The sequence below is a fragment of the Mixophyes fleayi genome, chromosome 7 (genome assembly GCF_038048845.1).
Source record: "Mixophyes fleayi isolate aMixFle1 chromosome 7, aMixFle1.hap1, whole genome shotgun sequence".
Lineage (NCBI taxonomy): Eukaryota > Metazoa > Chordata > Amphibia > Anura > Limnodynastidae > Mixophyes > Mixophyes fleayi.
Genome location: NC_134408.1, coordinates 102,020,029 through 102,092,117, shown reverse-complemented (window position 1 = coordinate 102,092,117; position 72,089 = coordinate 102,020,029).

Sequence of the window (72,089 nt, the reverse complement as noted above, 5' to 3'; positions counted from 1 at the left end):
TAAACATTTTATATTACATTGCAGTATGGGTGTAACTACCGGGATAGCATGGGTAGAGCATGCTATCGGGTCTGGCAGCAGCCACCATTGCTGCTCTAGTCCCTGCTCCTCTCTTCAACCTCCTTTGAGTTCTGTGCTCAGAGAAGAATAACATGTTGTCTATAATCTTCCTAATGTGTAACTGTTGGCACCACAAAGTATTTGAAGCGTCAGTGTCAGGCGTTGTCTCCGCACTGACACTTGGTGCAGGAGATGGATGCCTGCACCTTCTCGTCAGCCGCATACTGTTGCCTAGCAGCGGGACGCTCCTTGTTGCTTGCACGCAATGCGTACTCATGCTCTGTTCAGTCGCGTCCCATTGCTAGGCAGCAGGACACTATCTCCGCTCACCTGACAGTGGTCAGCATGTCTGACCGCCAAATCTCCATTACGCAATCAGAATGCACCTTATGGTATATAGAGTATCCTCTAACGCATGTTGGGTGCCAAAGTATTGGTTCATTCCTGCTCCAGCGCTTCCTGAACTTCTGATCCAGTGTTCTTTGGTTCTGACTCGGCTTCCTGTTACTATTCTCCTGTGTTTCGCTTTGGTACCTCACTGCCTGACTGGTTTGATTATTTGGCTTGACCTGACTTATCTCTGGAACCTCCCTGTCTACCGCTCTGCTCATTTGGCTTTGACCTGGACTGTCTGACTATGCCTGTCTGCTACTGTCGCTACACTGGTGACTGTCTTGGAGAACCTTGACCTGTGTACCCTCTGCACCTAAGCCCAAACTCCCTTGCGAGAGTCCCTGGTGAATACCAGGGTTATGTTAGACTCTGCGCCTCCCTGTTTATTTGCGCTAAGACCGGTTAGCAGCCATCTCTGATATTCCTGGCCATATGAGTGGACAGGATGAACCTGGGATTGCCCCATTGACCTCACACTCAACAAGTGCATCCGTAGAGGCAGAGTTGTTCCCCTATCTCTCCCTGAGACACAAGCCATGTCTGAATACATCTCTGAGTGCGTGGTTTTATCCGTAAGTCTTCTTCACCGGCGAGTACAGGGTTCTTTTAAGTCAAAAAGAAAGACGGTATCCTTAGACCCTGTATTGACTACTGGAAGCTGAATGCTATAATGGTGAAAAACCATTACCCGTTACCCCTCATATCAGAGCTCTTTGATCGTATCCGTGGAGCACAGATTTTCACGAAACTGGATCTTAGAGGGGCCTATAACCTTACCCGCATTCGCCAAGGTAATGAGTGGAAAATAGCCTTTAATACGAGAGATGGGCATTTTGAGTACCTAGTGATGTCCTTTGGGCTTTGTAATGCCTCTGCGATTTTTTAAGAATTCATGAATGAAATCTTCAGAGATCATTTGTATTGGGTTGGGTTCTAAAAATGCGATGCTGGGAACCCCGACACGAGTGAGCACAACATATTGAGGGCGAATATTTAGGAGCACAACGCACTGTTCTTTTTAATAGATTATTATCCTGACTTGCAGTGAATGCGATTAAGATAGAGGGCGGCACCGCAGAATGACGTCCGCATGGACGCCGACAGCAATGTTTCTACTCTCAAGGGGACAGTTGGAAGAGGCCCCGCCTCTTTAATGTTATTAAGTAAACTGCCCCATTAAGAGAAGAAACATTACTGTCGACGTCCATGCGGACTTCATTCTGTGGGGCTGCCCTCTTTCTTAATCGCATTCACTGCAAGTCAGGATAATAAGCTATCAAAATGAACAGTATGTCGTGCTCCTCAATATTCACCCCTAATATGTCATGCTCACTTGTGTTGGGGTTCCCAGCATCGTATTTTGGAGTATCACCGTTTGAATCAATCTGTAGTCGTCTACTTTGATGATATCTTGGTCTTCTCCAGGGCCGATGCACTTTTCAGGTCTTTTGATCATTCGGATTCTTGCCAGCCAGACATTAGACCTATAATCAGTCCTCTGAAGATTCTGGCCTTGACTAAATCCTCAATTAAGACACCCCATGTTGGACGTTCTTTTGTGGAGACCGATCTCCGTCCCAGACTGTTGGCTTCCAGATTTGCTTGTCATACTGGGGTTAAGAAGACCATTGCTCTTTTGTCCCGCAGCTATTGGTGGTCACACTTGAGTATTGACGTTCACATATATGTTGCAGCTTGTGGAGTATGTGGTCGTCACAAGACACCCAGGCGTCCGCTTGCAGGGCTTCTTCTTCCACTCCCGGTTCCAGACTCACCTTGGGCAATCATCAGCATGGATTTTATTACTGACCTACCCAGTAGTCATGGCTTCAATACTATTTGGATCATGGTTGATCGTTTCTCCAAATAGGCACATTTTTTCCCTCTCAAGGAATTGCCATATCCTGCTGATCTAGCCACTCTTTTCATTAAGAATATTTTTCAGATCCACAGATGCCTCGTTGAGATCATCTCCGACAGAGGTGTACAATTCATTTCAAGATTCTGGAGATGCTTTTGCAACAATCTAGGAATTAAGCTAAAATTCTCCTCGGGATACCATCCCCAGATCAATGGTCAGACTAAGCGGGTCAACCAGTATTTGGAAACGTTCCTCCGTTGTTATTGCTCTGATCACCTATCCTCCTGGAGTGATTATTTACCTTGGGCAGAGTTTTCACATAATATCCATTAACATGAATCATCTGGGACATCTCCCTTCTTTACCATCTTTGGCAGGCATCCAATACTTCCCACCTTTTCAGAAGTTCCCAGGGCATCAGTACCTGCAGTTCAAGAGATGGTCAGTGACTTTTCGAAGATTTGGACTCAGGTACGATCTAAACTCTTAAAGTCCTTGTAACAACATAAACACTTTGCTGATCATCACCATAGGAAGATCCCAGTTCTTCACATTGGGGACAAGGTGTGGCTGTCCATGCGTAATTTCAGACTCAAATGACCTTCAATGACATTTGCCCCCCCGATATATTGGGCACTTCCGCATTTCTCATATTATTAATGTGGTTACCTATAAGCTCCATCTACCTCCTTCACTTGGTGTGCATAGATCATTTCATCATTATCATCATCATCATCATCATTTATTTATATAGCACCAGCAAATAACGTAGCGCTTTACAATTGGGAACAAACATTAATAAAACAATACTGGGTAATACATACAGACAGAGAGGTAAGAGAACTCTGCTCGCAAGCTTACAATATATTTCCTTATTAAAACTGTTGGTTCTTAATGAATTCTCCAATCTTCAGCCTCCGCCTCCTCCCATGAAGACGGCTTTGGGCGACGAATATGAGATTGAACGCATCTTGAACTCACAATCCATTCATGGTAAGACTCCATTTCTCGTCCACTGGAAGGGTAATGGCCCTGAAGAAAAGTCCTGGGTGGATAAGAAAGACCTACATGCCCCCATCTGCTGTCAAAGTTTTTGAAGAATCAGATTTCCAACGCTTCTTCTTCTGGGGAGGGGGGTACTGTCAGGCGCTATCTCTGGACTGACACTTGGTGCAGGAGACGGACGTCTGTACCTTCTTGTCAGCCGTGTCCCGCTGCCAAGCAGGACAACGCTTCTTGTTCCTTGCACACTGGTGTTTCTTTCTTCTCAGATAAGGAAATGCAGTGCCACACGCAGTGAAGAAGACAGATGGCTAGCTTGCTAAACTAAGTGAGAAGAGGTCAAGGATGGGAAGTGGAGGGGAGGGTAGAGTGTTCTTCCTTAGTAACCTTGAGGGCCCCTTCAACATTTTGATATGAGACCCCCAAAATTCTAATTATGCCCTTGCTATGCATATGTAGTTTTTCATGGAAAATCCATTATATATAGACGGTTTAGATAATGGAACAAACTGTTTAACAAAAGAATAGAATGTTGTCAAGGATGGTGATAACAAGAAAATGAATGCACTAATGCTTTATTTGAAAAAAAATTAATCTTTTTTTTTCATTGGGAAATAATTTTAAAATAGTTCTTAATATAATATTTATATTTCATATTATATTTTTTGTTTTTGAAAACTATTTTTTAATTTTTTGTTGTAACTATTTTATTTATTTATCAATTTTTTTATTTATTTTTTAGGAAGTGGAACTGAAAGCCCAAGTCTGGCAGAGACTGGGACAGCGAAACGTAGGTTAACTCATACTGCTCCAGTTGTTTGGTAAAATCAAGCAAATGTTACATGATTTTTAAAGAAATTGCAACCACTTGGAGCTCTATTCTATTTGAGTCTAAGGGCTAGATTTACTATCAGGCGTGATGCATGGCGGCTTCAAACCGCCATGCATCGCGGCGGTTTTCCGGTGTGTTTGCATTGCAAACAGACGGATTTACTAATGGGCGCATTTCAGCTTCAATTTGAAGCCGCCGGCGATGTAACGGCGGGATGTAATGCTCAAAGCCGCCGGCGGCTTTGAATAGAACATGGCGCTTTTGCTTTAAATGACGGCGCTTTTGTGTAAAGGCGGTTTTTTTGAAAATTACACCTGTCTCCTGGCCTGTTACTATTGGCTATTTTAAAAATCAGGAGATTTGACATCACAAGCCCTATATAAACCACTGGCCTGACACTTTTTCTTTGATAGGGGTTTGAGGAGTTTTGTGAGAGGAGTTTGGAGGATAGTGGTTTGCTGAGAGTTGGTGAGAGTTGGAGTTTGGTGGATTGGTGGAGCGATATCTGTTTGAAGGGTGAGTAGTCCTGTGGTTTTTTCCTGTTTTGTACATTTATTTTTTCATTTATTTTTTGTCTTGTATTTTTTGTATTTGACTTGTCCTTTGTCTGTGTTACTTGTGTGTGACTGTATGGAGAGTGTGTCTGTAGGTAGTGTAGTTTGTTCTTTGTGTTTGTAAGTCCTTCAGTGTTTTGTGTTTTTCTGTCTTCTGGGTAAAAATGTCCAGAGATAGGAGGGGAGAACAGGCTGAGGAGAGGGAGATGGAGGTTGAGGGGTCAGAGGAGGGAGAGGGAGAGGTTGAGGAGACAGGACAGGGCAGGAAGACCAAGACAGGGAGGAATGTGCGCTTCTCACATGATGAGAATTGTGTGTTGGTGCACAACATCATTCCCTGCTACGAGGTCATCCTAGGGAACCTGGCAGCCCGGACTCCTCTAAGGCGGCGTCACCAACTGTGGGGGAGAGTCTGTGATGCCGTGAACGCGGTGGGCCCACTGAAGCGGACAGTGGCACACTGCCGCAAGCGCTTCTCTGATATTAAGAGGAGGCTTAAAGAGAAGATGGCCCAGGAAAGGAGGTCGACAAGGCGCACGGGTGGTGGCCCCCCACTTCGTATGGAGTACACCACGTACGAGGAGGAGCTGCGCCAGATAATGCCGGCTGAAATTGTAGAGGGCATAAATGTCCAGGACACCGACTCGCCCTCTTTTGGCCAAGTAGTTGGTGAGTTATTTGTTTTTTTTAACCTAACAGTATTTTAACTGCTTTTCTCTTTTTAAAACTGCTTTTCTCTTTTTAAAACTGCTTTTCTCTTTTTAAAACTGCTTTTCTCTTTTTAAAACTGCTTTTCTCTGTGCAAACGTTTTTTCTTATTATTCTTTTTTTTTTTTTTTTCAAAGTGTATTTTTGCCTCTAATAGTTTGTAAAGGTTTTTTTTTCTCATAGAAAAAAATATACAAAAATTGCAAACACATTTGTGCAATAAACAGTATATTTGGAAATTGTTTTTTTCTGGAAATACATTGTATGCTTTTTCTAATACATCCAGAATCGCCAGGACCGCAGTTCAGTCCCAGTGCCAGACCTACACCTCCACCTTCAGCGAGAGATTCGGGCACAGACGAGCAAGCAGGTGCGTGATTTCTGTTTAGGAGAGAAATAATGGAGTTACTTGATTTTCTGTGCAAATGTTGCTGTCAATGTTTTTTTTTTTTTTCTTTTTATTGTTTGCAATGAGAAGTTAGGGCTACATTTTACTAAACTGATATGTTGCCTATAGAAACCCATCAGAATATACCTTTACTTTATTTATTGCATTCAACAAAATGACAGCTAAAATCTGATTGGTTGCTATAGGCAACATCTCCACTTTTGATAGCATGCAGTTTAGTCAAAATAACCCAGCATGTACTACACAGTCCAAATGATAATGGGTATTAAAAGGATAATAAGTGCATCCGTAAGCAGGTAGCATAGGACTAGAAATCAGGAATGCAAACATTGTGAAAGAATCTGTAGTTGCTAAAGATTATTATTTCCTATCCAGTGTTCAGAATGCAATATACAAACATATTATATACTATATACTTACCGTCATTTTTCATACACAGGGCCCTCTTCATACCAGCCATCTCAGGCGGAGTCCCTGGAAATGTCCCCTGAGCCAGAGGATCTAACAACCATCACCCTGGTAACAGTGGATGCACCTGTGTCTGGCCTCCAGGAAGTTTCACCTGGCCCTGCTGAACCATCACACCACCAACCTGCACCTGCACCTATGGACCCAGCCAGAGAAATGGCGCTGTCTATTGGCGCAGTCCAGCAGCAACAGACATTATTCATGGACAGGCAAACTCGCCACATGTCTCAAATTGCGGCCCAGTTGAGGCGGATACACCGCTCCAATAGTCAACTCCCTGCTGGAATCAACCGTCTGGCAACAGCTTTAGAACAGACCAATGTGCAGCTGGCCCAAATGACTGGGGCTGTGGAGGCCTTACATTCCACAGTACGTGAGGGGAATGCCAATGTGACCCGGCTGGCAGGGCAACTACATTCAGAAATTGTAGCCCGTTTACCGGCACCTATCTCTTCAGCCACCACCAGTACCGCTAGTACGCCTAGCACATCTGTACAGAGTACTCCTCCAAGGAGAGGTGCTCGCACCAGGGGTGGGCGAGGGAGGGGAGAGAGTGGCACCAAGCATTGTGATATGCCTGCAAAAAGACGTCGGTAGTGCAATAATTATTATTGCTTCATGTTTTCACAAGTTTGCGTAAGCATTATACGTTATTATTTATTGTGTTCTGCAATAAATGCAGTTAAATTTCTATGGTGTCAGTGTTTCTTTTCTGCTAATTAAACAAGAGTATACTGATGTTTTAAAATCTATGCACTAGTTTCACTTAAACATTGACCTCTGACTGTCACAATCCAGGGATGTTCATATTTACCACATGAGGAGTACACACTATCCTGTTTTTAAAGGTTCCAATTTACAAAACATTTAAAATAAAATATAAAAATTGCACTCACATAAAACACATTTTTGAGCAAAAAATGTTTTTCATACTATGTACTTACACGTAAAGTAGTTTGCAATTAGACGGTCTCTAATCTCCCTTCCGCCCTCTGTGCTCTGCACATCACCAGATGTGACACGGACCCCTTCTTCTTCACTGTCTACTGCAATAATCGGTGGGGTAAGTTGATGTATTGCTATATTATGTATCAAACAGCCAGCCAGGATAATATCAAACCCCTTTTCAGGTGCATACATAGCCACCCAACCAGATTATTCTAGTAACCTGAACCTAGTTTACCAAAGTACAAAGGTACGCTATAACACCCCTCTACTAAATCAGTAAATAAATTGCATGGTGGGAAGACACAAGAGAAAAAGAAACCAAAACAACACTGCAATTACAAGACACTGGCCTTTTAACATATACAATCCCAAAGGAAAAAACTTTGAACATGAAATGGCCCTTTTCCTTCTGTTCTGATTGCCCAAATATCTGAAACAGCACACTGTTTGAACAATCTCGCCGCTCACAAGCAGCGCTTTCATTTTGGTCTTTTGAATGGCGGTTTTCCGGCGGCTTTATAAACCCCCTAATAGTAAATCCGGCTGTTTGTATGTTGAACATTGTTGAAACCGTCATGGCGATGTATACAGAGGCGGGTTTGGAAACATCATTTTTGGCCGTTTGGACGGCGGGTTTAGCCTTAGTAAATCCGGCGATGGCTAAACCGCCGCCAAATCCGCCGAAAGTCGGCGGGTTTACAAACACGCCTGATAGTAAATCTAGCCCTAAGTATGGGATTATTTTATCTTGGCCAAGCAATCAATATCACAGGTTCCAGAGATAATGTTAATATTAATATAGTGCAAACCTAAACCCATGCTTCTCTGCTCTTATGTGAAAGAGCTCTGTAACAAATTTCTATATAAAAGTTTTTAAGTTTTAATAAAATGTAAGGTAAGCTGAGACTTAATGTGTCTTTGTAAAACTATGAAGGAAGCACTACTTTGTAGAGACAAGTAGTGTTGCTGTTGTCATTGCTGTATATGAAGAGCTTTAATGTGTTTAACTGCATAAATAACAAATGTTTCCCTAATTTGACTGCTGCCACAAGTAATTTGTTCACAAATAATTCCGTCTATGTGCACAAAGTAAACAATGCCTAAATATTTTACATTCCATTTAAGGTAAAATCATACTTGCCAACTCTCCTGGAATGTCCGTGAGACTCCTCAAATTCGGGTAGGTCTTCCGGATTCCCGAGAGAGCAGGCAAGTATCCAGCATACTGGAACTTACTCGTCAAAATGACGTGATTAGCGGTAAAACGTGTCATTTTGGCCCCACCCCGCGACAAAATGATGTTTTTGTCACCGGGGTGGGGCCAAAATGGCGCGATTGACCCCACCCGCCACCTCCTGCCCTCCAACCATGCACCCTGCCCGGGATCTTCCGGAATTCACTTTTTAAAGGTTGGCAAGTATGGGTAAAATCAACCATACATTTAAATATTGCTGAATTCTCCTTTAAGTGTTATATAAACTATTTAAATCAAGCATTAATAATATGTAATGTTTTTTTTTTACTTAAATTTACAGAATAATATAACTAGTAACATTTAAAGGTTTACATAACCCGAGACCTATTACATTAGTGGCAGACTATGAAATGTTGGCTATAATTTAATATTAACACAATTAATACATTAAGAATGATATGATACATAAACCAGCAGCTAGATTTCCCTCTGCTTAATACATGTGCTATCTATGAATTGTTTAACTATTCTGACTCTGGGAAACGTAGAGATCCTGGGATAATACAACCGTATAAACATCCTCATATTTAGCAAGACGTGAACCACACAAATCTTACACTGAGAACAGTCGTCCAGCAAAAGCTCTACAGGGATCCTGTGGAATATTTGACCCAAAAAGGTTTGTTTACTTTCCACTGACACAGAGGAATGTATTGCATACTTTGACTTAGAAAAAAATACCCTACAGAAAAGTAGGTTTAGAAAACATAGGTTACCATAACTTTGCAATGTGAAATTCTGTTGGGACAATATTTCGAATGAGGTGGTAGATTGGGCATGTTTTTCTTGGTAGATACAATATTAAAAATTATAAGGCCCTATGGACCAATGTACTGTACTAGTGAAACCTAAATGATAAAGTGAAGGATATGCTAGAAATGTTGTTAAGAACTGAAGCAAAAGGAAAATTAAAGTTGATATGGCTCCTCACTAAGGTTTGTTGCATTTTATTACCATAAAATGCAAGCAACAAAATCAACAGACATTCAGCAGATGTAGTTTTAAAATAAGTAGTTATTTAGCGTTATTTCTGAAACGATATCTGCTTTATTCTAGACTGAAGGAGATAGCAGTGCCTTGTATTTTATTAGGGTAAAATATAACTTTAATAGTCAGCTGAGAGGTCAGTGGCATTCTATGTGTACACTGTGTATTGAATCTGGCACAAACATGCTGTAGTTACCTGCATGTAACAAGCAGTATAAACACTGGGTTCTTGGTATACTATAACTGATGCGTTCATTAAGTATATCAGCGCTTGTTTGACAGAAACTTGACCATGATTAGTGTGTTCCTAGGATTTAAGGCACGCCTGTCAACATTCCCAATTGGAAAATCTGGACATATTAAGCCGAATCATGACTACCCTAATCTAAGCAAACCCCGGTCATTTAGTTACTGGAAATATGGGCGGCTTGCAGGTATGCTAAAACACGAAGGCACATGAATCGCACATGTGCTAATACTGACTTGTCATCATCATCATCATCGACATTTAGTTATATAGCGCTAGCAGATTCCGTAGTGCTTTACAATTGGGAACAGTAATAAAACAATACTGGGTAATACATACATATGTAGAAGGCCCTGCTTGCAAGCTTACAATCTTCTTGCCTGTCTTGCTTACCACTTCAAACTGAAATTTTCAGATTTGTTTAGGCAGTATTCAAATCCCATAAATACCAATTATTTGTAATTTCCAAGGTCAGTTCCAAGTATTAAATAAATGTTCCTGGAAATGTTTGCCATGAAAACGACTCTATTTTTCAGTTTTGAGCAGGTGCACACTGTTATTGTAATTCATTTTTTATGCCATATTGTATTGATGTTTTACTATCTATTCTAATAACTTGTGCTTTATAAGGTGAAATTTAATGATGGGGTATTTAAAATGCAAAAAACTACAACATATTGAAATTCACAATTATAAAAAAAATATATATCATTTACAAAACACAAAATATGTGGGAGGCCTATACATTTCTATTTCCGCAAATGCATCTGTTTGCCTTACTCAGAACCGGGACCATGCCCACAGCACTTCTTCATGACAGATTTTCTAGCTACCTCCTTAACGGCGATCTGCATGGGTTTTCAATTTCTTCTGGAAATGCATTTATTGGAAAGAATAATATAAATAACTTTAAAGACAAGGATACTATAACTTTTTGATCACCCAATTTATTATTTTAAACTTATTGTGACAGGATGAGTCTGACAAGCACCAACCCACCCATTTTTCAATTTGGAACTTAAGAATTTGCCTGTTCGTTAGAATCACTTGGATGGACTTGTTGGACTGTTAGAAACATTGCTTATAGAGACATAACCTCCTGGATGGACTTGAATTTATCTGTTGGTTTGGGATAAGAGACAATGGACTTGTACACTGGGTTCCTAAATGTAGCCAGGTGGGCTGCTCATGTCTCTTTTGGAGTACAATTGTCTGACATCCCTAATGTTTCTCCAACTATTCCATTCCAATGTGAAAACAAAAAGTAGGAAGCATCTGGAGCCCCTTCCACATCACAAAAGCATTTTCTCAACTCAGATTAACCCTCCATTAACTGGTTTGATCCATCATGTTTCTCATTTGGACTATCCTAGACTTCTAGGCAACATCCTAGCAGAGGAGAACCAAATGTGGGGCTGATCATCCTCTCCACCCATCTCCAACCCCTAGAAATCTTCCAGGCAATTCAGTGCATCTGACCTTAGGATAACCTTGCAGGGTGAGCTTTTCCTCATGGGAAATCTGAACTGGTGTATTTGTGGATCATCTGAACTTGGTGTTGGAACTCTCTCTCCTACCAGCTCATCATGGTTCTAGATCACAATTCTGCGACCTAGCCGCATATTTTTCCTGACATCCTGCATCAGGAAAGCTCTGCTCCAACAGGAGCTGCTAGGGAGTTTTCTCACCTGGTGTGCCTACAGGAGTAGGATGAGTGGGGTCCAGACTCCTACCACGCTGGTAGAGAGCTTGTGGCTGAACAGCTGGGATCATTAAGAAACGAAAACAGGACCTACAGCTTGCCCAGGAGTTGGTAATACGGGACTTACAACTTGGGAAACTTTGCAACTACAGCTAGTTTGAGGTTTGGATCCTGAGGACTCTACAATTACGTTGCAGAGGCAACTGCCTCAGAACCACTATATTTGGCTACAGCTCAGCCAGAAAAATTATACAGTTTAACCGGACATTGCTTTAACGCTACAGAATAGGGATTTACAACTTGACCTGGTGAAAGCACATCTTGGCCGGGAACCTCTATCCCCATGTAAAGCATAGGACCAACAGCTTGACTTGAGTTAAGATATCCTTAACATGCTGGTGTAGCATAATTAGGGTTGCTATAGGAACTGCCTTAGCACCAATTTCCAGATATACAACTTGGCCTGGAGTTTAAGAATTGCAATTTGGCCAGAGGCAGTTTCCAATAGATTTTATAGCACATTAAGTATAGTTTATCAAGGGGGCATGGCCTGGTAGCCATTGAAGTCTGATGGCTTTTGTTGGAGGTCTGTGCTAGCCCTAGTTAATTAGCACTGACTAAGCAAAATTATTCAGCTCACACTGCTACATACTGCCCCCTTTGGTGTTGGAGAAACCCTGGGACAGTTTTCACTAATCAAAGGTCCGGTATCTTACCCAGCACTGGTCCCTGCTGAGTTGCGGATCGTCCCTTCACTACACTGCTGACAAACCCTTGGACTCGCTTCGTGGTGCATCCCGGTGGAACGGGCCGGGATTGTCTGGTGGACGGAGTGGTGCACCATTTACCAACAGCAAACACCTTACCTCATGTCCTTCCCTCTGCACCTAAACACACACGTACAAAATCTAAATACTCTTATCCCAATCCACTTCTCATTTTCACTAAAACAACTATTTTCTCCAATGACTGCATTGTCCTGTCTTAATCAGGCTACCTTTTTCTATAACAAAACACTCACTTCAGCCCTAGACAATGCAGTTCCAGCTACTACATATAGTTTCCAATGATCCAAACCCCTGCCATGGTACAACAAACAGACCCACTACCTGCAAAAGTGTTCCTGCACTGCACAACGCCACTGGAGGAAATCTAGTTCCTATTCCGCTTTCCTCCACTATAAATTCATCCTTTCATCTTACAGCACTGCTCATTCAATTGCCAAACAAACATTCTTCAAATTTCTAATATCCACCCAGGCTTCTATCCCACGTCGCCTTTCAGCTCACTTCTCTGCCCACCTGCACCTCCTCCTCCTTCCTCCCTTACTGCCCATGACTTTGCAACCTATTTCAAAGACATAATTGACACCATTCGACAAGATATCTCCTAACGCATAATTCCACTCACTCCACTAACTCTAATCACCTTTACCTACACTCCACAATCCACCCTTAATTCATTCTCTCCAGTAACTGAAGACAAAGTCTCTGCACTCATCTTATCATCTTACCCTACAACCTGTCCACTCGACCCTATTCCCTCCCAACTACTCTGCTTCCTTTGCTCTATTGCATGCCCAACTCTACCTCACCTCTTCAACCTGTCTCTCTCCACTGGCAGGTTTCCATCCTCCTTTAAGCATGCGCTCACTTATTTTATTGCAACCATCTCTCGATTCAGCTTCTCTCTCCAACTACCGCCTTATTTCACTCCTCCCCTATGCCTCCAAACTACTTGAGAGATTAGTGTACAAACACTTGTCTCACTTTTTCTCCTCACATTACATTCTTGAGTCTCTGCATTTAGGCTTCTGCCCCCAACATTACACTAAATCTGCTCTCACAAAAGTGACCAAAGATCTACTTACTGCAAAATCTAATGGTAATTTCTCTGTACTCATTCTCCTGTACCTCTCTGCTGCTTTTGATACTGTTGATCACCCTCTTCTCCTACACACTCTTCACTCCATTGGCCTTTGTGACACAGTTTTTTCCTGGTTAACTTCCTACCTATCGAACCACTCCTTTAGTGTTACTACCTCTGGAACATCCTCCTCTCCCACCCAATCCCACTATCTGTTGGGATCCCACAAGGCTCTGTTTTTGGCCCTTTACTTTTTCATTGTACACCTCTTCTCTTGGGGCACTAATTCGCTCATTCGGCCTCCAAAACCACCTCTATGCTGATGACACCCAAATCTATATCTCTTCCCCTGACCTCTCTCCTTCTGTACTATCGTGTAACCAACTGTCTTTCTGTTATTTCCACATGGATGTCCCAATGCTACTTGAAGTTCAACATTCCAAAACAAAGCTTATTATCTTTCCTCCTGCCAGAGTCACCATCTGCCCTCGAATCTCCCTCACTGTCAATAACATCACAATTTCCTCAGTCTCCCAAGTCCACTGCCTTGGTGTCACACTTGACTCCACCTTCTGTTTATTCCTCACATCCAGACTCTCTTCCAATCCTGTCGACTCCACCTTAAAAACATTGCCAGAATATGCCCTTTTCGTACTCAACATGCTACCAAAACTCTTATCCATTCTCTTATCATCTCCCGTCTTGACTATTGCAACCTTCTGCTGCCTGGCATTTCTGACACCTATATATCCACACTTCAGTCCATCCTAAATGCTGCTGCAAGGCTAATCTTCCTCTCTCACCACTCTACATCTGCTGCACCACTTTGCAAATCCCTACACTGGTCGCCTGTCTCCCCCAGAATCAAATTCAATTTACTTACCCTTACCTACAAAGCCCTCAACAACACTACCCCTGCATACATCTCAAATCTCATATCAAAACACTCTCCCTCCCACCCTCTTAGATTTACCTCTGACCTGCGCGTTGTCTCTTCTATGTTAGCCACCTCTCACTCCCACCTACAAGACTTCTCCCATGCTGCTCCCCACTTATGGAATTTCCACGCTCAGTCAGACTCCCACAGCTTTCAAATCTTTAGATGCTCTTTAAAAACCCATCTCTTTTTTAGAGGTGACCTTATGCTTGATAACACTATTCACACTAATGCACTCTCACAACTATCCCAATCTCCACTCTGAAACACATTTACTCCTTACTTGTTTCAACTGTGCCCTCTTTTACTTAGAATGTAAGCTCCCTAGGAAATTGATCCTTCAAATGGAGTCTCTACCTCTCGCAATCCCAGATGATATGCAAATAAGGAAAAAGTTTCTAGTGCAGTATGTTTGGTAAAATCACTAGGATTTATTCTACAGAAAATAAAATCCATAAAATAATGACATATAAACACGGAAAGTAGTTGCTCATACCAGATAACAGAGTAGAAAGCGCATGTAGAAATGGAGCTAAAAGCAGCTTGGATAACTGCTATTCCTGTGCATAGCTATCTAAGGGAGAGGTTTATAACTTATGTCTGTTTGGTAGTGTGCATTAGCAGCCTACTAGAAACTTACGGGAAGTGCTTTTCTTTTCTTTTCTTTGTAGTTAAAGCGTAATAAAGTCTGCTTCAAGAATATCACAGAGTCAGTTGACGCTGACTCTCTTCCTAAGTATCTGGAAGGCCTGTTCTGCCAATACCTTCCTGACTCTCCAATCTCTGATTTCCAATTGGACCAAGTTCATAGAGCTCTCCACTTAAAACCGCTGTCTGATCAACCTTTAAGAGATGTTATAGCGAGGTTCATTACTATAAAGTCAAGAAACTATTCATTTACTAAAATTACAATGTCCCTGTCATCCTCTACTCTGGTCATTATCTGTAGATTTACCAAGACTTCGCCTCCTCTGGCCTGATTCATTAAGGAATTTAGGCAAGAAATTTCTTACTTAAGTCTCCTGGACAACCATGTTAAAATGCAAGGGGTGAAAATTAGTTTTCTATTTTGCACATAAGTTAAATACTGGCAAATACTTGATAGCTTATCTGTACACTGAAATTTAAAGCTGATATTTGTGTGCAAAGAGAAAAAAAACAGACAGTATTTAACTTCTTTACCTTTCTGCCAGATATAATCCCATTGACCCACTTCCCTGAGTTCCCTGAGCTCCGTGATTGCCTTACATCCTCCTCTTTCTATCAGTATCACCAAATCCATCACCCCTACAACACCCAGATCTACCTGCGCACATCCAACTGCCCCTCCCCACTAGAGGCTTTGTGTCTTCACAAGCCCTCCTCCACAGGCCTCATCTCCACCTTTTATGCTATTGATGCAGCATAATCTACCATCCAAAGAACCTCATGAGCTACTTTGGAAACTGGACATGGGTGAGTCACTAGATCTAGAAGAGTGGGCTTCTATCTGGGAAGCTGTTGCTAAAACCGTTATATGTACACAGATTAATGAAAATTCATATAAGCTTTCTTTCTATGGTATTATGCCACCCTTAGACTGAAAGCAATCTACCCTGCATTGCAGAATTTCGGCCAGCAGCGTACCCTGTATGACCTTTGGTGGAGCTGCCCTAAAGTTGTACCCTTCTGAGGGCAAGTGTCGGATCTTATTTGTAAGATTACACACCTAAAATTCCCCTTTCATCTCTCCTATTTCTTTTCGCGTCGTCATCCTCCTGGGGTCCACAGATCATCATCATTATTTATTTATATAGCGCTGTACACTCTCACATCAGTCCCTGCCCCATTGGAGCTTACAGTCTAAATTCCCTAACACACACAGACTGACAGAAACACAGACTAGGGTCAATTTGATAGCAGCCAATTAACTTACTAGTATGTTTTTGAAGTGTGGGAGGAGACAAGAGCACCCCGAGGAAACCCACATAAAGACGGGCAGAACATACAAACTCCACACAGATAAGGCCATGGTCGGAAATCAAACTCATGACCCCAGTGTCAGTGGCGCACGCAGGGGGTGTTTCTGAGTCTCTAGAAACCCCCCCCGCGCTAACTAAGTGGTCACTGTCCTATACAGCAGCCGCGGGGCTGTCAAAGAAGCGTCCGCGGCGGTATACAGCACCGCCGCGGACGCTTCTTAGACAGCGCAGCGGATGCTGTATAGGACAGAGCTGACGAAACGGAGCTGCTGCGCATGCGCTCTCTCTCGGGTTTTTTTTTTTTTTTCTGGGTCGGGGGGGAAATCCCCCCCCCCCCCGACAATCCTCCGTGTGCCCCTGAGTGTTGAGAGGCAAAAGTGCTAACCACAAAGTTGCCGTGAATATTACAACTCGAGTAGCATTACATCTGCTTCAGACAGACTGTGACACGGAACATGTGGGCAGCATGGAATCCGTCATGTTAGAATGCGATGCATTGAACAGAGATTTAAACCAATATATAGATGCAGTTGAGTAGGCCGTACTTAAATTAAAACATAGTCATTTAAGGTAGTGCCGCGTGTACAATGTACAATAAACATTGTACACGTGGCGCTACCTTAAATGGCCACCTTAATACCAAGCATGTCTGTATCTCAGTTTAAGATGATGTCATGTTTACACGCTGGCATGTTCATTGGCTGCAATTCTTTGCAGGAAGCATAGCAAGCTGTCACCTCAAGGTAGGAAACATGAAAATCGGAGTTCTCCTATCAGGGAAACTGCTGTCGGATTTTGTGGAGTCGATAGTTAGTACCCAACCCATTTTACCCACATAGTAATATGCATTCCAGCATCAGCTAGCTTCCTTCTCTCAGCTAGATTTCAACAATCAAGATCAATCAGAGTACCACCCACACTAACATATATATGTCAGGATTACATGTATATCCTTCAGTGCAATTTTAATATTTTAATATTTTATTGTTCAATTTTTAAAGTACCATTGGATGTGTTTATTTTCACCTGTTTATTATACTATGTATAGGGAATTGCAATACATTTTGTTACATACAATCAGTTTTGACCTACTTATACCCATTAGACCGACGGTTCCCAAACTGTGCGCCACGGCTCCCAGGGGTGCCGCGGCGCTGTCACTGGGGTGCCGCGGGCCAGTCATAAAAAAAAAGAAAGAGCACATAAACTTACCAATCCGCCGGGCGCCGGGACCCAGCAGCCTCCTCTCTCCCGCAGCTGTCACTGAATATCAACGTCAGTGACAGCTGCGGGAGAGGAGGCTGCTGGGTCCCGGCGCCCGGCGGATTGGTAAGTTTATGTGCTCTTTCTTTTTTTTATGGCTGGGAGAAGCGGAGGAGGACAGCGGAAAGCAGAGGAGGACAGCGGAAAGCGGAGGAGGACAGCGGGCAGCAGAGGAGGACAGCGGGCAGCAGAGGAGGACATAGGGGAGCAGAGGAGGACAGCGGGCAGGAGAGGAGGACATAGGGCAGCGAAGGAGGACATAGGGCAGCAGAGGAGGACAGCGGGCAGAAGAGGAGGACAGCGGGCAGCAGAGGAGGGCAGCAGAGGAGGACAGAGGGCAGCAGAGGAGGACAGCGGGCAGCAGAGGAGGACATAGGGGAGCAGAGGAGGACAGCGGGCAGCAGAGGAGGACATAGGGGAGCAGAGGAGGACAGCGGGCAGGAGAGGAGGACATAGGGCAGCGGAGGAGGACATAGGGCAGCAGAGGAGGACAGCGGGCAGCAGAGGAGGACAGCGGGCAGCAGAGGAGGACAGCGGGCAGCAGAGGAGGGCAGCAGAGGAGGACAGCGGGCAGCAGAGGAGGACAGAGGGCAGCAGAGGAGGACAGAGGGCAGCAGAGGAGGGCAGCAGAGGAGGACAGCGGGCAGCAGAGGAGGACAGCGGGAAGCAGAGGAGGACAGCGGGCAGCAGAGGAGGACAGAGGGCAGCAGAGGAGGACAGAGGGCAGCAGAGGAGGACAGCGGGCAGCAGAGGAGGACAGAGGGCAGCAGAGGAGGGCAGCAGAAGAGGACAGCGGAAAGCAGAGGAGGACAGAGGACAGCGGGAAGCAGAGGAGGACATAGGGCAGCACAGGAGGACAGAGGGCAGCAGAGGAGGACAGAGGGCAGCAGAGGAGGACAGAGGGCAGCAGAGGAGGACAGCGGGGCAGCAGAGGAGGACAGCAGGGAAGCAGAGGGGGGCAGCGGGCAGCAGAGTGACAGAGGGCAGCAGAGTGACAGAGGGCAGCAGAGGAGGACAGCGGGCAGCAGAGGAGGACAGAGGGCAGCAGAGGAGGACAGCGGGCAGCAGAGGAGGACATAGGGCAGCAGAGGAGGACAGAGGGCAGCAGAGGAGGGCAGCAGAGGAGGACAGCGGGCAGCAGAGGAGGACAGAGGACAGCGGGAAGCAGAGGAGGACATAGGGCAGCACAGGAGGACAGAGGGCAGCAGAGGAGGACAGAGGGCAGCAGAGGAGGACAGCGGGGCAGCAGAGGAGGACAGCAGGGAAGCAGAGGGGGGCAGCAGGCAGCAGAGTGACAGAGGGCAGCAGAGTGACAGAGGGCTGCAGAGGGGGGCAGCGTGCCTGGGGGCAGAGTGCCTGGATGTAGAGGGGGCAGTGTGACAGAGGGCAGAGGAGGGGGACAGAGGGCAGAGGAGGGGGACAGCGTGACAGAGGAGGGGGACAGCATGACAGAGGGCAGTGAGAGGTGACAGAGGGCAGAGGGGGCAGCGTGAGAGGGGGCAGAGTGACTGGATGCAGAGGGGGAAGTGTGACAGAGGGCAGAGGAGGGGGAAAGTGTGACAGAGAAGGGGGACAGTGTGACAGGGGGCAGTGTGTCTGGATGTAGAGGGGGCATTTTTGCATACAACTAAATAAGTATTTCTGTCCTGACCTAAATACTTATTACATTTTTTTGACCCAACTACTTCTAAAACAGGACTGCTCAGTAATTATTTTGGAGGGGTGCCTTGAAAAAATTTGGAGACTCTAAGGGTGCCGCGTACTGAAAAAGTTTGGGAACCACTGCATTAGACCCATTATATACAGCTTAATATTTTAGAAACATCTAGCCAGTGAACGCAAAAGGTTTTTTTTATTGTTTAGTTTACTACTAGGGAAGGATCCCTAGTCCTGATTGCAGCTCCTGCAACCATCAGGAGGTGAGCGAACAGTCTTTATTCCCTCTAGATTTCAGCACCTGCAATCTACACTATCATCATCCTCACCCTCATCAGTGTGTACATCATCCTCACACAATACTAATTCATCCCCGCTGGAATCCACCATTACAGAAGTCTTTGTTCTTAATGCCAGTAAAGGCCCTCCTCGTGGAATTCGTATTTCATTTTGATGAACATCATCTTTTCCTTACTTTTAGGAAGTAGCCTCCTATGCCAAACGCCGACAAGGTTCTCGGCTGTGCTGAAAACTCTTTCTGAGAACACACTGGAGGGTGGACAGCCTAGGTATTGCAAAGCGAGTTTGTACATGGGTCGTCAAATTGCCTTCTTTTTCTCCCAGTATGTAAAGGGACTATCTGACGTGTCTATTTCTATGCTGTCGTTAAAATAATCCTCTACCAATCTTTGGATGTTGATAATTAGATCACTATTTTTGGGTAATTCTTTTAGACCAGACCAGATGTCAAAATATTCTGCATCATCCTTGGGTCTCTTAGAAAATCTAAGTTTTTTCCTATCAGCAGTAGCGTGAGAAACTGAAGGATGGGACGCTGTCTTGTCAGGTACTACTTCAGCTGTCAACTTGCTCACCAGGAGCTCATTGCATCTCTTGCATTGGAAATAAAGGGAATACATAGCTCTTAATCCTAGGATCCAGCATTGGAGCCAAAATGTAGTTATCCGATTTCCAGAAGTTGATAACCCTTCGATCCTGGCGAAGTGATTAAAGCCCTTCATCTACAAGTCCATAATTTCTTTGTTTCATCTCCTCCTTCAATTTTTCAAGGTGCTTTTCCAAAAGCTTAAGGTAATCACTTGCCTCGAGCTTGCAGTGTCTGAACTCACTTCACAGTTGAATACTTGAACCGTTTCAGCACCTTGCACAACACAGAAGTATTCTCCACTGCGCTGGACTAAAATGCATTCCCCCTCCTTTCCTAATGTCATGGCTTGTTGATTAAGCATGGATGGTTTTTCGCTGTTCCTGCATCCTCAGACGCATATAAAGTGTGGAATCCTACCTTGTTACCACCTCTTGCTTCAGTTGGTGGCAGAGTAAAATATTTTTTTTCCAGCAGCTGCTGCAATTTCCTACATGCTATTGAAGTATGCCGAAAATGTCCCAAAATTCCAGCGGGGATAAATTAGTATTGTGTGAAGATGTTGTATACACTGATGAGGGTGAGGATGATGACAGTATAGATTGCAGATGCTGGGATCTAGCTGAGAGAAGGGAGCTACCTGATGCTGGTATGCATTTTAACATTGTGGGTAGAATGGCATGTTGGCAATTTTATATTATTCGCCTTTATTAGAGAGGTGTTTAGAAAGGTATAGGTTTTGCTTTTACATTTTTGTTTCCCTGACTTTAAACCGCTATGCACTTGAACATAGGCTTATGACATAGAGGGAGGTATCATCATTATTATTATTATTATTAATTTTTATTTATAGGGCGCCACAAAGTATCCGTAGCGCCGTACAAGGACAAACAATGGCACAGTACAAGGTGAAACAGCACAGTACAAGTAACAGTAAGCACTATAACTCTGGGGGCTCAGGCACAGCATGAAAGAGAGGGAGGGAGGGGAAAAGTGAGTACAGGCAGGTATCTATGGCCCAAGAGGGTGGGCACGGATGACAGGTTGAGAGTCACTGAGGGGAGTGGAGAGAAGCGAGATGAGACAGAGGGCAGAGGGACTGAGAGGAGGTGAGCTGAGTAGCTGGAGAGCGCAGTTAAAAGTGATGGAAACAGAAGGTAGGAGAGCCCTGCTCAAAGGAGCGAACAATCTAAAGGGAGGGGAAGACAGACAGACACATGGATGAGACGGAGAGACGGGTGGAAGGGGGAGAAGGGAAGAAGGGATGAGAAAGAGAGGTAGCCGACCGGTGGGAGTTTAGGCATGAGACTGGAAGGCTTTAAGGAAAAGGTGGGTTTTTAATGTTCGTTTGAAAGAGGACAGATTAGGGGAAGTTCTGATGGAGCGGAACTTCCCCTAGTCATCATGACTGAGACTGGAGAGTGACAAGAGCAATGTGACTGGAGACTGGAGAGTGACAAGGACACTGCCACTCCTCCTGTTTCTGTATGAGATATGGCACAGTAGAATGTCACTGGGGACTTCTAAGAACACTGACAGCCCTATCTGTTTCAGCAGTGGACACTGCCACCTCTCCTACTTCTGGATGAGCTATGACACAGTAGAATGTCACTAGAGCTTTTGAAGAACACTGCCAACCATATAATTTGTCTTTCTGCATTGAAAGCTGCCACCTCTCCTGTTCCTGTGTGAGCTATAACTTTGTAGAATGTCACAGTAGTCTTTGAAGAACACTGTCACTCTTCCTCTTTCTGTTCTTGCTATGATGCTGCACAACTGCACTGGAGACTGCCAACAACCCTGCTACCACTTCTGTGTCTCTCTGTGAGATGGCGCTGGATCTCCGACGACGCAACAATGACGTTTTGACTCGTTTTCAGTTCTGAGGGCACGCAAAAGTACTGAGCCAGCTCGGCTCAGTAATCGGATCGGCTATGTTCAAATGGGCTTGGTTTTCCGAAAACCGAGCCTGAGCATCTCTAGTTTTTAGATCATGTTCTCTGATAAGTAAGATCAGCTGTATTGCATGCTGTACACCCCCCTACCTCCTTAATCTCTGTCTTTTATTCTGTATTCTTTATGCAATAAAATACAATAAAATAAAGATAGTTTATGAAAGTGATAAATTGAATCCAGTGAATCTTCCTTGCGGTTGTTCTGGCATTTGCATCAAGACCACTTTCAAAACTACAACTTGGCTTGAGAACTTTACATCTTAGTCCAGTTAAGAAATGTTTATTGAATTATTTAACAGTTACTATAATATTGACTCTAGGATGCTGTGGGTGTTTCTTGAAGCTTTGTGATATCCTGGTGGTTGTTTTAATTGTGTTATCCTTGTTATGGCTATTGGTTATAGTTATACAGTATTTTACATTCTGTAATAAAGATATGTTTGTATCTAAAATCTCTCCTTGCCTTTGTGATCCAAAGAGCCCTAAGGTGGCAGTGACACCTAGCGAGCTCAAACTCTAACACCTTGATATCCTGACAAATCCCTTATATATTTTTTTAATAAAATATATGCTCTGTTTAGGCTCATTTCTGCCTTTCATGACAGTAAGGGAGACATGGTGGGCCTGCTTCGCCATTGGACTTAAGTCCCGTAGCGTGTTGTATCGTGCATGAAATTCATCTGTGCACGGACCAGAACGGGACTTATTCCAGTGAATGTAACTGCATGCAATTCCTGTCCGTACGCAAATGACTCTTCTGACTGCCTATGACTTGAAGGGCAGAACATGGTGGCATGCACTGATCAGCAACAACTTTAAAACCAACTTCTTAATATTGTGCAGTTTTCCCTCTGAAGGTGTCCTGTGGTATCTGGCTCCAAATCGATAGCAGCAGATCCTTTAAGTCCTGTAAGATGCGGGGTGGGGCCTCCATGGCCCGGACTTATTTTTCAGGCACATCCCACAGATGCTAGATTGGATTGAGATCTAGGGAATTTGGAGGCCAAATCAACACCTTTAGCTTTTTGTCATATTCCTCAAACTATTCCTTTACAATTTTTGCAGTGTGGCAAGTCGTATTATCCTGCTGAAAGAGGCCACTGCCCTCGGGGAATACCATTGCCATGAAGGGGTGTACTTGGTCAACAACAATGTTTAGGTAGGTGGTACGTGTCATAGTAACATCGAGGACCCAAGGTTTTCTAGCAGAACATTTCCCAGAGCATCACACTTAATCCGTCAGCTTACTTCTTCCCTGTCACGCTTCAATGTAAATCACAGCTATGGAGCCCAGGATGTAATAAGGAATAAAGGTGTTAATTGCTCAACCCCGATATATCTGAAACTGCACAGGGAATACTGCAGTTGCAGGTAGAATGCTAGGTGGAGAGAAATCCGGAGAAGTGGTGTAACTGCAGAATATTAAGTCCGAGAGCACAGGAGCAACAGGGAGCACAAACCATATGGCAATGAAACAACAATGACAGTGCAGAATAGAGAGAGACAGGTATAAATAGGGACCACACTGGTGCAAGAGATAATAGACACAACAAGTAAACCCCTAGTGATGAAAAGAAAGTCCAGGGTCCAGGAGGCAGGCGCTTCCAATGCAAGCAGCATGCAATGCAGAAGACTACAAGCAGATCCTGACAGTAACCCCCTCCCTTTTAGAGTGGATTCAAGATGCCCGTATTAACAAAAGTGATTAAACCAGTCTGAATCATAGTACACTGTAAGGGGTTCGGGATGCAAGTGCTCGTCCAAGGGCGTAAAGATGATGGAGATCATGCCAGAGGGAAGTTGATGCACCGCAGACCTTGCTCTCTTCTTTCACCTTTTCATTTAGTGAGAATTCCTTGGAATGGGACCCTCAACCAATTGGGTGGGACACAGTGGTACTTCTTGGCCTGATGTGATAGGTGGTATTGCCGAATGTACAGATGCCCCGCAACATGGCATAGTGGGAGGTGTCATAAACTTGATGAATACTGCCTCAGTAAAGAGTTGCAAGTCCCATCGGATGGAATGATTAGTCTCAATAAATGGGTTTACCCATTCTAAGGCTTCCCCTCTAAAATGCGATATCGAAAACAGTACCTGTCTCTTTGGGTCATTAAAGAGGCTAGGTGCAGAGGTAAATTGTGAAGCACAAAACCTCAGAAGGAACTAAGTTGCAAAAAATATCCCTCAAAGATAGGTGATGACTTAGACTGAAGACTCTCAGCAAGAGACTACTCAGACTGGAAACTGTCGGCAAGGGACGGCTTGGACTAGACACTCATGGAGGAGGGCTCGGACTGGACACACTTGGAGGATGGCTCGGACTGGACACAATTGGAGGATGGCCCATACTGGGCACACTTGGAGGACAGCCAGTACTAGGCACACTCGGAATGGACAGTACTGGGAGGAGCTTCGGACCAAACAGCACTGGGGGAAGCCTCGGACGGGAGAGCACTGGGAGAAGCCTCGGAAGGGACAGCACGGGGAGAAGCCTCGGACTGGACAGCACTGGGAGAAGCCTCGGATCGGAAAGCACCAAGTAGTAAGTCGGGCTGAACCTTAATAAGTGTCAACTCTTGCTATACAGCCTTAAATGCTGACTCTGGTTGAACCGTATCTAATGGCAACTTGGGCTTAATTGTATGGAATGGCAACTTGGGCTGAACCGCATGGAGTGTCAACTCGGACTGAACAGCATGGAATGGCAACTCGGGCTGAAGTGCATGGAATGGAAACTCTGGCTGAATCGCAAGAATTGGCAACTCGGGCTGAACCACATGTAGTGGCAATGTCTCTGGAGCAGATTAGAGTGGCAGAGCCCATAGTGAAGCAGGCTATAGGGTTTGCACCATTTCTGAAGCAGGCTGTGGCTGAGGAACAGAGACAGCAGCTGATGACTCAGAACTGGAGACAGTGGCTGGTGACTCGGAACTAGACACAGCGGCTTGCGACTCGGAACTAGAGAAACCAACTGGGGACTCAAAACAGTAGACATCGGCTGGCGACTCAAAACAGGAGCCAGAGGCTGGTGACTCGGAACAGAAGGCAGAGGCTGGTGACTTGGAACAGGAGGCAGAGGCTGGTGGCTCGGAACAAGAGGCAGAGGATAGCACCTCGGAACTGGAGGCAGAGGATGGCAACTCGGAACTGGAGGCAGAGGATGGCAACTCGGAACAGGCAACAGGACCTGGCACTTCAGGACAGGCAAAAGAAGCTGGCACTTCAGGACAGGCGACAGGGGCTGGCACCTCTGGACTGGTGACAGACGCTGGCACCTCTGGACTGGCAACTGGAGCTGGCACTTCTGGTCTGGCAGCAGAAACTGGCACCTTTGGTTTGGTGGCAGATACTGTCACCTCTGGAATGGCGTCAGAAATTGGCACCTCTGGACTGGAGGCAGAAACTAGAATTGTTAGATTGGGTCTCATTCCAGGGAGCAGAAAAGGCTGTACTGTGGAAACAGGAGGTGAAGTTCAAACAATCTAGAAATGGGAGTGGAAAAAACAGAAGATGGTTCTGTAGGCTGTCATGGCATGTGAAGAGGACAGTCTTGTAGGGAGTGTCCATTACTTGCACAGTAAAGGCATAAAGTCCTTCTGCGCTGCCTCTCCTCTTCTGTGAGAGGAGGGTGTGGACCACCTGCTAACCTGGAGTTTATTACACAGTAGTTCTTGGTTAAATGCAAGTTTGTGGTAGCACTATTAAAGGTGTTTGCACAGAGTCAGCAGCATTAGAATTGGAAGAGACAAAATCTGACAGTCTCTTGAGTGGGTCCGTGATTAAAGCAAAAAATTGAGCCAACTGCGAGCATAACAAAATTATGTCCATTTGTAGTGTCTGTAGCAGAGGCAATTCAGTCATTTGTAAGGTAGACATGTTTACAGGAGAAAACAAATGAAAATACTTGAAGTGAGAGTCCCAGGAAAAAATCTGAAGCAGGATTTTTCACACTGCTTCAGAGCTGTCTTTTGGGCTGGTCATTCTGTCACTCTTCAATGTAAATCACAGCTATGGAGCCTGGGATGTGATGAAACATAAAGGTGTTTATTGCTCAGAAAATACAGATAAATGATACGAACCCAATATAGCTGAAACTGCATAGGGAATACTGCAGAGACAGGTAGAATGGTAGGTGGAGAGAGATCCAGAGAAGTGATGTAGCAGCAGAATATGAAGTCCGAGAGCACAGGAGCAGCAGGGAGAACAAACCATAAGGAAGGCAACAGCACAAAAGAGAGAGAGAGAGACAGATATAAATAAGAAACAGCCAGGTGTAAGAGATAATTGGTGCAATAAGTTAACCCCTAGTGATGAAAAGAAAGGCACAATAGCAGCACCTCTGGTGAACAGAGGCACTTCAGATATTACATTAATGCACAAGTCCATGTTCCAGGAGGTAGGAGCTGCAAATGCAAGCAGCATGCAATGCAGAAGGCTGCAGGCAGATACTTACATACCCATAGTGCATCCTGGTGTCATCTCTTCCACTGGTAAACAATACACACGCATCTGGCCATTTACCTGAAAAGAAAATGTGATTCATCAAATCAGGCCTTCTACTTCCATTGCTCAATGGTCCAGTTCTGGCACTTATGTGACCATTGAAGGCATTTTCGGTGGTGGCAAAGGTTTGCATGGGCACTCTGACCAGTTTTCCCAGTCCCATACACAACAAGCTGTGATGCACTGTGTGTTCTTACACCTTTCTATCATAGCCAGCATTAGCTTTTTCAGCAATTTGTGCTACAGTAACTCTTCTGTGGGATTGGACCAGATGGGCTAGCCTTCGCTCCCAACACACATGAATGAGTGTTGAGCGCCCATGAGTCTTGGGTGCCCATGTTGCCGGTTCACTGGTTGTCCTTCCTTGGACCACATTTGGTAGGTACTAACCACTGCATACTGGGAACATCCCAGAAGACGCACTGTTTTGGAGGAGCTCTGACCAAGTCATCTAGCTATCACAATTTAGCCCATGTCAAAGTATCTCAGATTCTTCCACTTGCCAATTTTTCCTGTTTTCAACGCATCAAGCTCAAGAACTGACTGTTCACTTGCTGCCTAATATATCCCACCCCTTGACAGGTTCCATTGTAATGAGATAATCAATGTAATTCACTTCACTTCAGTGAAAACCATGTCAGTGGTTTCAATATTGTGGCTGATGGTATATAATTTTGTAAGAATCATTTAAACATATGGGGCCTGATTCATTAAGGAAAGTAAAGTAAACAAATGAGTAAGTTTTCTGCTGGACAAAAACCATGTTACAATACAAGGGTTGAAAATTAGTTTAGTATTTTGTACATAAGTTAAATACTGTCTATTTTTCATTTAGCACACACATACTTGATAGTTTTATTTGTACTCTGAAATGTAAGGTTGATCTAGGACAGGGTTGTCAAACCCGCGGGCCGCGGGCCGCATGCGGCCCAGCATGCCTGTAAATGTGGCCCAGCAGGAGTTTTGGTTGTGGCAAGGGGGCAGCGCTGTTAATGAAAAAAAAAATCCTGCAAAAAAAGAAAAAGATAAGAAAATACTTACCTTGTGGTCACGCGGTCCCTCCCTGGTCACCTCCTCCGTGCGGCGCTCGCAGTGAATGTCGGGCGTGACGTCATCACGTCCGACATCCATTGCGGAGCACAGCACATAGGACTCACCCGTGCGAACTATCAGCAGCAGTGAAACGGAAAAAACAAGAGAAGAGGATCAGAGAACAAGCCGATTAAAAGGTAAGTTAAGGAGTTTTTTTTGTTTTTTTTTATTATTTCAAGGGACGCTGACGAGTGCACAAACTCACCTGGTCCTGGAGCATCACGGACCTTATCTTCCTGTCTTAATGACTGCTGTATTGAAGCCCTTCATAAAATGTTGTAACAATATCACTTGATGTTTGACAGCAGCCATTAGCATGTCATTGACGCACTGAGCAACAACAGGGAGCATTAGCAATGTTTTCTATGTTTTTTTTGGATGATCGGCTTTCATTAGTGCTAGTGTATTTTATGTGCGGCCCAAAACAACTTGTCGCCTTCCAATGTGGCCCAGGGAAGCTAAAAGGTTGGACACCCCTGATCTAGGACATGCCCTACCTCAACTATAAATCTGTCATCACATTTTAAATTTACATTTCCTTCCAATGCAACATGGTTTTGTCAAGGTGCAAAGTTACTCATTTTTTTTTTTACTTTACTTTCCTTAATGAATCAAGCCCATGTATCACAGACACCAGCATGGCTACCTCCACTTTCCTAAACCAAATTTCTTAATTTCCTAAGCTGCTTTCAGTCATGTAGCAATCAGCTTTTTCCACTCCCAGAGCTGTTCAAAACTGTCACACAGAATGTAAGGTGGATTAATATTCCATTTTAGTTTCATCAAGATGATGTTAGCTACAGATATGTCCGCTAACTGCACATGGTAATTTGTGCTTTACCTCAGAGCACCCAAGCTTAATCAGCTTTACACAGTTATTGTTAGAAGTGTGTTCTCTAGTTGCTGATTTGACAATACACAGAGTACACAAAAAAAAGGAAAGAATAAAAAAAACCCAGATTTTCCCAACTTAGCCATCAAACATGATAAACATTGGGGGCCGCTCAAAGCTGAGTGCAACATAATTGATGTCTGAAGACCCCGTGGTGTTAAGAAAATCAATTAAAAGGAACAGATAAATATGCAGACAGATTTGCTCATTATACATCAATGCCGCTAGTTCCCTTTGGTCCTGCAAAGCGTAGCTACTGAAAAATGAACTACTCATCCTTAACTCAGGGGTAATAAGTAGAGGCGAAAAAGACAAGCGATTCCTAGCAGCACAATAGCTTTTCATCTACAGCTCTTCAGAAAGTTTTTTCATAATATCCACACATGAGCAGCTCCAGCAGGAGAGCATAATTTGCTGAGGTAGAGGAAGCAGTGGCTGCCATTGTTTGTTTATATACCAGAAGCGTTTGACCTTGTCAGTCATGCTTTGCTTCTTCAGAAATTGAATGTTGTGAATTTTTTTTCCTGCTTTACTGTCATATTCCCAAACCTCTTGACCTGTTTATTTCAAGCTCCAAAGCGACTTTTAATAACTAGATTTTCATGTTAACTCTTTCAAGTTTGATGAGCAACATTTCCAATACTGTTCCGTGAAATATTTAACTCATTTCACATTTGGTAACACAATTTTATATTTTTCACCGGTGGAATTTGGCCTTAAGTGTTCCCGAACCTATTTTACCCACAGCGTACAGCAGAATTAATTGACAGCGATAGTCCCAGATATACTCATTGACTACAAATTCAGCACAATTTATATTTTACAAATGCAGGGTGGAATAGCAGTCCCCAGAATGGTAAAGCAAATGTGGAAGACAAAGAGTGTTTTGCCAGAACTTTGTACATGTGTGAATCACTATGTTCATCTCTAATTTCCACAGTCTATAATTATTTACAAATAAAGAGCAGATAACAATTGTTTTAATACTTGGTAGAAACACTTTTAGCTGTAGTTACTGCTCTGAGTATATTTGGGTGAGTCTCTACTAGCTTTGCACATCTGGACCTTGAAATTGTCACCCATTTTACTTTGCGGTATTCCTCAAGTTCAAACAACTAGGGGACCATTGGTAAACATCAATTTTTAAACCTTTGCACAAATGAAAACTTTTGATTTGCCTATTTCCTCTCTGCACACACAATCCATCAGTACCTGACAAAAAAGCATTATGTTCGCATATGGTATAGAAGAATTATTACTGTTAATTTTATTTTCTTGAAATACTCCATGGCAGCCATAATATATATTAATTTCTTAGTCAGCTAGTAGAGACAGGAAAGAAGAAGCAACCGGGACGATATCATGTGACTCCTCTTTCCACTTGGTGTCTTTAAGAATCTTCCCAAGCTGTCCTAAAACACAGATGTATGTGGGAATATCCGGCTGCCATGCAGCATTCCAAGGAAATAAAATTAATGGTAATAATTCTTCTGTTTCCTGTTCAGCTCCATGACAGTCATGACGCATGGGACTTACCCAAGGAATATATTAAAGAAGAAGGGGGGTGTAAGGTATAACCTATACTAATAAAGAATTGCAACAGAAAGACTTTTATTGAATAACTGTTTGAAAGATTTTCCTTCCAACCAGAGCTTCTGTAGAAGATGTCACATCCAGCAGGTAAAGTCTGGTAAAAGTATGAAGAGATGCCCAACCTGCTGCCTTGCATAAATCGACTACTGCTGCATGAGCTCTTCATAACCACAGCTCTTGTAGAATGTGCCATAATTTCTCTTTTAAACCTAACATCCGTTCCCCTTGTAAGTCTGCACAATTGCATTCTTGATCCATCTTGCAAGAGTATGTTTGGATGGAGCATGTCCTGATAAAATAAATGGCATGTAATTGTTCTTAATCAGTGGTTGGTTGTGGAACAAGCGAAGGTAGTACAATTTTCTGATTGATATAGAAAGTAGAAACTACCTTAGCAACAAAATTAGGATTAGTTTGCAACACAATTTTGTCCATATAAATGTTCTAAAAAGGGTCTTTACACCATAGAATATGCAGTTGTCCCACTTGATGTATCTACAGCACAACCCTGTGGAACAACAGAATTTTAATGCAAAGGCAATGTAAAAGCAAGTTTGCCTTTACAAGCCATCGCCGCTTTAAATTTTAGCTGCAAAGACGCCGATCTCCCGTGAGATGAAAAAAACGGACTTTAATACACTTACCCCCAGATCTTTGGATTGGGATGCAGAACTAATCCTTGATGTAGAAGATCTGACAGAACAGCAGAGCCTAAGGTTGTTCCAGAAACATTTCAAAGCTACTTTAAATCACAGGTGGCATGGAGCAGCATGGCCATAATGGAAACATTGCTATGACATATACTGTTCTTTCTTGAGCTTACGTAAGTGAGAAGAAAAGGAGGGAACACATACCCTAGTTGAATGTTTCATGGAATCAATAGACATGTATTCCCTTTGTTCTGGTGTCCCTCTGACTGGAAATTAACTGAGCTACCTTGGTGTTTGAAGATGAAGCCATCAGATATATTTGATGGAGTCCAAACTTCTGTACTAGTAGTTAAAAAACATATTTGTATAAGACCTAGTGTCCTGTATGGACTTGATGTTGAGTGAGATAGTCTGCAATCCTGTTATCTTCCCCTGCAATGGGCAGTGCAGAGAAGGATATCACATTTTTGTCTACCCATAACAGGACTGTTGAATCTTCCACCATCATGGTCCTGCTACTTGTGCTGCCTAGACGATTTATGAATGCAACTACTGTTTGATTGTCAGAAAAAATCCTGAGATGTTTGTGTCTTAAGAGAGGTGGAAAATGTTGAATCACATGCCATAGAGCCCTCATTTCAGGAATGTTTCTGCAGGCCTTTTTCACTCTGGAGCCATTTTCCTTGTAAAACTTCTGTAAGTAGATGAGAGACCCAACCTTTGGAGTTGGAGTTGGAAAATGTAGTGAGCACCATCCAAGCTGGCTTTGAGAAGGATACTTAATGAATTTTTATGCTTGGATTCTGCCACCATCAAAGTGATCTCCTTGCAGTATTTATAAGTCTGATGGCTTGATCTAGAGAAGTTGAACTATGATCCTACTGATTAATTTGAAAATATCACATATGTCACCTTTTTCAAGGAAGAATGCCTATAGTGGGTGAGAACATTACTAGTAGATGGAGACAATTTCTTATTTGCATCATTTGCAATTGAGACTACAATTGGTATGCTAGATGTTGAATTTTAATAAATGTTTCATGTGACAAACTGTGTCGTTGCTGTGTCTAGTCAGAGCCCTAAGAACTGTAACTGTTGAAAAGGCACCCATGACTTTTTACTGCATTGATGATCAAACAGTGTTACTGCAAGAATATCATCACCAGAAGTATTCTGTGTTTAGCCACATGCGCCGATATTCCTGCTACCAGAATGTCATACAGATAAGGCCATAGCATGAATCCTTGTTCCCCAAGAATGGCCATAAGAACTTTGTTGGAGGTCATCGGAGAAATGGACAGTATGAATAGGAAGCATATGCACTGGAAATGGGGACCCAATACAAAGATCTGAGGAAATTATTTTGTTATAATATATATATATATATATATATATATATATATATATATATATTGAGTTATAATAGGAATGTGGAGATAAGCATCTTGTAAATCTATTGAAGTAAGAAAGTCTAATTTCTCTACTGCTTTGAGAATAGATTGCATTGACTCCATGCAGAAATGTCTTGTGGAAATTAATTGATTGAGCCACTTGAGTTCAAAACCTGTTCAGAAGCACCCTGATGTTTTTATCTACTTGGAGAACTTTTGACTATAAGGCAGTGAATTTTTTTCCTCAAAGGAAAAGGAGAAAATTCTTATTCCTTCAACAAGGGCAGCAAAGTATTTCATAATGCCTCCAGTTCCACTAATGAGGATAGAACTCAGGTCTTTACCAAGATATTCAATCTCGAACTCTTTGTTGATGATGTAGTGAACACAGTGATTTGAAGGAAGATCTGCCATATCTCTGCATACTTTGAAAACCCTGCCACCCACAGAATTTTATGGAGGTAGGTGTAGAAAAGAGATATTGCAAGTCTTTTTGCACTGGCTCACTGTCCTTTCTCCTGATGGAACGAGAATGCTGCTTAAAGGTGGTGACATCAAACTGCAGAAAATACTGTTCTTATGGCCTATGACAAACTTATTGTCACTCACCGGACTGTGAGTGCCATTTCTCCTGTGTTCAGGAACCGTGGCCGTCCGCCACCCTGAGGGTCTGCGCATGTGCAGCCCTTATGAAACCTTCAGTACCTGTTGCTTTTAATTAATTGGATGATCAGGCAACCCTCCCTATGTAAACCACCTGTGATCATTACCTAGTTGCCTGATCTTGGAGTCTCATTCCCCATGAGCCTCTGAAGGTGTTCCTGTGTTTCCTCGTGTATTCAGCTCCAGCTGATTCCTGTCTACTACGATTGTGGTTTCCAGACCACTTCAACTCTCCTGTGTTCATCGTGTATGCACTTAGCTGATTCCTATCTGCTACTGCTGTCGGATCTCAGACCGTCTCAACTCTCCTGTGTTCATCGTGTCTGCACTCAGCTGATTCCTATCTGCTACTGCTGCCGGATTCCAGACCGCCTCAACTCTCCTGTGTTCAGCGTGTCTGCTCTCCGCTGCCTCCGTTGCTACTGCTGGGTTCCAGACCGTCTCAACTCTCCTGTGTTCATCGTGTCAGCTCTCCACTGATTCCTATCTGCTACTGCGGCCGGATTCCAGACCGTCTCTACTCTCCCGTGTTCAGCGTGTCTCCCCTCCGCTGCCTTTGCTACTACTGCCGGATTCCAGACTGCCTCTACTCTCCTGTGTTCAGCGTGTCTCCCCTCCGCTGCCTCCGCTGCTACTACTACCGGATACCAGACAGCCTCAACTCTCCCGTGTTCATCATGTTTCCAGTTTTACTTACTACTGCTTCCTGAGTATTTCTCCTTTGATTACCGGTTACCTTTCGTGCGCTGCACCAACCTGATTACCGCTTCCATCCTCTAGTGGTCTCTCCTCCTGCCGGCGTTCAGCCGTTCAGGTATCCCTGCACTTCTCCTTGACAGCCTGCTCTCCTGAACCGCGATATGCATACTTTCCATTGACTTTGCTATTGTATTGCATATCCGTCTGGACTGTGTTGTGTTCATCTCCGGAGTCTTCCATCTACTGAAGCTATTGTTACTATTTACTTTGTTTCCTATTACCTGGATCTCTATCGTGACTTTGTATACTTCAAGCAGCGCTTATCAGTTATTATTGTATTGTGGTTATCATCGTGGGATCAAGTTCCGTGTGCCCCCTGTGTATCCTCTGTATTCCATTCATCTCCTCGTGCCCCTCCTCACATATATATAGCAGTGGTACAACTTGCTGAACGCAGACCACTGACTCCTGTTTCCCATTGGCACCAGTTTCAAGTATCCTCTCACATAAGCAGTGGTACAACTTGCTGTACGCAGACCACTGACTTCCCCGTTACCTACTTGTACCTGGAACCCATTCCTTCACTATAGACAGTGGTACAACTTGCTATCGCAGACCACTGACTTTCACTACCTCCTCTCTACTCCTGGACATTCCTCCTCACTATAGCAGTGGTACAACTTGCTGTACGCAGACCACTGACTCTACTCACGTTTACTTGTCCATCTGGTTCCTCGTGTTCATACATCTAAGTCATTACCAGTTGCTGCTAGTCATAGACTTTCATTGAGCATTCTCTCACCATCTGCTGATTCTCCAGTTCCGTTGTCACCCTGCTACCAGAGGACCTTAGTACCAGCTATATTACTCTGGTAAGAACATCATCTGGTGATATCCTGGGCAAAGACTCCTAGTGCCCGTGACACTTATCTTGCAGACAGGAAATTAATTCCTTGTCCAGGAGGTTGCTCAGTGGTTTCTTTGGGTTCAGGTATGCACTCCACACATAAAAGACCTCTCATAGTTATGAGATACATTTTTATCGCATGTTCCAAAAATGATCATGATACTTGCGTGTCTTCTTCTCTTAAGTAGACTAACTAAACTGAAAGGTTTTTAAGAAAGCACTCCTAAAAAAGGGCTTACCTAGATAGTTGCTCTTTAGCTTTTTGGGGGTGGGTTCAGGCTACATCATATAGAAATCCTCCTTTAAACTGCAGAGCATGACCAGGATGTGACATCATATAGGCATTTCTGACCTTCCGACATGCTTCCTAGATCAGAGGAGGAGGGCTAAATCTTCAACTCGGCTTTGTTACTTGGTACTTGTAGTAGGAACTAGCATGCCAAGGGATTCATTCCTGCCCCTGCTTGCACACCCGGAGGTGTGTAGCAGGGATAATCCAGACTCGCCAGGAATGGGAAAATCACATAGGTATAAAATAACAAAACTCACATACACTCATCTTATTCTGCCTTAGTCAGCTGAGAGAGAGTAAAAAGGCAACAAGGGAAAGGAGGAGTGACATTATATAACTTCCCTGTCTCTACTCAGCTGACTAAGGAGTTAACCCATATGTTTTATCTGACATGGAGTTGAAAAAAAAATAGGCAATTAAAAAGGTTTATATACTGAAACTGAATATATTGTGTTTCTTTGACTGTCTTTTTTTTTGTATATATAAAACATCTATAAAAAGGAAATACAGTGTAATCCAATACAACAATCCATACTTTGCATTGAATTTGGTTAACCCTTACCTGATAAATCCTCTAATGGATGTATGGGGCAGGGTCTGATGTGAATGATTACATATCATCTGTACAGCACTAAATAATATGATTGACCCTAAATATAAATAATTTATATACATTGCCACTAATATGTATATAGAGGGAGCTGATTTTGTTAAAGGAACACTAATTAGTGTGAGGATTAGTACTGTATTCTGTATTTGCAAATTGCCTGTGTACTAAACTCAGCAGCAACACTTTTTCTTAAGAGAAAACAAGTCCGTGTTCCAGAGTAATAAAATACTACAATTTGATGTTACCCCTGTGATATGTGCATTGCTGGTGTTGTTCAGGGTGTCACCACGGAGAGTAATAGAGGTAAGCCATTTAATTACCACCGCACCTCTGGGTGGTCTACATATATTTTATGCATTTTGATTACCTAGCATAAGCTCAGTCACACATTACAAATCATGTATATTTAAAATCTAATTTGCAGTGAAGATCTCTAAAACATTCTTATATTCTAAGAAGTGACTGGAAAATAAAGAAATAAAAGAGCAGACACAGCAGTTTTGATTAAGATACAGATGAAATGTGCTGCTTGGCATCACAAACAGTTTTATTGGCACACAAAGACAGCTCGGACATGTTAAAATATGTCCTACCATTCATGGCTCTCTTCGGTGTAAGCATAGAGAATAGAAGAGATAAAACCTATTCTATAAATAAGAACAATTTCATTGTCGCATGTGGGCTGGTACAGGTTGACAGGCCTGTGACAGCGAGAAGTGACAGAGAAACAATTTCATTTAGGCCACTTTAAAAACAGTCCCGTAGGATCTTTGAGATGAAAATACCTCCTGTGGGAACAGCTTGAAATGAATGTCCATATATCAATGTGATCTTTAAAACCAGGGAAATGCAGACTATTGGTGGATTGTCAGCTTACTAGAATCATTGTGGAGAGGAGTCAAATGCCTGTCACTGAATTTCTGTTTAGGTCACAAGGGATTTAGACAATGGATTAAATTTAAAAGTGGGAAATGATTTATCAAATAAGATAAGGAAGCAATACATGATGGTGTTACACAACAGCAAGTATTTGTACATTACAAAAGATTAATGGATAGTATCTAAAGTGAAATATGTATAGTTTATATAATTGAGTTAGCACCACCCACAAGATATTGAGAGAGGAGGGGTTGATGCTAGCATTTAGAGCAGTGGACCCCACATAAGCCCTGAGAACAGTTCACTTCAGCTCTCCATTTTTTAGGCAGGAGAATTTCATTGAGTGTGAGATATTAGACATATGTACAAAAGGGTGTTACGGCTTATATTAATTTCCCCCTCAATTCATCAAGGGGGTTATGCCTTTGCATGGGAAGCCTATTTAACCTGATACCTGGTCTGTTATGGCCATTTCAATAAAGAATTTTTGAATGCATTAATGATTACCAAATCTTTTTTTAAACTTTATTTACTATTTTTTCTACTAAATGGAACTCAAGCCCAACCAATTGGTACTTGGCCTGGCAAAGTAGTAATTTAATACTTACAACTCTAGGACAATATCGCTGTAGCAGCTGAGAATCACTTAGCTGCCTCAGTGAAATATTTTATGCGTTAAAAAAAAATCTTAATAAGTAGGCCCCAATAGATCAGATTTGCACCACAGTCAATTTGATTCTTATTGATCGCATACCATAATATCCACATAACATTCTTCAGATAGCAGGAAATCAAAATTCAGGGGTCCATTCTCAGGAACCAGTCTGCTAACTGAAGGAAGGGACAACACATTTTAAATAAAATCACTTAGGGTAGGATTACTCCCTTAATGGTATGGACGAAGAGTTTTAGACACCATTCTGCTAGTAAAAATATCAATGATATAGCTGCATACAGTAAGGTGGTATTAATAAAGTATTTACTTATTTTAAAGTATACGTTTTATTTTGGTAATGTATTTATAAGTGTCAGAATATTTCAAATGTGCAAATGAGCAGAGAGTAACTCAGATGTCAGAGTTTATTTTTCTAGGGGGATGGATTAGTACCTTTTTATCACTATGCTTATTAACATCTGTCAGCCATTGATAGCAGATATGCATCAGAAACCAATTTTGACAACAACAGCAGAAATCTGTTTGCACAATTTTCCAAAGAATTTTCAATGTAAAATCAGCATTTAAGGAAGGTGAACAATATCCAACCATTGATATTTTTGTAACTATGAACGTTATTCAATGATATCTTTGTAACTGACTTGATGGAATAAAGACGTATTGCCGGTTACTAATTGTCAAAACCTTGCCACTTTATGTAGTCTTGTCAATGTACACAGAAATGTACAAAGAAACAGAGCATCGCACAATGAGACTTGGCCAGCAGGGAATAAAGTTTTATTTGAAACCTATGGCCACACAGAGATAAGCCAATATATACTGGCAGCTGAAACGTAAAATCTAAAAGTATTGTCTTTGACTCTTGTAAATCCTCTGTAAAATGTGATCTCCAGATTGCTGTTTGCTCTTCAGATTAGCTGAGACCAGACTAATCTTATACTAAAAAAAAAGGCTAAAAGTGCTTATCTAGCTGCTGAATGTACAGTCAAGTCAACATACACATTGTCTTTCGATTCTGGAGGCAAAGCGAGTGTGCAGACAGACAAGCTACCTTACTAGCACTGAGCTACAAAGCAGCTTGTCCCATCCTTTAAGGTATATGAAAGCAGCTATTATGTCAACCAGTGTTCAACGGCTGAAAAATACCAAATAACATAAGGTGCATAAGCCTATGTGAGTGTAATGATATTGAAGGGCCTTGGAATCTGCTCTAGAAGTAAATGTAGCAGCATATTCCACTTAGAGACGCCAGTTTGGAGGTTTGTGTAAGTGTAGCACCAGATGTAGTAAGTGCCCATACATGGGCTGATCCTGCTGCTCAGCCTGACTACCGATGGCCGTCTCTGTATGAGATTTGGTCATACATGTGTGTGGCCACATATGGAAAATCCACAGTTGAATAATAAAAGGCACAGTTAGTGAGTTTGGAAGAGAACCGCTTACACTGCCAGTTGTGGTTTTGTCTGACAGTATTTACCAGTTGTTCTGGTCCACATCTGAGATTGGCAACCTTTTTGGGCCCAGACATGATGTAATGTGGTGTCAATTATAGCTAAACAATGTATTTCACAACATTTGCAGCATGTATGGTTTTATTGAAGGGATTTGTAGATAACCCCAGTAGTAAAGCTCCACCCTTCCCAATAATACCAAAAGAGATCTGAAGCAGCTGCTCTAATTGAAAGACATCCGAACAGCACGGCTAATATTGGGAATGGAGAGAATTTAATATAGAGATAAAAAGCCTATTTAAATGATACTATATTATTGCACAACATTTAACACTGATGATGTATTTGACTCTATATATAATGAGGGACATGAAGGAAGAGATGGATCATTAGCCTTTCCCAAATAGAAAGCATACAATACACAATTCATAAATGCAGTGGCAAAAGTTTTCCCTGTACTAGAACAGTGAAGCGCCATCCCCTTCCAAAAAAAATTAATATATAAGCATACCTCTCAAGTAGTAGTCTTTAAATCTACCATAATGTTAAGTTGGAGAGTGGAAGCTAGTCACTTAGATGTGTAAAGCTTTATGCATTTGTGCATCACCCTTGTGCTCCTCAAAATGGATAAAGAAATATTGCAGACAGCATGCTGGATAGTGTGAATTACATATGTAATTTATAATATTATATATATAATAATGTTCAGTAATTTGGTAGTAGCGAGCATGATGCTGAGAAGTTGTGTAGGAATCTAAGTGCTACTTAGATAATCTAGTGCTGCTTCTTACAGGTATATCGCCCCCTTGTAGGAAGCAATTCTGTTGGGCACTCTCCCATCAGAGTGCTCATAGAATGCGATTAAAATTGGGATGCATATACTAGAGGGATAATATTGCATACAATATAATATACCTATATTACATATATGTGTATTGCTGTGTCAGCTCTCATTTGGTGTATGATGCAAGGTCAAGTGAATGAATCTCAAATATCAGACCAGTATAGATAATCCGCACATATACACATTGCATTTGGACTAACACAGGGGAAATATATGACTGAACCGTAAAGTCACTACCATGAATTAAAGATGCTTAATTTAAAGATATATTTGAAAAGTATTTTATGACTGAAGATATAAAAGATATAAAGGTTAAGAGGCAAGTAAACATGATGCCTTCCTGTTATACCAATGAATTAAAATTTTCTGTCTGTGACTGTTTCAAGTCAGTTAGTTGGATAAGTAATAAGATAATGAGCATATAGAATTGATGGACAATGATAACAAGCAAGAAATGATAATTTAGTAGCACTATAGAAAATATTAAATAGTGCCTCTGAAGGGTGATTAAAAATGCCTTAAAAACATAATGAAATATTTGAGATGAGGGGTGATGAGGTGTACAATAAAATATGCAAGCTTTAAAATAAGTCAATGGTGGTTGGTATAATGACAGAGAATTAGAGAATATAAAGAAATAAGAGGAATAATGAAAACATATTTCCATACAGTTTACAAAGATGCTATTTGCTACCTTTTTGTAGCATCTCAGCAATGGTGTATGTAACTGTAGGTGTTTAAAAATAGATAATCGTTACCTTCTTGGTTTCTAAATATAATATTTTTGCAAACTATATCTGTAATGGATATTATACAATTTAAACAATAAAAATACTTCTGCCATTGGATCAGACATTAAAGGGAACTGTCAGGTTTGCTCACGAATGAATGAGTGAGATCCTGTCGTCTCAACTGGTATTGGCTAGACTTTCCTAGAGGCGCGGAGTCTAATAAGATGGAAGGTATTCACCAGGGATTACCGCAAGGGAATTTAGGCTTCAGCGGCTTCCACCCTGCAGGTCGCGGCCCTCCAGGGAAGTTCCCAGTGAGACAGGTGGAGAAAAGATCTAAGTAGCATAAGAAATATACAGTTTGGACATCAAATGGTAATAATAGGAATTACCACTTTAATGCGGAGCATTAAATTCAAAGTTCAATGAAGGTTGAGTATACTGCAAGTGATGGGTCACGGCTGTATACAAGAGAGTAGAAACCGTCAGCAAAGTTCAGCAGTGCGGACAGAATACATAATGAGCATAGTCACAGCAAATACCACTAAGGAGTGGAACACAATACAAAGTTCAATGAAGTTTACTGAAGATGAGCAGTACAGCGGAATCCAGATGTGCAGCAACGATGAACCACAGCTTACCACAGGGATGTGTAACGAGACAGCAGTAGTCAGCGGTGCAGGCAAAGTAGATACGGGGCATTGATCATAACGATTACCATTGGTAAGTGGAACAGATGAGCAGAGATCAGCGGGGTCCAGATATACAGCAACGATGAACCACAGCTTACCACAGGGATGTGGAACGAGACAGCAGTAGTGAGCGGTGCAGACAGAGTAGATAGCGGGCGTGGATCACGGAAGAGCCATTGAATCAAACCAGGTATAGACTTGAAGAACCAGCAATGAATAGGTGAAAGGAGGGACCTTAAAAAGTAAGGCTGACCAATGGCAGAACTGACTAAAACACAGGTGAAGTAATCACAGGTGCAAACCATGGCTGACAGCCTGCACTAAGAAGGTACTAAGAAGAGAGGTTTAAAGTGATAGTCAGTGTTTTGAGGCTCGGAGTGGAGATACCCGGAGAGCGGAGTGTGACAGGAACACTGTGGTAAACATTTTTGGTAATGATTCCACTTCTCCCCAATTCCCTAAATAGTAGAACTGTATGGACAATCTGCATCAGCCATTCAACTAGCTATATGGACAAACTTCTACAGAGCATGGTCTACTTTTAAACCTTCCCAGGCAATTGTGCGGAGAAGTAGTTGTTATAGACATTTTAAAGTTGAATATCTCCTGAAAGGCTGGGGTCCAAAACAAAAACATTTCCTTGAACTCTTTTCATTATTTTGGGATTTTATACAATTTTCTTTAGTGTGGCTAAGGTCACACCATAGTTCAACATTTGCTGATTTCTGTTCATATTTTACAGAGTTGACACTGCATGGTAAAATGATGCACTATGGTCATGGTAATACCATATTTAGCTGATGAATGAATTATCTATGCTATGATTAAGGTAAAGTAATTAACTTTATTCTAAACCATAATATTTACAGTAAGTATGATTTTAGTTTAAAATGAGAAATTGTACATCTTAAGGGAAAATGTTTGTTTAGTTTATGGCTCATGGAATCATGGATTCATTATTCTCATAATTTTTGTGCGCATATTGTTACAGCTGTTTTGATATAGTTAGTATATGATTATTAGCAATATCATAGAATATAAATAATGTACCCTTTTCATTCTGTCATTTGGTCAAGGTTAGCGCACACTGCTTACTGAATTGTATTTGATACTTTTCTTTATGCTTGTAGGTTATAATTTATTTATGCATTTTTAAAATGCATCCAAAAGTCATGAAATGTTGGGTGGTCTGTTTTTCTCTGGCTGTACATAGTGGCCCATTGTGAAAATAATTTTTTTAATTCTTAACAAGTATATCAATAAAGATTTCCCACTACCCCATCTGAGCTGGATTATGGATTAAAATGACTGTGTGGGCTAATGGTTTCGTATCTTTCCTTTTGGACGCATCCCCCTAGGCTGCGTGCGCAGCACTAGCTTTTGCCAAGGGCCCAAGATCCTTCTTGGCGATCCTGCACACATTTGTATTCAATGTAGAGCTTATCTTTAAGTAAGATCTCTTAGCATTCATACTCAATGGCATTTATTACTCATTTAACTAATGGTTTTAACTCTAGTAGGTTGCATGTAAACGGGCCTGGCACTAGGAACTACGGTTTCCGGTGTCAGTATACCAGCTTATGGATTTACTAACAGTTGATGAACTGCTTTCCAGCATACATCATATTCTATTTTTTTGCATTTACTAGAAGGAAATACGTTGATGAAGCCCATTCTGAGCTCCAAACACTAGTAAAAATTGTAATTTGCGTTTGACATGTTTTTACTAACGTTAAAAAATGAAAATGTAATAACAGTAACAGATATGTGCCTTAGGCAACATACAATATTCATATAGTCAGTTCAAACAAAACTAATACTGTAAATGTAACACAGTGGAAATATTTACCAAGACACTTATCTGCTATTTTTGAGCATAGTGTATGCAAAATCACTCTGCACATGCCCAGAATATACTGAAAGATACGTGGATGCACTCCTGTTCCATGCACTTGTGAGCACAAATGACACTTACTATAGCCTACAATCTTGGGGAGAGAACTGGATGGGGAGGGGGCATTTTGCCGTAGTCAATGTACAATAGGGGTATGCTAAACTGGAGCGCACGCAGCCACGTCCGAATCAAGCCCTACGCATGTCAAAGTTACTTGTATTTCTGCTGTATCTCTTGCTATAGGGCTAGTCCTGAGTCACGTGAGGATTCTGCCCATGAGATTCTGTCCAGGAAAAGTGTAACTGGGAGGAGGCGACTTTTAATTCTGCTGCCATTCTGTTGGAACAGCCAAGAGAGGAGGATCCCCAGGTTCTTGTGGAAGATAGTAAGTTTTTTGGTGTTTTAATGCAGTATAATTTTACAAACATTGTTGGCAAGCATAACAGTGTTGTCCTCCAAAAGCTTTTCTTTCCAAAATTTCATTTAGCCTAGATCCAGTGAATTTGTCATTGCACAGGTGTCTGTCTACATGGGCCCAATAAGTTTTTTTGGCCAACCAACTACCCTCATACTGAATATATATCTGCATGTTCTTACAAATATTAGTAGTCACCTGGCTACTAACTGTGCTCAGCATCACATTCACCTTGGCAGAGAGTTTCACCTAAAAATGTTGGAAAATGTGTGAATAAAGTACACCCATGGAGCTAAGATATGTTTATCAATGTACTAACATTGCAAATGTGTCATTATTATTTTCTCAACTAACAAAGAAATTGCCCACAATGAGAGGCCCCTAACCCCAGTTGCCATTATCCCTAGTAAAAATCCCACCCCCCCTCTGTCCATATTTTAATTTAAAAAAGCAAACAGGTTTTTTTTTAAAAAAAAAAAAATATTTTCATCATAATTATTTTGATGTTATAATGTTATATTTTTGCTTAAATTAATATCTAAAACAGTTGATGTTTGTCCAAATTTGCTTGTGTGTGTTTCTTTTTGAAAATGGAAAATGCACAGTCAGGTCTATTAGTACCATAATGAAGGGACACTTTGAACACAACCTAAAATTTGATACATATTTTTAACTTTTGTTTGGGTATTAACTAAAACACATTTGCTAAATACATGAAGTGTGTGATGGTGGTAGCAGGGAACATAAGTATATTACGTATATATCGTATATTACCTCATCCCATATTAGTGTTATGACTGAGTTTCAATGTGTGTGGGTGATAATTGTTGCCTTTCCACAAAACCATTATGTCATTATCATCTTATGGTATAAAGCCACAATATTGACATAAATTATTACATTTATACAGAAAAGACAGTTTTAAAAAAATGGTGGGCCCCCAACACAGTTTAACCAACTCGCATTCTACCAGCCTAGACAGGAACTAGCAAAAAAAGAGGACCAAACAGCGTGGGTTCACAGTGATTTACCAGCACTAGGCTTTGCCTACCTAGGCTTATAGCAAGGAATCTCGCAGCATGGGGCCCCTCTGCCATTATGGCAAACAAACCCCAGAGTAGTCAGCACTGGGCTACATTCCCAAAGGAGATGTGGCCCTCCAACCCCCCCATACCACCCTCCCTGTACTCGCTCCTGTGCTGAAGCACCATGACCCTTCCCACACCCCTGAGTGGTGTGTGTGGGGTAATATTAGTAGAATAGTAGAATACATCAAAGTATTTTGTCCCTGGTGCACTACAGGTCCCGGGATGGCCAGGATGCCATTGAGTAGTACTAGTTCTACAAGCACAAACATACTCCATGGCTGCAAGCCCATGCTGAGCACGGCCGCCATCAGGGGGGTATGGGGGGTACTGTTGTACCGGGCCCGGGCTCACCAGGGGGCCCGGTACAACAGCTCAGCAAAGACTTACCTGGGGCCAGCCGCTGGTCTCCGCTATTCTGTCTTCAGCCTGGCCAGGATCCGATCGCAGGGGTGCAGGAATCATTCCCCCTGCGATCATGTGATCTGTCACAGGCAGACAGCCAGGCTGATGACAGAATAGCGGAGACCAGCGGCGGGCCCCAGGTAAGTATGTGTTGCTCATGGGGGGGGGGCGCTCATGGGGGGGGGGGGGCGGCTCATGAAGGGGGGGGGCCGTACTGGGCCCGATTTTTTCTGAAGGCGGCCCTGATGCTGAGACCTGTAGTGTCACAAAGAAACATGTAAATAAATGCAGATACAAGTGTGAACATCTTTTTTAATGCCACAAATTATATACCAAGGCAATCCAACTGTCTAGTGTACTCAAACAAACGTGTGCCATTTTTTCAATAGCGTGAAACCTCCGCAGCCAGACGCAGTGGTACGCCACACAAATTTTTGTGTTATGTAAATGTTTTGCTTCCTAATTCATCTAGATATGCATCTTGAGATCCGTGCCTTGCTGAATTCAGGCGGATGCAAAGCCTAAATACGTGCGTATAATACTGAACACAGGTTGTGCTCAGAATGTGTGCCTTGATAAACCAAGTCTAAGATGAAGATGAAGTCTATATCTAGCTTGAATATAGTGGTTGGCCATTACAGAAACATGAGTGTATTTGATTTGTGGTATGTATCACTGGTTTACACTGCGAGAACACTGGCAATAACAATTTCTAATGTCAGTGTTCCTCCTGTCCTAATCCATATGTTTTTGCATTACAGCTTTGTTATTAGAAATAGATCAGCTTCAGAACTGCAGTAGTAGTATCAAATCATTGTTACCGAATTTTTATTTTTCTCAAAGCAATAAATTATTAAAAGATGGCAGCTGGTAACAGTAGCAGATTTTTGGGGCATCAGAATGTAGGACATACTTGTTAATAAAGCCTACTTTCATGATGCAAAAAGTCGTTTGTTGTTGTTTGTGTAAGTTGTTGCTAGATCTAATAAGTCTAACAATAAGTCTTTTATATTGTTTCCTACTCATAGAAAATCAAATGGTTGTTTGTATTTCCGTTGCCACCTCAGACAACAACATGACTGGTTCGACCCCTATCCACCATAGTTCAAGCAGTTTGATCCTGATTCTAAGTAGCTGCCGATAAGACATTTGAAAATTTAATTGTTGAAATTTAAAGTCAGCCACATTTTGCATTTTTGGCAATACAAAATGATGAATGTAATTTATTTGGACCAAAATTGACTGTAAACAACATTTAAATAAAGCATTTATAATTCTGCACCAATCAATTTGTTTAACCAAGTCTCTTAAAACTTTGACATTTCTATTGCCAATGATTTGCTCACATCCACTGTAGATACATGATGCAAGCTCGTGTTTCCCAGTTCTGTATGTCTTTACTATAGATGTGGAAATGTTAAATCATTTTCAAATATTTAAGTTCCTGTTTTCAATTGTATACATGTTTTTGCATTAGACTGTAAAACAACACTTCTGTACTTCTGCCTTTCTCCCTAAACAGAAAAGACAGAATAAATGAGGAATAATATGCACATATAAAGCTAAGAAAATACAATTATAGAAAAAGGGATACTGAGAAAAAGGGTCAAAGCGATAACAAATTGGTCATTATATGCTAAGGGATGCAAAAGCTGGTCTAAAGGAAGAAGAAAACGGGCTGAAATTGAGGCAGTGTCTGTTAAGCTACAGTGTAGATGTAAGTATAAAATGCTCCACAAGTCTTGTAATTGAGAATATCCATCAAGAGCCTGACAGCTATTGTAGCATTTCCAGGAGCGATAAAACCTGAATTTATTTCACTTCGGCAAAAGGGACCGGTATCACCTTCTGGCTGTTTTAATGAAATGCCATAAAACTTCAGGGAGAGAAAATGTGCTGTAAAGTAATAAAAAGGTATTCCTAGGTAGATTGTTTGTGGAAACGTTATAGTACAGAGATGCTCTGCCGAAATGAAAATTAAACAGCGTGGCCTACTAACTGCTAAAATCAGAAGATACGCATGAAGAAGGGAGCTAGCATAGTGTAACTGGATTTTAATTAGCTTTATTATATCATATGAAATCCACGTCTTTGTTCAGGCACATTGGCTCAGATCATATGTAGTAATGATTGTTATTTTAAATTCATTTTAGTAGAAGTTTTCATTGATATTCTTTAACCTCAATGAACTGTTGTAAGGAGAAGGCATAAGATGATAAACGTCATAATAAAAAAGGTTTTATTCAGCTAGTTGAGCAAGCAGTGTGAATGGCTGTGGAAATTTTTCTGCAGACCTATGTAGTTTTGTTTCACTATCATGCATTTTGTAGTCCTGAAAACTAAAACACGTTAGCCCTGAGCTTCCTACATTTGATACCTTATTCAGTGTATTTTTCAGCTGTATAGATAGAGCAGTTGTGTGTCATTTGGAAAACAATGAAAATAACTGTACCTGATTATGCAATGTCATGGTTGAAAAGCAAAGAATAATTACAGAAAAGTACAGCAATATAGTTAATAAAAGTTGCAGATTGATGTATTGAAGTCAATAAATTAAAGCATTTTCAAAATAAAAATGAAGACTTATTTAGGAAACGGTGCAAATACTAGTTTTTATACAATCATGAAAGTATTTTCTTTTCAACTGATTTTCTATTTTTTATTGTTAGATGGACATATTTATAAAAAAAAAAAAAGTGGAGTTGTTGCCCATAGTAACCATATTCTAGCTATTATTTTCTAGAACGTACTAAATACATGATAGTTAGAATCTGAGTAGCTGCTATGGGCAACACCTCCACTTTTCCTTTTTAGAAGGTTTGAAGATTTGATAAATATACCCCTTAGAAACCAACTTTGTTCGAGTTTTTATCGCCCCAATCTCAACTAGTGTTGACACCAATGGCTTTAAAAAGGGGGCTCCTTCTGGCATTTTTCTTGTAAACCCACCTTCACTGGTGTAAGAGCTAGGCACAATGACATCACAAACACACTAAAGGGTCTTAGTGTTGCACCATGCATGTTTGCCCATCATGAAAAGCCTAAACTTTCTAATTTTACCATAACATTGATAGTACCTTATAATGTATATATATATATATATATATATATATATATATATATATATATATATATGCTGGATATTACAAAGTCTAAAGTCACAAACTTAAGATTTTTGTTAATATTGTAAAGTCAGTTATACTGTATATTTTTGGATTACTCACAAATTAAAGGCAATTGGAATTAGAATTGAGGGATGGATTGAGCACAAGGGAGATTAAAAACTGAGGTTTACATACATAACTATTTGGCCTCACTAGGGGTTAACAAAGCAAGGAAGGTACGGTGATGCATATGTAATGTCATAAGGGGCAGGATCAAGGCAACAGGCTATAAAAACAGAAGGAGGAGTCATCCAGTTCTCTCGAATGAAGGAAAGCATCCCTCATACCCATTCCCAGCTGCAGGATATCGCGTGTTACTGGCTATGGTGTTCGCCATCCTGCTGCTGTGCCCTGAGCTAGGGGAAGTGCTCCCTGTGTCTTTGCCCAGGTTCTGGCACTGGTCTGAGACTGTGTGACCAGCGTGTGGCATGAGATCTGGGGCTAAATATTTAAAGCTGAAAGTTTTCCGGCGGGTTTGAAAAACCAATCCAATTCTAGCTATCATTTATTTAGTACATTCTACAAAATGACAGCTAGAATCTGATTGGTTGCTATAGGCAACATCTCCACTTTTCAAATCCGCCGGAAAACTCTCAGCTTGATACATTTACCCCCTGATATCTGGCATGGGTCCTGGTACAGTCCGGAGCTATGATGGACCACTTCATGCGTGGGCTTGAGGTATAGTATTGGTGCTGATACAGCCCCGGTGGTATGATGGTCCACTTGGTGTGTAGGCTCATGACATGGTCTGGGTGGGTTCTGGTACAGTCCTGGATATATGATGGGCCAATTGATGCGCAGGCTTGTGGCATGGTATGGGTACTGGTGTAGGCCCGGAAGTACATGTAGCCGCTTGGAGCGCAGGCTCGATATCAGGACTTGAGTACTCAGGATGGTGCATCCTTTAGCGTGGCAGGTGAACACTGTACAGGCACTAAGCAAGGTTGGTAAAGTGCACATTGATGTTAGTGAGACGTTTGGAACCCGTTCTCTTTGAAAGGCCAGCTTAGGTTTGGTGTATGTACAGCCCCTGGGGCAGGGGAGGGCTTGCAAATTTTAGCCCAGGGGGCATGACCCGACTCAGCAGCTTATTTTACTGGAAAAAATGCAGGTGGACCAGTGACCCAGTCCAAGGTAGCCCACTATGGGACCAGTCTGGGGGGCACATGCCCCCCCAGCCCAGCCTGCTCCTTTCCTGGGGGCCTGCTTGCGGTGAATTACAATTAGCCGAGAAGGGTTGGGGTTTCAGAATGCCGCCGGATTTTTGTCCCAGTTTAAGGATACATTACAAGGGTGTACTTGGGTAAAATGGTGGAAAAATACTGATGTCCCGAGGGTGGGTGACCCATGATGGGACATCCAGGTTAGTATTGATCGGTAGTCAAGGCTGAGTATAGTATTCTCCCTCCACCATATTAGTGAATGATTATATCAATACATTTCAATCAAATAGTTTCCAGTGCTCCCTCTTCCTGTTCACACGTATGCCCCCTGACCTCTGCTCCTCTTCCATCATGTGCTTGGTTTCTGAGCACCTGTGCTCCTCCTCCTGCTGCCCTCATTATCATAGCTGTTCTTCCCTCCCACTCAATGTGTATCTTTTAAATCACTCCCCTGTCTCTACCTTTGTGTTTGCCTTTCTGTACATGTCTGCCCTTGTGTGCCTCTGTTCCCCCCTGTGTGTATGTGCATTTGTGTCTACTCTTTGTGTGCTAATCTTCCTCCGTCTTCTTGCGTCTGTCTATAATTTTGAATTTGCACCTCTGTCTCCCCATCTTGATGTTTGTGTTTCCCTGTCTCTGTATTGTGGGTGTCCTTTCTTTCTCTCCCTTTGTCTGTCTGTCTCTCTTCCTTACCTTATCTATACCCCACCTTCTTCTACTATGTTACCTACCACCCTCCTGTGCCCCTCACAACCCATTTTTTTCTCTTGCCTTACATCTTCTCCCACTTCTCCATGTTATCAGCACACCCCTTATCTCTTCCTCCTCTTCTGCTGAAGTCTATTGAGCACTGCTGGCTGCCGATCAGAAGTGCTGTGATGTGCTAAGAATGACAGCTAAGCACAATCTTCTGCTTTGAATAGTTTTTGCCCCATAACCCTCCTTACTTATTTAAATGCTTATAGGGGTAAGATTTTCCCAGTTTGGCCAGTGAAGGCTTCACCAATTGCACTAGTATTATGGCAGTACTTGTACCACAGTTTTCTTTGCTATAACAGATAACTGATCAAAGTAATTGAATCATTATTCCTTGAAAAAAACCCATTTTTTTACTGTATAAAGGTTTTTACATTTATTTTTAATAAAATGTTATCTATTTTTCTATTCACTTTAGTAGAAATGAAAGCCTATCTAGCAAGCCGACCTAAAGACTGGACTGATAAGTTGATCCTTACCGCTTCAAGCCAGTATCAGTGGGGCAGCTGTGCTTCGCCGCACTGCACCAGCAATATTTTTTTAAAAACTTTTTAACAAAATTACAATAAAAACAGAAATAATCAACAAATCAGATTTTTAAGTGTAGTTCTTGTGATGTGTCTTTCTTAGTATAGTATACACCTTAAAATATCAGACTTGCAATTACATAGAATTTCACTTAGGTGGACTCCACTTCACTAATCCAGAGAAGCTACAGAGGCAAAGGTTGGTGGACCTTCAATTATTGACACAAATTTTATCAGTGCCTATTGCTCTTCAGTGTTTTGGAACTATGAAGCACAGAGGGCAAGCTGGGACTTGTCGATCTAAATAGCTGGTGAACCATAGGTTACACTAGTAAACAGTCAGCCACATAATATACAAACACAGTTTCATTGTCATATACAAAGGCAATCTCCAATGAACTCTTCATGCCCCAATCTGACATTGCCACTGCAGTGTTTTTTTTCACTTTGATTTGCCTCCACATATAGACCATGGCTCTTCCCTGTCTTTCACATGCTGGTCTCGCACCTTATGTAGGGAGAAGTGTGGGGGTGCCGTAGCATGCTCTTGCTCTGGGCTCTATGGCTCCACGTTACTTCTCCGAAGGTGGTCATTGAATTGATCACTGGTATGTCTAAAGACTACCAGTCATGCCTAGTTCACCTTCATTTCAAACTGTTGACCACTCTCTTCCATACTTGCCTACTCTCCTGGAATTTCTGGGAGACTTCTGACTTTCGGGGAGCCCTCCTGGACTCCCAGAAGAGTAGGCAAATCTCCCGGATCCTAAAAAATGCTGAAATTCATGGCATTGAATATTTTGGGTGGGGCTTAATTGTATCATTAAGCTCCGCCCACCACTATTGAATGCCGTGAATTTCGGCATTTTATAGTGGGAGCAAAGCTATGGTGATGCAAAGATGTTACCATGTCCACTCCTACCCCTGTCACATGACCTGTCCTCCAGGATCTCCTGGATCTCCTGGAGGACAGAGTCACAGAGTTGCTCTCTTCTCATACAATTGCTATGTCCCCTGTCATTTCAAATTGGATTTCCTCTCACCACCTAAAACTCAGTCTTTCAAAAATTGAGCTAATAGGATTCCCACCAGGCAACAGAAAATGCTGATATCTCAGTGGGAACACAAATTAAAAAGCTACCCTGTAAGCTTACTACCTAGATATCATGCTTTACTCAAAACTGAATCTTCTGCCAACCAGACTTCCAACTCTACAATCTATTATTTTGAATGAATCAGCTAGACTAATTTACTTTGCAAAAAAAAATATTTTACTGCTGCTATGCTGTCAGCCCCTACATTCGTTGCAAGTATTTTGCAAAATTAAATAAAAAAAAATACTTCTAACATACAGTAGAAAGAAAGCCATTAACAAAACTGCACCAAAATAAATCTCTTCCCTTATGTGATGAAATAAGTCTGACAGATGCCATCTTCCCCAATCTGTCACTTTGAACTCTTAAGAAGAAGGTAGTATGTTTGTGTGAACTGTCTAGTTGGATAGTACTTTGTTTTTTAGTTTTATTAATCACATCATTGCAAACTCAGACTGTAAAAAAATTCTTATCAGAATGGACTTAATTTTTCAACGACTTGATTTCAAGGCTTGAGTTCAGGCTGTGGCAGATTCCCATGTTATATGTATGACCGAACTGCCGCTAAGAGCTTGTTTGCGTCAGGAGCACATAGAAGCTAGTATTACATTGCGTATGAGGGTTGTTTATTTTGCAAAGCCAAGGATCCCTTCATTTATTGTAGATGAAGAGCCTGATAAATAAAGAGGGCAAATGAGGGATGTTTTGGGATGTTTTTATTTAAAATATAACAATTTTTACACTTGTGTCTGTGTTTTTTTTCCATTTTCCCTTGGTGCACTAAAGGTCCCAGTGGGCACTGGGTGCCAGGACATGCTGGCACTGGTGTTCCCCAAATGCCAGTATGCCCTGGCAGCCATGGGTATACTGGTATTTGTAGTATTACAAGTGTCAGCATGCTCAAACACTTAATTGCAGACTGGGCATGGTTGAATCTGTTGTGTAGCAGAGGCAAAATTAATTTATACATTTAATAAATTAATGTTACCCCACACCCATAATCCAAAGGGTGTGGGAAGAGCTTTAGCACTCTCAGCATGGGGTTGGTTAAACCTAGGGTTAAACCCATTTGATATTGTAGACCTGCTCTCCTTTGAGAATCTATCCCCATGCCGACCGGCCTAGGGCTTGTTTGGCATTAAGGCTGGGGACCACACGCCTGCTATAGTGCGACAAGCTCATGCTGGCAAAGTCTAGTGCTGATAATATTAAATTCGGGGTATCCCACACTTTTTGTCCACCTTTATTTTGCTAGTACCAGCCTAGGCTGGCAGCACTAGGGTTGGTCAAGCTGTTTTGGGGAACAGGGACAATAATAGTGAAGGCATTACCTGTCAACATTACGGTAGACAGATTGAATGCCGACATTATAAATACAGACATTTTGAATACATCCTGTACTTTAAACTGTGGGAAAGATGGACTGTTCAAGAAGGCACTCCAAGGAGACTCAGGCATGTTTGAGGTTCTACTGAGTCTGCCATTGGAGTCCTGTTTCCTGCCTGGTTGATTGTGATTCTTTATGTGTCTTACCCTATACTGTTGCTATGATAACTTTGTATATATATTTATATATATATATAGGTGTGTGTAAGCTGAAAGACAGAAAAATGTATATTGGTATGTTATCAGTCCTTGCTCTTTGTGTATGCATGCTTATGTTGAGAGAGACATAGAGAGAAACAGAGACAGAGTGAGACATGACATGTGTACCAGTGTGTGTGTGTGTGTGTGTGTGTGTGTGTGTGTGTGTGTGTGTGTGTAAGTCATGTGGGCAGAGGAAATGTATTTGAGGAGAGAGATGAATATGAGATAGGATGTGTTTGAGGAGAGAGATAAATAAGAGATAAATGAGAGAAAGACAGAGAGAGACATGAAAGCATAAGTACAGAGGAATATAAATGAGAAGCTGCATCACATGTATGTGTGTAAATAAGTAGGATATGTGAGTATGTGTAAAGCATGTGTTCAGGCCTGAAAGCAAGGAGATGGGGGGTAGCCAAAGTTCATTGTAGTTTATATATATTTACTTAATAGATGATAAGGTTAAGAAAGTCAATAGAAAGAAACAATACATATAAATGCAAGCAGACTATATTATAGTGAAGGGTAGTTGAAACACTAAATATACTGTATGTATAGATAGATAGATAGATAGATAGATAGATAGATAGATAGATAGATAGATAGATAGATAGATAGATAGAATGCAGGGAAAATATATATATACAGGCAGATAATAGAGTAAATTAAGAAGGCATATAGATGATCAAGTTAAGAAAGTTAATAATGTTATAGGTAATATAGAGAAGTTATTGCAGGATAAGTTAACATGCTGTGGGATGTTCAAATGTGTGTTCCGTAGGTTCAAGGTGAAAGAAGTGTAATGAAACAAAGAGACAGTTTACCATGGGTCAGGGGTTTATAAACCTTGACCCAGCATGCACTGATTCATGTGGGGGGCAGGGTCACTACTCTGCTTTTGTTTAGGCTGGCTTCCTGCCAGGTCTTTCTTATAAACCCATGATCTCTCCTCAGGACCGTAGCTTCTCCAATGGACCAGAAACTGGGTTTTGCCTCGGAGGGTTCAAGATTCCAAGATGCGTTAAACCTCATACTCATTAGTCGAGGTGCAAATTTCATTGAAGGAACTTGGAGCTTTAGATTGCAGGTGGATAACCACACTTTATCCTCTACATGGAGAATGTGGAGATTTTTCTGATGGTGATCGGCATTACGTTTTTTACCGATTAGAGCTTTCAAGATGTCTGATTCGAATTTGGGTCCAAACTTGAGAAAAATCATGGATCATACCCTTAACTTTGGGAACTGAGGGGTCCAGTAAGTCAGAAAAGGTGAGTAGAACAGGATTCCTTCTGAAAACTGAGAAAAATGTAGACACCCCGATGGACTCATGTAAATGAATGTTATGGGAAAACTCGGCCCAAGGGAGAAGGTCACTCCAGGAAGGTTGCAGCTCAGAGGAAAAGCAGCGAAGGAAGGACTCCAAGTCTTGATTGACTCAGTCGGTTTGCCCATTAGTGTAGGGATGACAGGTGACTCAGGAAATGGAGCCATGGGAGACCCAGTTACCATCAACTGCAGTCATGGCCAGGAGTTGCAGCAAAGGATGAGAAGAAAAGGGGAGCTTGGATGCTAGAGCGGCAGATAATAAGTTCCTGGCAGAGCCAGAGTCCACAAAAGCGGTTAACTTGAGGGGACCATCCAGAGAGAAAAAGGTAACTGGCATGAGGGAGTCAGTCTCATTTACAGAACAAGAACTAAATGACTTGGATCCTAGGACAACCCCCCTTTCATCGCCTAGGAAGAGGCCTGTCCCAGCCTTTTGGGACAAGCAGATAATAAATGCCCGGGCCCCCATAATAGAGGCAAAGGGGATTTTTAATACGCTGGTCCCGTTCTTCTTGAGTAAGGCGGGAGCTGCCAATCTGTATGAGCTCTTCAGAAGCTGACACGGGGGACTTAAAGCGAGGAGCCAGGCATGGAGAAGGGTAACAGACCCTATCTCTCTCTTGAATGTATTCCCTTTGGCGGACAACCACCTTGATGCAAAGGGAAACCAAATAATCAAGGCAAGTGGGCAGATCACGGAAGGCCAAAACATACTTAATGCAGTCAGAAAGATCCTGCCAAAAATAAAACCGAAGCTTTGTTTTTCCACTTGGGTTCAGAGGCCAAGGTACAGAATTGAAATTAATACTATCCAGCTGTGAGAGACTACTGACGGAGAGCCAGAAGCCTGTAAATAACGGAAGAGATATGCCCTGGTTCATCGAAGACCTTCGAAAATTTTCAATGAAGGCCATGGAATTCTGAAACAGTGTATTGTTTCTTTCCCAGAGGGGAGAGGCCCAGGCAAGTGTTTGACCTGTGAGAAGGGAACTGATGTAAGCTACCTTGGTCATCTCGGTAGCAAAGTTCTAAGGAGTCAATTCAAACTGAATAGCACATTAGTTCACGAACCCGCGGCATTTCTTTGGGACACCGTCACAACAAGCGGAGCTGATGGAGGAAGTGGTGACAGCGGAAGAAATAATCACTGCATGAGCCGCTTGGTGGGTAGGTAAGGATCTTTGGAGGGAGCCCAGCCAGGAGACTACACCTCAGATGCACTACAACAATTGCACCTAGTTAGATTCCTGCTGTTCAACCCACTGGGCTAAATGGAGCAGAAGATCACGGGTGGAGGGTTCACACTGTCCATTAATGGTGCAAGAGGAGGTGCGTTGTTTAACACACTATTGGTATTCATCAGGAACCCCCACCAGAAGGTACGGATTTGGCTGCAAGTGGTGTGCAGGTCACGGTTCTCCAGGACAGTCACCAGCAAAGTGGCAGCTGAAGCACGAGTGGTCATATTATCCATGTCGGAAGCAGCCAGGATGTGAAGTACCAGAGGAAACAGCAGAGAATGGTCGAGGGTAGCCAGGAGTCAGAGCCAGAGGGGTCAAATAGGCACCGAATCACAATCCAAAGGAAGGTCTGGAGGCAAGCCGGGCCAGAAGCCATATAAACACTGAAGCAATGAGAAGTAAGTGAAGAAGTACTGGAGCTAGGGGTTCAGACCTAATACGCTGGCACCCTAGTGGTGCCAGAGACTTCCTTATATGAGGTGGAGTCTGGCCAGCAAAAGATTTGGGCGGTCAGGGTGGCATAGAATGCTAAAGAGTGTCCTATTGCCTAGCAATGGGACATGGCGCCTTCAGAGCTTGTGCCTGCAAAGTGCCGGGACGAAAAAAAGGAGAACATATTGTTGCTAGGCAATGGGACGTATCCAGTGGAAGTGGCATCACACAGGGGAAGTGTGGGGACGGCGCCTGACAAGGCCGCAGTGGAATGGTTTTGACGATTATGCATGACTCAAGCTCCTCCCTCTGCGATTACATCATCATAGGCGATTTTAGAGCTCCTACACAGGTAAAGTGCGTCATAATCGTATTTTGTATTGGAATAAACAGCTTGGCCAGAAACTGCGGTGCTCTCAGCGCACTGGTGTACCTTCCTTATGACTGTCCTAGCAACTGCATCAGGACCACTAGAAAACTACTACATGGTATGAGAACTGTTTTATACAACTTAGTTGTCTAAGGAATGTACCTATTTTCATTATAATGGTTAAGGGATAATGGACAGTGGGATACTGTTGGGTGATGTTTGAAGCTTGTTAATCTCATGGGTGTTGTTTACAGTTGTATATAACACTTCTGTAACAAAGATGCAATTGTATCTTCTCTCTCTTTGCCTGTGTGGTCCATTGAACCCTAAAGGGCCAGGGTTACATAGTTAGCTCTGGCTCGAAAACCCCGGTTTATTAACACCTTTGGCTAGATTTACTAACAGGCGTGATGCATGGCGGCTTTAAGCGGCCATGCATCGCGGCGGGTTTGCATTGCAAACAGCCGGATTTACTAATGGGCGCATTTCAGCTTCAATTTGAAGCCGCCGGCGATGTAACGGCGGGATGTAATGCTCAAAGCCATCGGCGGCTTTGAATAGAACATGGCGCTTTTGCTTGAAATGACGGCGCTTTTGTGTAAAGGCGGTTTTTTTTAAAATTACACCTGTCTCCTGGCCTGTTACTATTGGCTATTTTCAAAGTCAGGAGATTTGACATCACAAGCCCTATATAAACCACTGGCCTGACACTTTTTTCTCTGATAGGGTTTTGAGGAGTTTTGAGAGAGGAGTTAGTTGGTTTGAGCTTTGGTGACAGTTGGTGAGAGTTGGAGTTTGGTGGATTGGTGAGCGATATCTGATTGAAGTGTGAGTAGTCCTGTACATTTATTTTCTCTTTTATTTTCTGTCTTGTATTTTTTGTATTTGACTTGTCCTTTGTCTGTGTTACTTGTGTGTGCCTATGTGGAGTGTGTCTGTAGTTACAGATAGGAGGGGAGAATAGGCTGAGGAGAGGGAGATAGAGGTTGAGGGGGCTGAGGAGGGAAAGGGAGAGGTTGAGGAGTCAGGACAGGGCAGGAAGACGAAGACAGGGAGAAATGTCCGATTCTCCCACGACGAAAATTGTGTTCTGGTGCACCACATAGTTCCCTGCTATGAGGTCATCTTAGGGAACCTGGCAGCCCGGACTCCTCTAAGGCGGCGTCACCAACTGTGGGGGAGATTGTGCGATGCTGTGAATGCAGTGGGCCCACTAAAGAGGACAGTGGCGCACTGCCGCAAGCACTTCTCAGACATCAAGAGGAGGCTTAAAGAGAAGATGGCCCAGGAAAGGAGGTCCACAAGACGCACGGGTGGTGGCCCCCCTCTTCGCATTGAATACACCAGTTATGAGGAGGAGCTGCGGCAGCTAATGCCCCGTGAAATTGTGGAGGGAATTAATGTGCAAGACACAGATTCACCCCCGTTTGCCCAAGGAGTTGGTGAGTTATTTGTCCTTTTTACGATTACAATATTAAAAGTGGGTTTTTTTTCAAAAGTGCCTTTATTATTTTAAAAGTGTCTTTTTATTTTAAACATGTTTTTTTTTTTACAAATGTGTTTTGTTTTCTTAAAAGTGCCTTTTTTAGACAATCAGTATGTAAAGGGCAAAAAATAGTTTTTGAACTGTTTTTAAATTTGCAAACACATTTTTTCCCCAAAAATTTTATTTGTAAATTGCTTTTTGCTGCAAATACATTGTATGCTTTGTCTAATACATCCAGATTCGCCAGGACGCCAGTTTACTCCCAGTCCAAGGTCTACACCTCCACCTTCAGCAAGAGATTCTGGCTCTGAAGAGCAAGCAGGTGCGTGTTCTCTGTTTGGGGGAGAAATAATGGACTTGGATGTTTTTGTGTACAAATGTTGGAGTCCATGTTATATTTAGTGATTTTTATATGGTTTGCAATGAGAACATAGGGCAACATTTACTAAACTGAGGGTTTGGAAACCTAGAGATGTTGCCTATAGCAACCTATCAGATTTTTAAAATAATTTATTTATTGCGTTCTTCAAAATGTCAGCTAAAATCTAAATGTTATATGATATGATTGCTATAGGCAACACCTCCACATTTTCAAACTCGCAGTTTAGTCTATATCCCCCATCATGTACTACACAGAGGGAGACCTAAAATAGTATTCGCTTACCCCAAAGCAAGGTCTTGCAGCATTTTGATACAAACACCCTGAATGTTAGCATTAAAAATTATTGACATTTTGATCCCATCACTGTAACGCATAGACAAAATGAGATTTTACTCCTAAAACATATGAGTAGCATCCTTCATCAGGTCGCAGAGGATAACTAATCTTGAAGGTAGACATTGGTAACCATTCTTTAGTTGTTAAATGTTTTTTTTTTGGGTACATTGACCAGAATGCAATTTACAAACATGTTATTTCCTATATACTTACCTTGGTTATTTCACCACAGGAACCTCATCATCTCTGCAAGGCCAGCGTCAGTCTGCGCAGATGTCACCTACTGATGACCCACAAGGAGACACAGTCATCACTTTGGAAATGGTAGATGTCCCCGTGTCTACACCCCAGGAACAAGCACCTGGCCCTGCGGAACAGTCATCCGAGCAACAAGCTGCAGCTCCTCAGATGGATACAGGGCGAGAAATGGCCCAATCCATAGCTAATTTTCAGTTACAGCAGTGTCAGTTTATGGACAGCCAAACTCACCACATGTCCCAAATTGCGGCCCAGTTGAGGCGGATACACCACTCCAATAGCCAAATCCCTGCTGGAATAAACCGTCTGGCAAACGCTTTGGAGCAAACCAATGTGCACCTGGCCCAAATGACTGGGGCTGTGGATGTCTTGCATTCCTCCGTTCGTGAGGGGAATGCAAATGTTATCCGGCTGGCAGGCCAACTACAGCAGGAACTCATTGCCCGCTTGCCGGCACCTTTTTCATCGGCCTCCACCAGTACTGCTAGTACGCCAAGCAGATCGGCACACAGTACTCCTCCAAGGAGAGGTGCTCGCACCAGGGGTGGGCGAGGGAGGGTAGAGAGTGGGGCAAAACATAGTGATATGCCAGCGAAAAGGCGGCGCTAGGGCAAAAATTGTATTATTGGGTAATGTTTTGTTATGTATGTGTAAGCGTTATACTTTTTCTTTTATTGTGTTGTAATGCAATAAATGCAGTTATATTTCATTGGTCTCAGTCTTTCTTTTCTGCACATTAAACAAGAGTATACTGTTTTCTTTAAAACGATGCACTAATTTCACGTACACATTGACCTCTGACTGTCACTTTCCAGGGATTTTCACAATTACAACATCCGGAGTACACACTATCCTCTGTTTAAAGGGTCCAATTTTATTAAAAAATTCCATAAAAAAAACCATTGCACTGACATTAAAAAAAAACAAAAACAATATATGTTTTTTATAGTATGCACTTACATTTAAAGTAGTTTGTAATGAGACGGTCTCAAATCTGCCTCCCCCCTCTGTGCTCTGCACATCCCCAAATGGGACACGGGCCCCTACTTGTTCACTGTCTACTGCAATAATCGGTGGGGTAAGTTGATGTAAAGCTAGATTATGTATCAGACAGCAAGCCAGGATAATATCAGACACCTTTACAGGTGCATACATAAGCACCCCACCAAATTTATCTAGGAACCTGGTTTACATGAGTACAAACATTGGTACTACGTCCACATCAGCCAAAGATTCCAGATTCAAACGCATTTTAAATGCACGTGGAGTGGCCGGTCTGCGCAGGGTCCGCGGAACAGATGACAACTGTTGTACATCCTCCTGCAGGCGCCTTTCTGCCTCCATCAGGTAAAAAGCTGCAAACATAAACTCTCCAGAATGCACCACATTCCCCGCAAAAGCCATTCTCCAAAAAACCCACACCTGATTAACTGCTGGCCGCTAGACTGTCATTGACTGTGATTTATTCAGGCAGAAACACCTTTTTGATTTTGTAACTTTTGGATTGCATTAGCATTAAAGTAAGGGTTAACTACCCTCCCTCGACATATTGTGCATCCTGATTTTGAAAAAACAACAGTATTTTCGAGGATTTGTTGTAACTGGAAAACAAAAAAAAAAACCTTTACATCAGTAAATAGGATGCAATAATACTGGGTGAAAAAAACCCCAAAAAAACCTACCCTCAAATTACATGACAGTTTGCCCATTTCCCATATACAATACTAAAGGAGGAAACTTTGCACAAAATGGCTCTTTCTCTCATGTTAAAAATGGCTAAATAGTTCAAACAGCACACTGTTTGAGCAATCTCGCCTCTCACAAGCAGCTCTTTCATTTTGGTCTATTGAATGGCGGATTTCCGGCGGCTTTATAAACCCCCTAATAGTAAATCCGGCTGTTTGTATGTTGAACATTGTTGAAACCGTCATGGCGCTTTATACAGAGGCGGGTTTGGAAACATAATTTCTGGCCGTTTGGACGACGGGTTTAGCCTGAGTAAATCCGGCGATGGCAAAACCGCCGCCAAACCCGCCGAAAGTCGGCGGGTTTACAAACACGCCTGTTAGTAAATCTAGCCCCTTGTCTCAAAATATCTCCCAATTTGATCCCTTTTCTCTGTATCATTGTATTCCATTGCTAAGTTCTGAGATCTGATATGAACTAATTTACTATTTCTAACATTTTCAGTACTGCCTATAAATACAGGGTGACCTCTTCAGTAAGAACGAGTTAATAAAATATGGGCTAAATAAGATTCACTGAGTGCAACTTTATGTTACACGTAGCATTTAAACCCAGCAGATTCAAAAGATTAGGGCACTGACGACTGAGTTGAAACAACAAATTTTGCTATAAACTTTACAGAGAATGAACATTTCCTCAGATGGATAGTACAATATAGTTTTATGTTATGTGGCATCTTTCATGCAGAGTATCAGAAAACACATTTTACTTGAAGTAAAGCACAAAGCCAACCAGAAATATTAGGGCACCTGACCATAAATATCAAGAGCATTCAAGCAGCTGCAAACTCTCTGTGCAGAGACATAAGGCTGAATATTCCAACCTAGAGCAGGTTCACTGCTAGGTGTTTAGACTTGCTTGATTGTTTTGTTATGCTGCAATTACAGGAGCTAGTTCCAGAGACATGCAAGAAAACATTATAATTTCTTTTTGTTGTTTTGAACAAAAGTTTTTATTGATTTTTACAAGGCACGAAGGTGAAAAATTATAAGTTAGTGGATGCATAGGTAAGGGATCATTTCACAGTCATAAAAAAGTCGAAAACACCAGATCAGAGTGCAAAAATAGGATCTAAGCAGAGAAAAGAAACCCATGCATACTTATGGGTATCTATATGCCATGTTTTTCAGGGCAATACATACAATGGGGTGGTGGTGGGGTAGAGCCAGAGAAGAGGGGGTGGATAGTTTATTTAGGCAAAATATAAAAGAGAATGATGTCGGACAGCGATGAATCAATAATGTGGGGAGGGCAGGTGCGGAGGGTTTAGTAAGTGGGAATAAGTTGTGGTTAATGGAGGGGCAGCTCCATAGCAATTGTCCATGGCGACTAAAAAGCCTGGAAAGCAGTGGGGGTATTATGAAGTGTGATTGTTATTCTCTCGATACGATATGTGGCCCATATGCTCTGAATAGTGCTGGAAATAGTAGGTGGGGCGATGTATTTCCAGTTGGTGGCTATGAGGCATGTTGCCACAGTTACTCTTTGTGTTGGATCAACTTTTGTGAGTGGCGAGGAGTATCATAGATGTGCCTGGGTAACAATGTGTATAATAAAGAGGATGGCATGCAGATGTCAGTGATGGATAATATGAGTGAGTGTACTTCTTGCCAGTAGAGGCATATTGTCGGGCATTAACCACCAGAAATGCAGCAGGGTGCCTCGCTGACCGCAGGCCCGTCAACAGATATTAGAGGATCAATATTATTTCTAATGAGTGAAGTTCAATATCACTTTCAAACAGTATGGGCCTGATTCATTAAGGAAAGGAAAGAAAAACAAATAAGTAACTTTGCACCTTGGCAAAACCATGTTGCATTGGAGGGGTGTCACGATCTGCCTACAGCTTATGCATTACATGCTGCTTTGCATGGCAGCTCCTGCCTTTTTGTCCTTATTATTGTATTTGTATTGGCAGTACCTCCATTCACCAGAGGTGCCACTATTGTGCCTTATTGTGTGCACTAGGGGTTAACCTTCATGTTCACCAATTATCCCATGTACCTGGGTGTGGTTTTCCCTTTATATACCTGTCACTCCCAGCATAAATGGCTGGTTATTGTTGTCCCATCCTGTGATGTCATATCCTTGTTGCAACCTGTGGTTTCTTCCTCCTACCTTGCTCCTCTGGTTCATGCCTGCTTGGAATCTGTTCATACCTCCTGCTTCCCTGCATTAGCTGTTTACCTGCTGGTTTCTGAACATTCGTATTATTTCCTGCATCAGCTTGCACCTGGTATTTACTACTGCTCTCGATTACCTGCTATTTATACTTTTCTGCAAATAAACAGAGTGTTTTCACCATATTCGTGACTCCTAGCTGTACTCCTGTTTGTAACCGTGACAAGGGGGAGTTAAATTTAAAATGCGATGGCAGATTTATAGTTGGGGTAGGGCATGTCCTAGATCAACTTTAAATTTCAGTGTACAAATAAAGTGTTTGTGTGCTACATGAAAATACAGACAGTATTTAACTTATGTACAAAATAAATTATAGTGTTGAGAGATGTTGCTTTCACATTTTAAAATGAAAGGGCTTTAAACTTAAAAATCCATATTTTTGGTGAGAATCGCTCAATCAGCTACTGGCTTTCACGACCACTGCATTAGACCTCTACTAATCTGGAAAGACCTAAGGATTGCTGGAGATGAGTGGGACTACGGTAAATGGTGGGGTATGAGGGATGGACCCCCACCAAACTACAACACAAGAATTAATGTAAATAGGAAGATGAATGAAAATATATTTAGAAATTGTATTTTTGGTTTTCAAAACGCAAAATCGTACTTGATTTTTAAACCACACAAGTATAATCATACATATTTATGGCCCATAAGGAGATTGTGTGCTGCTGCCATATTGACAGACGATTGATGACTAGCTGGTCACACTCCCACCTTTCCATCACCTTTGGGATAGTATTCTCAACATGTTTTTCTACTATACCAGATATTCCCAAGTAGTCTCCCATCTCGGTACTAATCTGGCTACACTCTGCTTGGCTTCCAAGTTCGGCAGAGGTTGGGCACCCTGGTATATGTATGATTATACATGGTTTACTTAAACATCGCTCCTCAGTGCATTACTACATGTGTATGATTTATAACATTAGTAACATCCTTAATACTGTGTGTTAATATAGTACCAACCAATATACCTGGAATGCAATACAGCTACTATGATTAGTTATAGCTCAGTTTATCATATCTTGATGCCCATACATATATACAATGACAATAACCTGTCACAATGCATAAGGTCCTGTTAAAAAATCTGAATTTAATTCATATCTAATTGATGTATACATTGTCTTGTCTTTGATCGATTTTTTGTTATGCATATAATTTAGAATTATGTTTTACGTTCTCTATCACTGTTTGAGCTACTAATTGTGTCTTCAAAGTCTGCGGACAATCAGGAGCACTATATAAACCCGTATCTTCTATTAACACCACAATCCCCTGAGGAATTTCGCCATAGCGAATGAAACGCGTTGGGTCACACCTACTAGTGACGTAAAACCGGAAGTCCATCTGTGCATCCCACTGTGGAATGCACGCCGCATACCGATACACGCTGCTGGGTTCATTACCTATATGTTTATCTCTGCATCATCTGTCACAATCATCTTCACCAAGCTGGGATACTTCACCTAGGATCAACGCCTCCCAAGTAAGACTTATGTGATTAGGATTTCATCTGGGCATTATAGCATATCGAGTCCGAGGACTCGTAGTTACCCGCTCATCAATCAACTCAGGGTCACACTCCCTCGGGGACTTATTACTATTATTATAGATATGGGACATTTGGTGAACATTAGTTTGGACTCTTATCAATTGCATTATTGTTGTGCGATATTCACAGTTTAGTATCGTTTCATCTATGTACCTTGTATTTTAACACTTTGCTTTTACATGATACTCACGCTGTGGCCGGCACACATGTTATGTCATTCTTATTAAATGCATGTTTTTATCTGTCGAACATTGTATCCATATGGTGACTATTAGTTTTTAGCATTATCATTTCCATGTTGGTCTCAATTTACATACAATTAGGATTCACTTTATTCATTTAATTTATTTATCTATTTTACCAGATTATTGACCATTGTTCCCTCAAAGTAGCAATCGAGCACTCACTTTGTACTGTTTCTATTGAAAAGGGAAGGGATTCCTCTTTAGCTGAGCAGCTCTTGCTACCTATAGAGTAGAGCGCGATCTCCATATCCAAATACTAGATCTAAATACTAAGCCTTACAAATGCTATTTACAATGGCAAATGTAACTCATTGCTGATTTAACTTGCTTGGTTAAGTTCTTTTTTAACGAACACCAGTATCAAACCCAGATATTTTTAATATAAAAGATAACAGCTTCACACTTTGCATGTTATCAACTGCCAGACATCATGTCCTGAGAGGTGAAAAGGCTTAATCCAGAGTGACAGGTTTATAGATGATAGCGTGTTCTTTATGATCAATGGCATGGTGTGTTAACAAGTTTGCCTCAGGTACTGCAACTGTGGTGAGTGTGTGGCACGGCACTATACTTTATTCCACTAGGCTGCAGCTTAATAGAAGGTTCATTGTGCTCACTAGAGATGAAAGGCAGAAGTATCTTATTTGCTGAATCAGAAGTATTCTGTCTAGAAGCCAGAATGTAGTAACACTAAACCTTAAACAGTAAGGACCTAATTCAATAAGGAAAATAAGACAAATAAAGGAGTAAATTGTCTCCTGGACAAACCATGTTTTAATGTAAGGGGTGCAAATTAGTTTATTTTACACATACGTTAAATACTGGCTTTTTTCATGTAGCACACAAATACTTGATAGCTTTATCTTTGTATTGAAATTTAAAGTTGATCTAGCATAAGCCCAATTCAAACTATAAATCTGCCCCCACATTTTAAATTTATCTCCCCCCAACGCAACATGGTTTTGCTAAGGTGCAAAGTTACTCCTATTTTTATCCTTTATGTTCTTTAATGAATCAGGCCCAGCATGTTCAGTAAAGTTATGTTAAGATAAACATGCAAAAAAATAAAATACATTTGACAGAACAAAACATTTGCTATAAATGCCAATAACTATTTTAAGTATACAAATATACAGTGTTAAAAAGGTGATACTATGCAAATGTTGGCATGAAATTTTATATGGAGCACAATCAAACTGGGCCATGAACTTCATGGTAGAGAGCACATTCCTTATGTGAATGGATGCAAATCAGCACTTGAATTGTAGTAAATGGTGTTTGAATTTACATACATGCTTGCATTTGACCCTATCCCTTTCATTTTAATCTGTGCTCAATTTTCTTGAAGCTTCCTTTGATAATTTAAGATATTCCACATGTAGAAGTAATCAGTTAAATCAGACTCTGTAGTGGAGACTGTCACATACCAGGCTGGGTCCCCAAGAGGAATCTCAAGCCCTCTTATGCTTCATGTGCAGCCTGGCAAAAGTATAAATAACTAAATAAAATGCTTGGTCAGCTGTACTATTACTTTATTGTATCAATGAAGTTCATTGTATCAATGCTTCAATTAATTCAATGATAAAATGTTCATTCATAGCCCATGATGAGTACAGTCATGGTCAAAAGTTTTGAGAATGACACAAATATTAGTTTTCACAAAGTTTGCTGTTTCAGTGTTTTTAGACCTTTTTGCCAGATGTTGCTATGGTATACTGAAATAAAATTACAAGCATTTCATAAGGGTCAAAGGCTTTTATTGACAATTACATACAGTTTATGCAAAGAGTCAATATTTGCAGTGTTGACCCTTCTTTTTGAAGACCTCTGCAATTCGCCCTAACATGCTGTTAATTAACTTTTGGGCCACATACTGACTGATGGCTGCCCATTCTTGCCTAATCAATGCTTGGTGTTTGTTAGAATTTGTGAGTTTTTGTTTGTCCTCCTGTCTTTTGAGGATTGACCACAAGTTCTCAATGGAATTAAGGTCTGGGGTGTTTCCTGGCCATGGACCCACAATTTCGATGTTTTCATCCCCGAGCCACTTAGACATCGCTTTTGCCTTATGGCAAGGTGCTCCATCATGCTGGAAAAGGCATTGTTCATCCCAAAACTGTTCTTGGATGGTTGGAGAAGTTGTTCTTTGAGGATGCTTTGGTACCATTCTTTATTCATGGTTGTGTTCTTAGGCAAAATTTCACAAAGGCAAACTTTGTGAAAACCAATACTTGTGTCATTCTCAAAACTTTTGGCCATGAATGTATACAGTGGTTGGACAATGAATTAGAAGTTCCTTGTAAAATTTTGATAAAGTAATGGCAAATACACATATTTAATACTTTATATAAACTTATTATTTTATTTAGCAGCTTGGTTGGGCTACCCTTGACTTTGATAATGGGTTTTTACTGGGTGCGGCATGCTCTCAATGTGTTTCTTAGCTAACTATTTCATTCTATCATCATGATACAGTTGAAGTTTAATAATTGGACGAAGGTGGTAATCAATCATTTCTGCACACTACAATCAGTTGCGATGCAATTAGTGCACAAAATTACTATTGCAGCAACATTTAAATATGTTTAACATATTTTCTATCTTTTAGTATAAAATATAAAGTGGTGAAAAGGCTAATTAATGTTTCCAACAATTAAATTACAGTTTGGTATCATTTGGTTCGCAATTGCATGAGAATGTTTTCGGTATTATTTATGTAACGTTCACACTTTTCAAACACTAGTTATAAATAAAATCACTTTTCATACACCAAATAGCAAGCCCAGAGATGTCATAAAAGAACCAGTTTATACAGGTCTAGAGACAGGAGCCTAAAGAAGGACACCTGCCGACTTCAAAGAGCAATGACCAGCGTAATCAACCAATGGCACGTTGAGTCCTTGGGAGGTCATGACCCATCGATCTATGAATGTGGACCTTAATACTGTAACTGTGAATCTTTGTGATGTCACTGCTTCTTACAACTGTACAGTGAATAAATTGTTCACCTCTGATTTTGGAAACCAGAGTGTTCTGATAGAAGCTTGTGTTAGTGCTAACAGCACAAGCGTATGCATGCCAAACTTTGCCTTGTAATACTTTGTGAATAAAAACTTTGTGCTTGGAACCACATCGATGGCATCAGATAATCTTTATTGCAAATGATACATACGGACATAACAATAAGAAACCTGAATCAGTCATTCAATCAGCTGTTGCTTATATTTGTGCAATTTCACTGATTACATCTTTCACCTCCTTCAATATGTTCTCAATTGGATACATGTCGGGAATATTTCCAGGCCAGTCCAAAACACGGATGATGTTTCTATGAAGGAGCTCTAATACCACCTTTGCCATATGGCATGGCACCCCATCCTGCATAAATATACCATAAACTATATAGACTATAAATAATATAAATAAATAAATAGTATAAATAGACTATAAAACAGAGCATATTTACTATATATTCACTATTTTTGAAATACAAACCTTAAAATTGCACAAAAGTTCATTGTCCAACCACTGTATATACAACTAGCCAATAAAAATGGTTTTGTCACACTCCTGTCAATCATAGGCAAGCTATTCTGATTGGCTAGTTGTGAAGAGGGCCTTTTTCATTCACTCTGTCAAGGCTCTACTAGAAGCAGGTTGTGTGTCATTTTTAAAAATGTCCAAATTGGATTATTTTGGATTACTATAGGACAGACTATATCTATGGATATAGGAGTACAATAAAGAAGTGAATAGGAAATTGTGTGAGTATACATTCTAATGAAGTCTCCTTTTAAGTGCTGGGTGTGCCTGTATTTATTATTTCTTAGGTTACCTTTGTTATTGATGCCCTGATCTTTTACTTTTATCCTGACTACTGAAACCTATTGACTTCCTTGATTTCACTGCAAGTTTCACTTGTCTTATGATACCAACAGCATGCCCTGACCTTAGCGTTTGACGAATGATACCTACTGCCTGCCTTAGGCTAGGTACACACTGGCCCGATGATTGCAAGAAAAACCTCCAATCAGCCGACATCCGACCGTTTGGTTAGATATCGTGTGAGTGTGTATAGTGACACAATGATCTAAAGTCATTCCAAAGTGCAGATTATCGTTTCATTTGGTTGGTCGTACTGTTAATATTTTCCGATTGATCACCAACTGATCGTGCAGTGTGTATGCACTCATGCTCATGATCTCCATAGAGTTTACAGAGTTGTGTTCTTTTCAGTCGATGCTAGTGATGAATGTCCCAGTGAATAAATGTAGAGAGTGCTGTAGAAGGAATAATTCATTTGTTCGTTCTGAGACCGAATATTTCATTTCAAAGTAACAGAAGCTAACAAAATTCTTTAGGATATGTGTATAGCTATAACAAGGCATTTTAATCATTGTGACAATGTGACAAAAATGAATTAATGAATATTGTGCTGTTATTCTCTGAAAACTAGAGGACCAGATGAAGGACCAGATGAAGAGCACAGATCTGAAGGTAAACCTTGTCAGTGTGTATGCATGAATCACCAGACTGATCGCACCTTCAGTCCTAAGTACAATCGTTTGAGATAACAAGTTGGTCGGAAAATTCTTCAGTGTGTGCTTAGCCTTAACTTTAGTTTAATTTTATCTTATCATTCTGACATCTTTCCTGATACCAACTCTGGAAATACTGCATCACTTTAAATGTATACATAACCATTTCTCTAATAAATAATAAACTCCTAAAATTCCATGCTGAAGGCCTAGAGGTAGCTCCAGAGTATTTGTTAGCATACTCAACTACTGGTAAGTATACTCAGTTATAGGTAAGCTCCAGAATAACGTTACAGCTCTTCATCTAAATGGCTTTTACATTATTTTTTTTTTAATAAGAGCACCTATAGGAATTAGAGGCATTTGACCTTCCAAACTTGGCAATAAGAAACATCCTGATGGTAAAGAAATGATCGACGTTAGCTAAGTGAAAAAGATATCTTGTTACCATCCTTAATCTTGCTTGAGAAGGTACACAAAGCAATTGGTGTGTCTTGTGAGTAAGTCATGTGAGCATGAGACTACACCATGTCACTGGGATAAAAATAGCTTTATTCAAGATTGTATTATAGACTGACATGTAGATTATGATGAGAGCCACGAATATTGAGAAGAGGGTAATATATCTTTAAGCCTAGATACTGACGCCAAGTGTAAGATGGATGTTCTGCCCCTCAGGGCACAGTAAAGCTGGCTGAATGAAACAATCCTGCCACTTGGCCCGGTTCTTGAACATCTCAAGAAGGTTTTCAAATAGGATGAATTTCCTCCATTCATTATTAGAGCACAGTGGCTGTATTATTTCTTGAACACATTAGGCTATCATCTTCTGACTGACTACAGGCAGGAATGTTAATGCTTGCATTGAACGCAGTGGAATGATTATCAGGTAGATAACATAAACGTTTTCTTAGTGGCACAGTTGTTGTGTGTCATTACTGTGATGTGTTTCATGAAATCAAGACTCATTGTGATAAATAGTTGAATCAGACCGAATTGTAAAAACGGGATTTGCTTTATATTTATTAGAGAATTCAAATAATAATGGGTTTCATTCAGACAATTTGTGCCAGCTCATGCAAGTGCTAACAGCACTACCAGCATAAATAAATGCTGTTCAGCCGTGTACTGACCAGCTTGGGGCTCGTTGGCATCATGGCATGGGAACTCCCTGCTGCTGGTTCCCCTACTATAGTGCCACCAGTCATCCGTTTCACTGTCACCAATCAAACTATCAGTATTATATTCATGTAGGTATTTTATCCATGTCAGTATTTACACTGTCAGTATTTTATCCATGACAGTATTTACACTGTAGGCATTTTATCCATGATAGTATTTACACTGTAGGTATTATCTCCTTGTCAGTATTTAGACTGTCAGCATTTTCTGCATGTAGGCATTTTATCCATGTAAAAAAAGAACAATAGTTTCCTTGTGGCGCTTGTTAGAGCAGTGGTAGTAGGCTACTAATGCAAGAGGTCTGCAACCTCAAAAAAAATACATTGCAGCGTGGCTACTGAAAAGGCCCCATTACATACAAAAAGATAAATCAGTTTATAAAAGTCATGTGGAATGATTTACAAAGTAGCATCAGAATGCAAGTAAGAATACAAAATATATACAAAATTATTATAATACAAGTGATAGAAGGCTAACTTCCCAGAATGGAAACTATATCTATACTTTAATTAAGGCCATTAAAGGTTAAGGAATCTAGATCATATATCCAAAAATAATCCCACTTTGATAATTGAAGTTCCCTATTTCGGCCCCTATAATTAATAGGTACATGAACATTTCTGGGTTATTGTTATGAACAGTATTAAAATGTTTAGTGGAACTATAGACTTAAACATTGTTCTTAATATTTTGCCAATGCTCATGTATCCTAATCTTCAACAATCTTTTAGTCTTCCCTACATATGTTAAATTGCAACCACATTTAATAATATAAATAACAAATGTTTAATATTTCTTATTAAGTAGTATCACAAATTGTTCGACTTCGGCAATGGTACCACTCAAAATTGGGTGGGGTACTAATTTCAGATGGAAATAATACTGACGGAAATAATACTGACATGGATGAAAGAAAAGAAAATGATAAAATGTAATCAAATGTGCACTGTGCATATATTAAATTATTTTTTTACTTAATCCATATAATAAAAGAAAGCAGCAAGACAACCTCAAAATTGCTGTAAATCCACCATCAAATCTAAATAACATGCAAAATACTATACACCCAGAATATAGATAAAATCACAATTATTAAAAAATAGATATTCAGTCAACAGTTCTCAAAGCATATGATGATAGTAGTAATAATGCTGTGTAGGTTCATGAGGATATATATATATATATATATATATATATATACATATATATATACATACATATTTATTTATATATACATATATAGGATATATATATATATATATATATATATATATATATATACAAGTTAACCCGTGCATGATACTCATGCATTCTAGTCAAATCAAGCTACTTAAGGTCTTAAAAAGGTTCTTGTCATGCATTTGGGGCTAGGCCAGGCCTCCTCAGGGGAAGAGCGTTACTTCCCAACGCAAGCGCCCTTTTTTAACGTGGTTTTGTCCACATGTCACCACCTTCATCTTTATCGCCACATCTATCCAGATGTCTATCCAGACACAGGGATCTCTCTCAGCGGTCCTGAGTATCACACTCCTCTCGCTCTGTCACTCCCCGGCAACCACCAACCACTCCCCGCTGTCATCCCCGGCAACCACCAACCACTCCCAACTGTCACTTCTCCTTCAAGAAATATATATATATTTTTTTAAAATCTTTATAAACACTTTTAACAATTAACAAATTAAATTAACAAATTAAAAACATCTTATTATACCAAATTTCAGCCCTTTCTGAGTTTATTTTCCCACACACACACACACTAAGAATTCAGTAGGTCAGTGTATAACTCCGCCCAGCAGGTGGCGCTGCAGCTTGGTTTTTCCCCCCACACACACACAGACTAATACACGCCACTAGGCTTTTATATTATATATATATATATAGCAATTGGAAACTTCAATTATCAAATTGGGAATCTGTTTGGATACATGATCTAGATTCCTTAAGCCCTAATGGCCTTAATTAAAGTATAGATATAGTTTTCTTTCTTGGAAGTTGGCCTTCTATCACTTGTATTATATTATTTTTTTAGATATTTTTTATTCTTACTTGCATGCTGATGTTACTTTGTAAAACAATACACATCACTTTGATTGATTGATCTTTTTTATTTGCAATGGGGTCTCTTTAGTAGCCTCACTGCAATGTGATTTACCATCAATTTGTGGGTCATACAGCAATATAACTTTTAATATAATCA